The following is a 66,655-nucleotide window of genomic DNA, read 5'->3' as shown; positions in this document are numbered from 1 at the left end:
TGACAGACACAGACAACCATTCACACTCACATTCACACCTACGGTCAATTTAGAGTCACCAGTTAACCTAACCTGCATGTCTTTGGACTGTGGGGGAAACCAGAGCACCCGGAGGAAACCCACGCGGACACGGGGAGAACATGCAAACTCCGCACAGAAAGGCCCTCGCCGGCCACGGAGCTCAAACCCGGACCTTCTTGCTGTGAGGCGACAGCGCTAACCACTACACCACCGTGCCGCCCGCTACCAAAACCTGAGGCCACAATAACCAACCTACAAGACTGAATATGATAAATGATGGAAATAGTGGAAAAACTGGAAATAGTGAATGAAAATAAAAATTTACTGTTTTATTTATTGAGTCACCACACAGACTTACTCTCGTTGAATAAAGTGAGCTGAATGACCACCAAACTGAGTTCGGCCAGGTTCTAACGTCATACCAAAACAAAATACATCACTGATTCCTTCACATTCAGAAAGGTTAAAAACATTCATCATACGTTCAAAAACGTTCATCATAGTGTGGCACTGTATTATCTAATTCTCACTGCTTATAACTCTACACCTACCCGGTGGAGATGAGCTGGGAAACTGAAGACTGAAGGAACAGCTCCCTCTCTGATCCTGACTGTCTGACCTGTTCTGTCAAAATCCTCCGTTCTGAAGTGTTCACTGCAGAGCACGGATGACGGAGTAGCAGAAAAGCCTTCCCGTCGCACAGCTGTCTCCCACTGCTTTTTCATGTCTTTATTTTTGGGAAACCTACATAGTATGTGAAAAGTTAGCTAAGCAACTAAGAACAATCAGCGTAGTTACGAAGGAAATACTTCGTTGTTTGGAGACAGGTTTCACCGAGCGGCTATTATGCGCGAGACTTCATAGCCACAAAGTCAGAAAAATCTGTTCGTAAAATTACGTTATAATGACCAAATACAATGAAAAGTATTTTTCCAGTCTCACCTGTGAAAGGTAATCCCATGTGATCTCGTTTGGACGGTAAACCTGTTGGTACAGTTAAACGCAGCACATGAATGAGGCATCTTTATTCTCGGCTACTGTCTAGACGCTATACCAGAGACGGTTGAAGAATCTCCACTTTGCCACATCCAATATGGCGGCGAGGATGACGTATGATGCTATGCAGAATGTGACGTCTATGTTTATATGTCTATGGTTAGCATGGTCACCTCACAGCAAGAAGGTTATGAGTTCGAGTCCAGTGGCCGACAAGGGTCTTTCTGTGTGGAGTTTGCATGTTCTCCCCGTATTTGCTTGGGTTTGCTCTGGTTTCAATGTACTGTCATCTTTGCATTACTCTGCGCTTGTATCACTGATTATTTTCCTCAAACAGCGTGTCCTATTGTGTTTTAGTCTTTATAAATCTGACAAAGGCTTGGTCTTAAACGACATGGTTCCGGTTCTCCCCACAGTTCAAAGGCATGCGGTTAGGTTAACATGGAGTGGCCTTGGGCTGAAGTGCCCTTGAGCAAGGTACCTAACCCCGACAGTATCTGCTCCCCAGGTGCTGTAGTATGGCTGCCCACTGCTCTGGGTGTGTGCGTGTTCACTGCTTCAGATGGGTTAAATGCAGAGGATGAATTTCACTGTGCTTGAGTGTGCATGTGACAAAGTCGTCTTCTTCTAAAATGCTAGCATTCTGCTAGTGTATGTATTAGCATGGTTGCATTTTGATGTGAATTGCGCTTTCTGGGTATTTTACAATTTAAAAATGAAAAAATGTAGCTATGTCTATTGTATCTACCCCTTATATCGAAACCATGAAAATTGGCAGATTTGGTTGGTTGGTTTAAACTTCATGAACGCTACATTTTGGGGCTACAGCCCCATAGGCCACCATTCATTTTGGACAATCTCAAGAGTGCCCCCTACACAACCGGAAGTTCTAACAGTGGGAGTTCAATTCTCTGATGCTGTACTTTGGGGAACCCAGAAATAGGGCGAGCTTTTTTTCCTCATAGTTGCCATGGTGAATTGTAGTAATGGAGCTCCACTGATGAATTTAAAATCCCAGACACTAAAGGGATCTAAAAAGTCACCAAATCCATCAACAAAGTCTCAAAATTGCCTTGTGGTCATGATGAGTTGAACTGTCCAATCTATGGTTGTGTTTGTGGGAGGTGCCAGCCAATCAGCTATAATGTGGGGTGGGACTTGTCTTGAGTATGAAAGTCTTTAGTTTAGTTAGCTTATTTAGTCAGTTAAGATGAAAACAACCACAAAAAGAGCAACTGGTAACATTTTCATAAAAGGTGTGTGGTTTTAAACAATCAATCAAGTTAGTTAATTGGTAAGTCATACTACTGATGTGAAAAGCAGTATATTTTATTGCTGTATCTAGACTGTGTCACCTGAAAGAGCATGGCACAAATCTTACATCTAAACTTTGATGCTTTTCTTCAATTCTCTTTCTCAGTGTATCCCAGAGGGCCTTTCTGTGTGGAGTTTGCATGTTCTCTCCGTGTCCGTGTGGGTTTCCTCCGGGTGCTCCGGTTTCCCCCACAGTCCAAAGACATGCAGGTTAGGTTAACTGGTGACTCTAAATTAACTGTAGGTGTGAATGGTTGTTTGTCTCTGTGTGTCAGCCCTGCGATGACCTGGCGACTTGTCCAGGGTGTACCCTGCCTCTTGCCCATAGTCAGCTGGGATAGGCTCCAGTTTGTCTGCGACCCTGTAGAACAGGATAAGCGGCTACAGATAATGGATGGATGGATGGATGTGTATCCTGGAAACATTGTCCAACTCGTTCCTGCAGTTAGTGTGGTAAAGCGTGCCATCTAGTGACAACAATACCGCGAATTGTAAACTATGGCACGAATGATGAACGTAATGGCAAGCGAGTCTGTCAACTGACTTTGGAATATCACAAATATCTGGGGTGTGTTTTATACAACCGCGATTCCAAAAAAATTGGGACAAAGTACAAATTATAAATAAAAATGGAATGCAATAATTTACAAATCTCAAAACCTTCACAATAGAACATAGACAACATATCAAATGTCGAAAGTGAGACATTTTGAAATTTCATGCCAAAGATTGGCTCATTTGAAATTTCATGACAACAACACATCTCAAAAAAGTTGGGACAGGGGCAATAAGAGGCTGGAAAAGTTAAAGGTACAAAAAAGGAACAGCTGGAGGACCAAATTGCAACTTATTAGGTCAACTGGCAATAGGTCATTAACATGACTGGGTATAAAAAGAGCATCTTGGAGTGGCAGCGGCTCTCAGAAATAAAGATAGGAAGAGGATCACCAATCCCCCTAATTCTGCGCCCACAAATAGTGGAGCAATATCAGAAAGGAGTTCGACAGTGTAAAATTGCAAAGAGTTTGAACATATCATCATCTACAGTGCATAATATCATCAAAAGAGTCAGAGAATCTGGAAGAATCTCTGTGCGTAAGGGTCAAGGCCGGAAAACCATACTGGGTGCCCGTGATCTTCGGGCCCTTAGATGGCACTGCATCACATACAGGCATGCTTCTGTATTGGAAATCACAAAATGGGCTCAGGAATATTTCCAGAGAACATTATCTGTGAACACAATTCACCGTGCCATCCGCCGTTGCCAGCTAAAACTCTATAGTTCAAAGAAGAAGCCGTATCTAAACATGATCCAGAAGCGCAGACGTCTTCTCTGGGCCAAGGCTCATTTAAAATGGACTGTGGCAAAGTGGAAAACTGTTCTGTGGTCAGACGAATCAAAATTTGAAGTTCTTTATGGAAATCAGGGACGCCGTGTCATTCGGACTAAAAAGGAGAAGGATGACCCAAGACGTTATCAGCGCTCAGTTCAGAAGCCTGCATCTCTGATGGTATGGGGTTGCATTAGTGCGTGTGGCATGGGCATCTTACACATCTGGAAAGATACCATCAATGCTGAAAGGTATATCCAGGTTCTAGAACAACATATGCTCCCATCCAGAAGACGTCTCTTTCAGGGAAGACCTTGCATTTTCCAACATGACAATGCCAAACCACATACTGCATCAATTACAGCATCATGGCTGCGTAGAAGAAGGGTCCGGGTACTGAACTGGCCAGCCTGCAGTCCAGATCTTTCACCCATAGAAAATATTTGACGCATCATAAAATGGAAGATACGACAAAAAAAACCTAAGACAGTTGAGCAACTAGAATCCTACATTAGACAAGAATGGGTTAACATTCCTATCCCTAAACTTGAGCAACTTGTCTCCTCAGTCCCCAGACGTTTACAGACTGTTGTAAAGAGAAAAGGGGATGTCTCACAGTGGGAAACATGGCCTTGTCCCAACTTTTTTGAGATGTGTTGTTGTCATGAAATTTAAAATCACCTAATTTTTCTCTTTAAATGATACATTTTCTCAGTTTAAACATTTGATATGTCATCTATGTTCTATTCTGAATAAAATATGGAATTTTGAAACTTCCACATCATTGCATTCCGTTTTTATTTACAATTTGTACTTTGTCCCAACTTTTTTGGAATCGGCGTTGTAATTTACTCCACATATTTGTTTCCAAATAAAATGTGACCGATTTTCTGGCCTGATTAAACTGTGTGTCTGCCCATTGTTTAACTGGTGTATGGCTTCCTGTGGTGTATGGCTACCTTGCAATTATAGAAAATGTTGGGTACTGGTTTCTTGTCTTTGTTTTTGGTTTTTATTTTGAAGCTTTTTGTCTCATCTCATCTCATTATCTCTAGCCGCTTTATCCTGTTCTACAGGGTCACAGGCAAGCTGGAGCCTATCCCAGCTGACTACGGGCGAAAGGCGGGGTACACCCTGGACAAGTCGCCAGGTCATCACAGGGCTGACACATAGACACAGACAACCATTCACACTCACATTCACACCTACGGTCAATTTAGAGTCACCAGTTAACCTAACCTGCATGTCTTTGGACTGTGGGGGAAACCGGAGCACCCGGAGGAAACCCACGCGGACACGGGGAGAACATGCAAACTCCACACAGAAAGGCCCTCGCCGTCCCCGGGGCTCGAACCCAGGACCTTCTTGCTGTGAGGCGACAGCGCTAACCACTACACCACCGTGCCGCCCAAGCTTTTTGTTATTATTATTAATAATAATAAATTTTATTTGGAGCGCCTTTCAAGATACCCAAGGACACTTTACAAAGAGTGTAAAAAATGTAAGTAAAAGTCAAAGTAGAACTAGTTAAAAGGCACAGAAGCATGACACAGAATCAACAACAAAGAAAAAAAAACAGATGATGCAGCAATACATTTAAAAATAATAATAATAAAATAAAAATTATTAATAAAAATAATAACCTCAATCATTCAGCATTATGATGAGAAAGCAAGGGTAAAAAGAAAAGTTTTGAGCATGGTTTTAAAAGATGAAAGGGAGGTGCATTGACGCAATGAAAGTGGGAGGCTGTTCCAGAGTTTGGGGCCAGCCACACTAAAAGCCCTATCACCCATAGATCGAAGATTTGTGGAGGGGGTGGTGAGAAGGAGTGTTACAGAGGAGCATAAATTTCGGGTGGGTAAGTATGGAGTGAGAAGACTAGAGAGGTAGGTGGGTGCTAGGTTGTGCTGGGCCTTGTAAACAAGGAGGAGAATTTTGAAATGAATACGAAATTTAACAGGAAGCCAGTGTAGCTGATGGAGGATGGGTGTGATGTGATGCCAAGGTCTAGTATGGGTGAGGAGTCGAGCTGCAGAGTTTTGGATGTGTTGTAGTCTGTTTATTGATTTACTTGGAAGCCCAATGAGCAGGGCATTGCAGTAATCAAGTCTGGAGGTGATGAAGGCATGAATTAGGGTCTCTGCAGTGGGGAGGCTAACTGAGGGGCAGAGTTTGGAGATAGTTTTGAGATGAAAAAATGCTGTTTTAGTGATGTATTTTATGTGTGAATCAAAAGAGAGAGCTGAGTCAATGATGATGCCCAGGTTTTTCACTTCAGAGGAGATGGTGGTGAAGTAACCTGGGATGGAGAACTGCGCAAGATTTAACTTCTTCAGCAGTGTTGGAGTGACAATGACTATGGCTTCGGTCTTGTTATGATTGAGTTTGAGAAAATTGTGTGTCATCCAGTTACTAATATCAGACAGGCAGGTGGACAATTGTGAGAGGGGGAGTGGATGAGAGGGTTTAGTGTGAATGTAAATTTGTGTGTCATCAGCATAGCAGTGGAAATATAGGCCATGCTGACGGAGGATGTGACCCAGGGGAAGGATATAGATGATGAAAAGCAAGGGACCTAAGACAGAACCTTGTGGAACACCATGTGGGAGGTGTGCACTAGGGGAACGGAAATCACCAATGGAGACAAACTGTTCCCTTTCTGTGAGATATGACCTAAACCAGGAAAGTGCAGTGCCAGTGACGCCCAGGAGTGATTCCAGCCGTGTGAATAGAGTGCTGTGGCAGACAGTGTCAAATGCAGCTGTTAGATCCAGCAGTAGGAGGATGCTGAAGTGGCCTGAGTCAGCAGCAGTCAGCAGGTCATTTACAACCTTGACTAGGGCCGTTTCAGTGCTGTGCTTGGCCCTAAAGCCAGATTGAAGCTCCTCCCACAGCAGTGGCGGCTGGTAGTCTTTCAAACAGGGGAGGCTGGTCGGTTACGATATTTCCAGATTTTAAAAGAAAAAACACATCAATTTTGCCCATACTCTTGCCTCTGATCTGGCTGATTGTTGGCAGGGTCACAAACTGTGAAATAACAGGTTCTTTTGGCCCATTAGCCTACTGTCCAATATACATGATGGTGGTGTTGGGGGGGGGGTATATTTTCTCATCTCATTATCTCTAGCCACTTTATCCTTCTACAGGGTCGCAGGCAAGCTGGAGCCTATCCCAGCTGACTACGGGCGAAAGGCGGGGTACACCCTGGACAAGTCGCCAGGTCATCACAGGGCTGACACATAGACACAGACAACCATTCACACTCACATTCACACCTACGGTCAATTTAGAGTCACCAGTTAACCTAACCTGCATGTCTTTGGACTGTGGGGGAAACCGGAGCACCCGGAGGAAACCCACGCAGACACGGGGAGAACATGCAAACTCCACACAGAAAGGCCCTCGCTGGCCCCGGGGCTCGAACCCAGGACCTTCTTGCTGTGAGGCGACAGCGCTAACCACTACACCACCGTGCCGCCGGGGGTATATTTTAACATTTTATATTTTAAAATTGTGGCATGTTGTTTAAAAATTGATCATTATTGAAAGCAGCTCTTTGTCAGGAACCTCAGCAGTAACAGCAGAGTGTTCTGGAATAGCCACAAGCACTGACCTTGGGGAGCCAAACATAGAGCTGGGTGCCACACATTTCATTCAATGACACGTTCCCTATATTTTACTTATTTTGACTGAGAAATGTTTTATTGACAATTTTGATAACCCTTCACTTTTAATCCAGGTCTGTAGTGTGAAATGTTCTCGGCTGTGTTTTTGTTTAAAAATGTTTTCCAAATTGTAGCTGTGTTTAATTCATATCCAGAAAAATATATATTCCAATATAATATACTCAGCATAAACATTTTAAATAGATTCTATATTTTTGGTCCATCCATGACATATTACTAAAGTAGCCTATTTACTGTTGTTGATGTGGGTCACTTGCTGTTAGCCAATTCACTTTCTCGTACCAGGAGAGCTGAAAGGAACGAGTATTATTCTCTACCTTTTTCACTAAGTCAATTTGAGGCGTTGGTCTACCCTGCTCTTTAATTTTAATTTTTTCCTCGAAAGGAAGACTGGCAAATGGCTTTGCCAAAATTAAATCAGCAATGCTTGGCATCCGTGCGCAGCTTTCTTGCTAGCTGACTAGCCCCCTCAAGTTCAGTCACTCAAATAAACGAAATTTCTGGAACTAAGATAGCAAACTTGACAACACTATATTTACACTTTATTTACAATGAAAATATATACAAACTAAAAAAGCTGGTAGAAACCGTATGTAATGAATGAAATCAAAATGTAAGCTGATCTCTTACAATACACCACACCACTTGCGAATCCGCATGGGACTGAACTGAAATTCACCGCTGCCTGTCTATATTTGAAACGAGCTGTCAATCAAAGAAAATATCCGTCCGCTTTCACCAATCACCAGTCTCCTCACGGAAACTGCCATGTCCCTCCCACTGTGAGGCTCGGAGTCTGTAGGTGGGCATTTTCGCAGTATTTGTCCAATAATCATCTTGCATATTGAGATTGAAAAGCACATCGCTCCCAAATGCCATTGAAGTCCACTGAGGCTGGGAGTCCGTGAGACTCCGTGGGCGGGCGTTTTCACAGTATTTGTCCAATAATCGTCTTGCATTTTGATATTGAAAAGCGCATAGCTCCCAAATGCCATTGAAGTCCACTGAGGCTGGGCTGCATCACGCTGTCACGAGGGGGAAAAACTCACGCACACATTAAAGTTATAAGGGAATGATTTCGCACTGTAGTTGGGTTGAGCACATATATTTCTATGATTCTGGATCTGAAATAGCAATGTTATAAGGTCGGCTGTTGAGGTATTTCACCTGACGTCACAGGGTCATGTGACGCCCCGGTGTCCGCCATTTTGAACGTCAAGCTAGCTAATGTCAACAACAGTAGCTAGTATGTTACTGTAGCAATGTTTACGTTCAGTCATTTGGATGACTGTTAAAACCTTTCAGTATCAAGTTTTTCCTTTACTGGATTTACTAGTTTACTGAGCTAGCGCGCTCAGGCAAGCTGGGAGCTAGCGTGCGCCGGCCGCCGGCAGGCTAGCGCGCACTAGCTCCCAGCTTGCCCGAGCGCGCTAGCTCAGTAAACTAGTAAATCCAGTAAAGGAAAAACTTGAGACTGAAAGGTTTTAACAGTCATCCAAATGACTGAACGTAAACATTGCTACAGTAACATACTAGCTACTGTTGTTGACATTAGCTAGTGCTAACAGCTAGCTGCTAGTACACTGCTACAACACAGACACCGACCCTAATAATACAGTTCTTGGTCATTGCCTGGTAACAGCAAATTTATAACGGGCCATGTCTCAACAGACTAAGAAGTTATTTCAATGACATTTAATAACATTTTGTTTATCCTGAGGACCGAAAGTAAATGAAAATGTGAACAAACCTTAGCTGTAATAAGATGGCGACCACCGGCTCCAGGGACGACCCACTGATGTAGGCATGTTACCCAGCCTGACACAAAATATTTGTAGGTATCCAAACTCTTATAGGCTTTCAGATCAATACCTGTGTATGGCGATGGGTTTTTAACGACATAGGTATACAGATCATGTGGGCCGAAGTCAGGTAAAGACGAGGGCTTCGTGTACTTCCGTACGTCAGTGAACAATCCTGGTGGAAGCAGGTAAACGTCATTCTCTAAGCCTGCTAACCTCAATTTTTGCAAATACCTCTCCCTCTGCTCGCCCTGTAAATGCCCTACGTCGCTGGATAGTGAAGGTGTTTTCTGCATCTCGCTCCTTTTTCTTTTATGTTTTTCATTTGTCGCCTTCCTCGCATTCAAACTGATTCAAGCCGTGCCGTCCAAAATGGCAGCATCACATGACTTGGTCACGTGGGTGAAATACCTCAATAACATAAGCCTAGCACAATTCATCCTACACCAGTGGTCCCCAACCTTTTTTACGGCATGGACCGGTTTGATGTCAGACAATATTTTCACGGACCAGCCTTTAAGGTGTGGTGGATAAACTGTGGTATTTTCTAAATATAGTAATAAACGTGAATCCACTGTGTACTCGTATGCAACTTTATTAGCAGCATCCTCGTAACATCGCGTCAGCAACATAACATGAGTAATGTCCTCTCTCCAACATTCTTGGTCGCTGAGATAAGCGTCTTGACATGCGTCAAGAGCAGAGCATGTGAGCGGAGCGGACGAATTTTGAAAAGAGCGCGGAGCAGGATTTTTTTTTTTCAAGGATGGGAAGGATGGAGTGAGGCAATGGCCCGCTCCAGTTTCGCCCCGTTACCGCTCACATCACGAGTCTGAAGCATGCCCAACGTGGCTCAGAATGAACGACAGGTGTTTGTTTGCCACCTGCGCTCCGCCTGCTCATGATGCGTTTAGAGGCGGCTCAGAAAAACGCGTTTCCACGTGTTAAAAATTAATTAAGTGGTTGTAAGGGCTGTAAAAAGTGCGGGGGACAGAGGGCAGAGATACGGGAAGTGCTCCGCGTCCGCTACGCGCATGCGTGCACATATTTTTTGAGTGAGCATGGACTGGAGCGGGATGCAATCTTGGTGGAGCGCTGAGCGGTAGAGGGGCGAAGCGGCATGGTGTGACATTGAGCGGGGAGCGAGCGGAGCGACCACCTCCGTGAGCGAGGACCGAAATTCTCGCCGCTCCACTACGCTCACATGCTCTGGTCAAGCGTGAGTTATAGACGGATGTAACGGAGAGAATCCGGTCATTTTTCAAAATCAAACATCGTTCAGACTCAGATAATGAATGAAACGGAAATAGTGCAGGTTATTTATTCTTTCTGTGTGGCCCGGTACCAAATGACCCACGGACCGGTACCGGTCCGCGGCCCGGGGGTTGGGGGCCGCTGTCCTACACGATGTTCGTACTTTTTAGAGGAGGCTGAGCCTCCCTCGTTGTCTTAGAGCAATCACCCGTGCTGTATATGTGACAAATATTTCTGCAAATGCTGTCAATCAGAACCTTTCATCAGTAAAGTCCTGCATCTCCACAGATGGAGCTCAATCGGGTCTCTTCCAATATGGCGGACGCGTCGCCGCATAGTCTGCGCAAGCAACAGCTGCTGTTTGGAACACACCAGTAATGGTGGCCGGTTCCTGTTTGAACAAAAGTGCGCAGGTGGGACGAAACCCGTAGCTTTTTAACACACCACACAGCTGGTCTGACAATAACAGCGACGGAAAGCGCTCGATGCCTCCATCATCCGCGCCGGCAGGACGGACATCACGCTTTAACCGAGCCGCAGACCGGTAAGGTGACAGAGAAACATGTCGCTGAGGGTCCAGGGGGTCGTTAGGGGGTCATCATCATCATCATCATCACATCCTGGTGCTTGGGGAAGGATTGCTTTTATTTCTCAGTGCCTTATTTCTCTAAGCTGCGTAGTCAGGGCTCAGTGTATTCAATTAGATGCAATATTAAGCCACAAAATCACACACGTGACCTTTAGATGCTTTCATATCGGTTGTATAGGGGTTTATTAACAGTGTTATTAATGTGTTATTACATTATCAATGGTATAATAATATTCCTGATCATGAGGTGCTTTTCTTGTCCCTTTCCAGGATAATAATAATAATAATAATAATAATAATAATAATAATAACACAGAAGATAATAATAATAATAATTATTATTATTATTAGTAGTAGTAGTATTTCAATGTCACTGTTCTCAATACAATTAATGAGCGTATAGACCTGACTGTAAATGGTATAGCCCAGTTTAGGGGTGTTGGAAAGTTTCATTTACATGTTTCTTTCCTAAAACACGGGCTAGGAAACGTATTTTAGTGTTTACTAGTGATCAAATTTACCACGTGTCGTTTTATGAACCCAGAAACATTTATCTTTACTTTATTTAATATGTTTGAAGTCTTTCTTTTGTTGGTGACACCCACGCACACAGACAGTGCAGTGGTAGGTCCTGCGGTTCATCTGTAGGCGGTGTGAATGTTGTTGTCCTGATTGTCACTGCACTGATGCTCTAATGCGGACGTCTGTTATTTGTTTAGCAATATTGTGAGCTTTGTTAATAATAATAATAATAATAATAATAATAATAATAATAATGAGCAGAGGCTTCACAAACAACAGGACGTCCTACAAACCCCGCCCACCGCAATAAGTAGCGGATTTGCATAAAGTTCTTGGAAATAAAATTAAACCTTTCAAAATGGTGACGTTTCTAAAAATATATATCCTTGTCATAAATCATTCGCGGTGATTCAGTAATGTCACGTTTCCCTCACGTGTGTGTGTGTGTTTCCTATAGTTCATCCCAGTGATTATTCCTCTTGTTGGAAATTTACTTCCGGGTTTTAATTCATTTGAATATTTCTGACCGACCAATCGCAGACGAGATCGCTGGACACGTGGGAGAGCCTGCACGTGCTCTGTTTCCAAGGGCAAAACAAATGTCTGTTGCTAGCTGATTACGTCAGAAACAGAATCAGAAACAGAAACAGTTTTATTGCCAGGTATGTGGACACACACGAGGAATTTGACTCCGGTTCACTTAGCTCTCATAGTACAAAACAGATTAAAAAAAGCGTAGACACAAAATCAAACAAACAAGCAAACAACAACAACAAAAATAGGTGCATAGTGCAAACTAATCCAGGTAAGTCAAGTATGGAATAGTTAAATAAATATAAAGTATACAGTGTGCACAGAATGACGGTATAAGTGTGTTCAGATATTTTACAAGTGATATTACTGATATATGAATCTGGATTTTAGCTGTTCATCACAGAAAGGATTTCCCTTTTGGTGCAATATGGTGCATAGTGCAAAGATGAATAATAAATTTAAATAAGTATAAATATAAGTAACAGTGTGCACAGAATGACAGTATGAGTGTGCAGATATTTTGCAAGTGATATTACTGATATGTGAATCTGTATTTTAGCTGTTCATCACAGAGACAGCCTGAGGGAAGAAACTGTTCTTGTGTCTGGTTGTTTTTGCATACAGTGATCTATATCGCCTCCCTGAGGGGAGAAGTTTAAATAGATTGTGACCAGGGTGTGATGGATCCGCAGAGATGTTACCTGCCCGTTTCCTGACTCTGGACAGGTACAGGTCTTGGATGGAGGGCAGGTTGACACCAATAATTTTCTCTGCAGACCTTAATGTCCGTTGCAGTCTGTTCTTCTCCTGTTTGGTGACCGATCCAAACCAAACAGTGATGGAAGAGCAAAGAACAGACTGAATGATGGCAGAGTAGACTTGCGTCAGCAGCTCCTTCGGCAGGTTGAGCTTCCTGAGCTGGCGCTTATTTCTCTAAGCTGCGTAGTTAGGGCTCAGTGTATTTAATTAGATGTAATATTAAGCCACAAAATCACACACGCGACCTTTAGATGCTTTCATATCAGTTGTATAGGGGTTTATTAACAGTGTTATTAATGTGTTATTACATTATCAATGGTATAATAATATTCCTGATCATGAGGTGCTTTTCTTGTCCCTTTCCAGGATAATAATAATAATACAGAAAATAATAATAATAATAATAATAATAATAATAATTATTATTATTAGTAGTAGTAGTATTTCAGGGTGGCACGGTGGTGTAGTGGTTAGCACTGTCGCCTCACAGCAAGAAGGTCCGGGTTCGAGCCCCGTGGCCGGCGAGGGCCTTTCTGTGTGGAGTTTGCATGTTCTCCCCGTGTCCGCGTGGATTTCCTCCGGGTGCTCCGGTTTCCCCCACAGTCCAAAGACATGCAGGTTAGGTTAACTGGTGACTCTAAATTGACCGTAGGTGTGAATGTGAGTGTGAATGGTTGTCTGTGTCTATGTGTCAGCCCTGTGATGACCTGGTGACTTGTCCAGGGTGTACCCTGCCTTTCGCCCGTAGTCAGCTGGGATAGGCTCCAGCTTGCCTGCAACCCTGTAGAAGGATAAAGCGGCTAGAGATAATGAGATGAGATGAGATGAGTAGTATTTCAATGTCACTGTTCTCAATACAATTAATGAGCGTATGGACCTGACTGTAAATGGTATAGCCCAGTTTAGGGGTAATTTACATGTTTCTTTCCTAAAACACGGGCTAGGAAACGTATTTTAGTGTTTACTAGTGATCAAATTTACCACATGTCGTTTTATGAACCCAGAAACATTTATCTTTACTTTATTTAATATGTTTGAAGTCTTTCTTTGGTTGGTGACACCCACGCACACAGACAGTGCAGTGGTAGGTCCTGCGGTTCATCTGTAGGCGGTGTGAATGTTGTTGTCCTGATTGTCACTGCACTGATGCTCTAATGCGGACGTCTGTTATTTGTTTAGCAATATTGTGAGCTTTGTTAATAATAATAATAATAATAATAATGGGCAGAGGCTTCACAAACAACAGGACGTCCTACAAACCCCGCCCACTGCAATAAGTAGCGGATTTGCATAAAGTTCTTGGAAATAAAATTAAACCTTTCAAAATGGTGACGTTTCTAAAAATATATATCCTTGTCATAAATCATTCGCGGTGATTCAGTAATGTCACGTTTCCCTCACGTGTGTGTGTGTGTTTCCTATAGTTCATCCCAGTGATTATTCCTCTTGTTGGAAATTTACTTCCGGGTTTTAATTCATTTGAATATTTCTGACCGACCAATCGCAGACGAGGTCGCTGGACACGTGGGAGAGCCTGCACGTGCTCTGTTTCCAAGGGCAAAACAAATGTCTATTGCTAGCTGATTACGTCATTCCTGGAACCTGAAACCTGCTCCTTCCTCATGACTAAATACTATTAATAATAATAATAATAATAATAATAATAATAACGAAAACACATGTGAGGAAAGCTGCATGCAGTACTTCCAAAATGAAATCATGGCTGTTTCCATAACTGGACCAAACACCTTGCAATTCATGAAGGTGTACACCAAGGAATTGTTTGACTTGTTGACTTGTCTGTAACTCAGGTTCCCAACCCTGCTCCTGGAGAACCCTCTGTCCGACACATTTTAGTGTTGTCCCTGCGCTGACACACTTGATTCAAATAATCAGCTCATTAACATTCCTCACTGAGTTGAAGTGGGCATGTCAGAGCAGGCAAAACACTGAAATATACAAGACAAGGTGTACTCCAGGATCAGGGTGAGGAATCTGTGGTCTGAGGAATGAGCATGCTGTTATTTTCATCACAATTTCAAGATGTATTTGTGCCAACAGAGCCGAAGATGAAGCGAACATGATCAGTGCCGATGATGGCCCCTCTAAAAGCGAGGAGACCCGGGACGCCGGGCGGAAGAGGACATGTCCGCCTGAAACGCTGCACCTTCTGTTAGCCGTGGTGGTGTGGTTGGTCACAGGAACCACCATCTCCAGCCTGAACAAATGGATCTTTGCGGTGTACAACTTCAGATACCCGCTCCTACTGTCAGCTCTGCACATGCTCACGGCCATAGTTGTAGGAGTCATAAAGTACTGGTTTGTCCGAAACCAGGGCATGGCAGAGCAGGATCTGACATCCAGCGCCAAGTGCAAAGTGTTCCTGCTGAGTCTCACGTTCTGCGCCAGCATCGCCTTCGGAAATGTCGGGCTCAACTACGTGCAGCTGTCCTTCGCGCAGATGATCTACACTACCACGCCGATCTTCACCCTGGCAATCTCGTCTCTGGTGCTCGGCAAACAGCACCACGTCCTGAAATATACAGCCATGATGCCGATTTGCCTCGGGGCTTCGTTCAGCATCATGGGCGAGGTGCAGTTTGATCAGACGGGCTGTCTGTTCGTGCTCGCCGCCACCATGCTACGGGGAGTAAAGAGCATCCAGCAAAGTGAGTATGAAAACCCCCATCAGTCAGTGTGAGAGAATTTTATTGCATTTATAGCAACAAGACATTTAGGGTTTATTGGATTTAATGAATGTTCCTTCATTATTGACACTACAAGATATTCTCAGAAATTCACTGTCTCTGGGGTTGTACCATTAATTTGTATCTCCATCCATCCATCCATCCATCCATCCATCCATCCATCCATCCATCCATCCATCTTCAGTATCCACTCTATCCTAGTCAGGGTTATGATGGATCCAGAACATATCACAGGAAGGTGCCTGATTGGGACACCAGTTCAGGTTCACACTTGAGTGTTGCGAACTCTTCCACTGGTGTCCCATTAAGAGCGTAGTCTTACCTCAGTGTTCCCAGGACCATGACCAGGATAAAGTACGTATTGACGCTTTGCTACAAAAAGTTCAATAGTTTGTTATGTTGAAACCATTACTACACTTACTATGGGCTGTCAGTCAGTTGCCATGGCAACAGGAGGCACTCCATCCAGCTGTGGCTATTTTGAGAATTATTTTCACGGATGGAGCAAAAATATACAAAATACATATTTGTCCATATTGTGTCTGAAATGTCAGTTATTTGCAGGGCTTTGAACCAGAATTTTTTTCCTATTGGTTCGTTCCGAACAGAAACGGAATTTTAACGTTTCCGGTTTTGGGTTCCACCATTAAATAGACGTTCCCGAACCGGTTAGAACAAAAAAAAATTTCGTTCCCGGAATGGTTAATTACGTTCCCTGTCAGCTGTTTAACAAATGGCTATAAAATTATGTCTCTGTCTCATCCAGCTTAAGCCAAATGTAGGCTAATTCTATTACAACCTTCATTAAATAAGACAAGAAATAATTCAAAACAATTATTATTTCAAATGTTGGCGATTTGGATTCTCAGTATGTCTTTCCATCTACACAAACAGAAAAAGTGCCAAAAATGAAAGATAGTTCATTTAGTGTGTTACCAAAGGCTAGTCAGGCCCTATGCATTGATAGGCTAACAGAGGTTAACGTCATTTAGTGTTCGCGAGCCTCTCATTAACGTGGACAAATATATTGATATCGTGTTTGAAATTGACGTTTTTGAATAACGATAGACTGCAATATTTACCTCTTATTTAAGATGTGGAGACGTGATAGTAGTCCACCCTCCCGCTCTCTCCATTCAGTCAGCGAACGTCACACAGGAAGTGAACCCCAGCGGGTCATAGAAACTTGCGCAGGAGAAGAATGACTTTTTTATTTGTAGGCTACGGAAACTTTGAGGAACGAAATAAAAACCGGTATTAACCGGTTACCATTATTTTTAATAAGCGTTTCTGTTCCGGAACATAAAAAATAATAAAGTTTCTGGTTTCGTTTCTGTTCCATGTGAAATAGAAAAAGTTCCCGGTTTTCGTTTTCGTTCCTTGAACCGGTTCAAAGCCCTGGTTATTTGATATTCATTTCTCATTTCCCTGCGCAATTGACTTCGTTACTTTTAAAATTAACATCGACAAATACACACAGCGGAGCTACCTGGCAGTCTGCCGCTAATCCCTTGCAAAATCCTTTGCCCTGCTGCTTTTTTGGTGTGTCTGGCTAAGTTTTGGCTGAGCGCAAGTCCCAGCTCTAATAGTAACAGTTCGCCACTACTGTAGATCAAGATATTTATGATATTGTTGAAATGTCAAGTATCGTGATGTGATGTGATATTTTTCCAGAAATAGTCAAAACTAATTGAGTCTAAGGCCGAATCCCATTTCACCCCTTGGACCAACCCCTTGGCCCTTCCCCTCCATTTTGCGCGTTCACGTGAAGGGGTAGGGGTATCCCAATCCCAGTTAACGCGGAGGGGTAGGGGAAGGGGTAGGGCTTCTGTACCCCTTCAAACGGAGATTTTCCTGGAGCTGACTCCGAACGAAGGGGTTTGAGTGATTTCCCACAATGCCATGCGGATTTCAGCGAGATTTCATGCGGATTTCAGAAAGATGGCGGTTCCCGCGGCGAAAGATTGTCATAAATGTATTTTCTCCATTATTTATGTGTTTTAAGTTGTTATCCAGAGGAAACACGCCGCTTGATTCGCTTTCGAGCTGAGAATGAGCAGCGATTTCTGAAATCCAAGCTGCTGCTAAAAAGCTTTGGGAGTGAGTATTGTTTTCGGTTGCTTTACTGCGTACGTTTTGTTCTGTTATTCTCGCTTTTATTGTTTACATGAGTGTTCTGACACCTCATTCTGTCGGATGTGGTGCACGAAGTGCCAAAGATATCCCATTCAGTGGTGTTAGTTAACAAATCACACCCTGCCAGCAGAGATTTCTGCCTCTGGCTCTGACTGTAGCGGCTGGTCGCAGCCAATGACGCGTCGCGTTTTGCTAACGTAAACGCTGACGGAGGTACGCGATGACGTATGCGATTGTTGAACGGCTATCCCAATACGTAAGGGTTGAATTTCAAGCCCTATCCCTTGTAGCTCAGTTTCAAGGGGAAGGGCCAAGGGGAAGGCGGAGGGGAAGGGGTAGAAATTAGAATTGGGATTGGGCCTAATTGTGCTGTGATTTGAGATTACCCTTACTAGATATTTTCATCAAGAAAAAGAGGGTTAAGGAACAAGTAGATGGTCGTTTAGATGGTTTTATCAATGATCGATGATTGATTTAGAAGAACCTTAGCAAGCAACATTATGTCTTAAAGTGCCATTCCACCATTGGATGTATTTTTTTGGCATAAAATACAATATATTTTATGACAACATGACTAGACAGAGAAATCTTTTAGCTTCAAAATGATATATCAAACATAATTTTTTGACAACGACAAGTATATTAATTTTGCGACCAAAGTCACCTACCCTTTTAATTTCCGCGCGGTAGTGAAACGTGATGTCATCGGCAGGTTCCCCTTCTTGTGTACCACGTCACACGTGACGTGGCACAGATTATCAGCAATGGCGGATAGAACGCGATTTCCACTTGTCGATTGCTGTGCCGATATTCACCATCGACCGTCTCCTTTGGGCATCACTTGCTATTTTCCTTCGCTTCTTTTCCGAAGCTGACAATCGCGTTCTATCCGCCATTGCTGATAATCTGTGCCACGTCACACGTGACGTGGTACACAAGAAGGGGAACCTGCCGATGACATCACGTTTCACTACCGCGCGGAAATTAAAAGGGTAGGTGACTTTGGTCGCAAAATTAATATACTTGTCGTTGTCAAAAAATTATGTTTGATATATCATTTTGAAGCTAAAAGATTTCTCTGTCTAGTCGTGTTGTCATAAAATATATTGTATTTTATGCCAAAAAAATACATCCAATGATGGAATGGCACTTTAAGTGTTTTTATTTTTTTCGCAGACCGGTTTCCATCAAATCGTGCGTTCTAATTGGCTCATGAGCGGTCCGGAGTCCTACGATCCGGACCCCGGTTACGGACCTTTGGCGACTCGCTCATTCACAACAGCAACAAACATAGTAGCAATTTTTTGTCAACATTTATTTTTGCATTTTTCAGTATAATAGCATTAATTTTACAGCATGGATAGCGATAACGACAGTGTTCACAGTGAAAGCGAGTTTTACTACCCTGATGAAGACGAAATAAAAGAAAATATTTCAGGAGAAAGCCAAGTAGCAGGTTTGTTCTAAATATGGTTTCCCTTTCGGGGGCTCTCATTTTCTGTTAGAATTTGGTAAAGAAAAAAATAAATATATTATTTACCAGCTTAAAGGGCATATCCTGTACCAATTTAGTGTTTTTTTATATGAAAGTATGTCCCTTTACACACTCATCCAGAAGGGTAATTTTGCACAAGGCCATCTGTCTACAGCAGAAAAAAAATAAAATAACAAAATGCGTCTGGAAAAATCCCAAGGGAGTCTGGAGGAAGATTGATCCAGATTCGTGACGTCACGTGTGGATCCGCCAGCAGGCTGAGAGACAAACACAGGAACACCTAATTTAGAGCATAGTCTCTCTTATTTCTTACCCTGGCAACAGTCAACTTGTGAATTGCCGATTTTCTTGGTCTTTTTCTCGGCTCTGCTTGGTCCTCGGCTTCGAGGGCCTCGGTGGATGCGGCACTTCGCCTTCTGTCAGGGGAGACGAACACGGCTGGCTCCTTTGGTGACGCTGACACAGATGGAGACGGTGTTGCTTTGGGCATTCTGACAGATGGAACTGCGTCTTTTTTCAGATCAAGTTGCTTCTTGAAGCCCATTTCCCACTGCAAATAGTTCTCAAAGTTGTCGGGCTTTATGAAGTGAGCCCCGCATATGATGCTGTGGTCTGTTGCATGTTGGCAGTTTTTCTGGGTGCCTCGCACGAAGCGCTCACATTTCTCTCTCATTGTCCGGTCTTTTGGAAAACAATGAGTACTAATCCCATCACGATTGGTGTTGCTACACCCTCCTACGATACATCTGTTAGCCATTTTAATAATTACGCGATAATGTTGAAGAAATTTGCAGAAAACCACCAGGTCATTTTCTCATAAGCAAACCAGCGCTGCCGTAGGATTCAGAAGGAGGCGTCCCGCACGTGACGTCACGAAAATCAATGTTTGCCGGGAAATCCAAATGCCAAGTTTTTTCAGAGGCGGACCAATTTGCCTCAAATGGCTTGATTTCAACTGAATTTTTCTGGTATTGCGCAAGGTAAAAAAATTGCACAAAATGCAAAATGTGACTGATATTTGACCAAAGTTTAATATAAAATAAGAGAATTACACTGATCTTGCTCCTAAATATACCCAAGATGTGCCCTTTAAGATCGATCCATATCGTGAAATACTGTGACCTCGGCCTTGAAAATACTGACCACGGTCACAGTATTTCACAATACGGACCTCCCAGCTGGTAAATAATATATATTTATTTTTTTCGTGGTCCAGTTTCCATCAAATCCTGCGCTCTGATTGACTGGCGAGCGGGTCCGTATCCTACGATACGGACCCCAGTTACGGACCCCGGTTATGGACCTCTGGCGACTCGCTCGTTCACAACAACAACAAACATAGTATCATTTTTTGTCAACATTTATCTTTTTTTTATAAGATTTATTTATAAGATTATCAAAAATCTTATAAATTTTTGCCAGCATTTCTCAGGAGAATAGCATTAATTTTACAGCATGGATAGCGATAACGACAGTCTTCACAGCGAAAGCAAGTTTTACTACCCTGTGGAAGAAGAAATAAAAGAAAACATTTCTGGAGAAAGCTAAAAACCTCTAACTTGCTAACGCCGAGCAAAAACATGGCTGAATCCTGAATGACTCAATTTTGTATAAATGTATGGAATCAATTTTGTGCCAAAATGTTCATACAATACTTTTGAAATAGCAAACAAAAATGACAAATCAAAATACAAAAAAAGAGAAAAAAGTCAATTTTTTTAGACTGGCAAACAAATTATTCATGTAATTGTGCAAAATATCAGTCTATTACTCTTCAGAAACCTTTTATTTTTGTTCCGCGTCTTTCTCAGTTTTGCTTGCCGTAATTTATTTTGGTTGCGATTCCAGCTTTCTCGTTTGTGCTCCCTGACTTTTTGCTTGCAGTTTTGGCACAAACTTCACGTGTGGGTGGGCTGTCCAGGAATGCATTCCCATTGGCTAACTTGTGTTTGACTGACAGCTACGCTCAGCCATTCCCTACTCGGATTCTGGCGGACTGTTTGACGAGTGACCGATCCATTGACGGTAAACAAGGATGGAGTGGACTTCAGTGGCGACTATGATATTGAATTTACACTTTGTTGAATTAATTCAATATCATAGTCGCCACTGAAGTCCACTCCATCCTTGTTTACCGTCAATGGATCGGTCACTCGTCAAACAGTCCGCCAGAATCCGAGTAGGGAATGGCTGAGCGTAGCTGTCAGTCAAACACAAGTTAGCCAATGGGAATGCATTCCTGGACAGCCCACCCACACGTAAAGTTTGTGCCAAAACTGCAAGCAAAAAGTCAGGGAGCACAAACGAGAAAGCTGGAATCGCAACCAAAATAAATTACGGCAAGCAAAACTGAGAAAGACGCGGAACAAAAATAAAAGGTTTCTGAAGAGTAATAGACTGATATTTTGCACGGTTACACGAATAATTTGTTTGCCAGTCTAAAAAAAATTGACTTTTTTCTCTTTTTTTGTATTTTGATTTGTCGTTTTTGTTTGCTATTTCAAAAGTATTGTATGAACATTTTGGCACAAAATTGATTCCATATAAATAGGGGACTACATAGGTGGCAAAATGTAGTTTTTTTCCTGCCATGGAAATGCACTTGTATACCGAGGAGGAATCCATTTGCATTACAGCTGTGAATGAGGATTCAAAATGGCGGCTCGGCTCGGTTTTCCCTTTTGGGCGCTCTCGTTTGCTGTTAGAATTTGGTAAAGAAAAAATAAATATATTATTTACCAGCTTAAGGTCGGTCCGTATGGTGAAATACCGTGACCTTGGCCTTGAATACTGACCTTGGCCCAGAGGGCCTCGCTCAGTACTTTCAAGACCTCGGTCATGGTATTTCATGATACGGACCTCCCAGCTGGTAAATAGCATATATATATATATATATATATATATATATATATATATATATATATATATTTTAACTTTAAGAAGTCAGAAGTGATTAATTATTTAAGGTATGGCTATAGCCATGCTGTTTATATTCACTGTTATTATTATTATTATTATTATTATTATTATTATTTTAGTTCACAGTGTAAAGTTTCTAAATGAACGTTCTTTCCTGGGAGGCGCCGTGTCCAGGAATGGAAGCTGACTGACGTCAAATGCTACTTTTGGTCTTTCCCATGAAGCCACCTTTCCATCATCATTATGTCCCAGACAGCTGTTTGAGCTGCTGTTGAATCTTTCAGTCAGAGACACACCGATTTGTCCCGATGCCCGCTTTTTATACGTATTTTCTTTACGCATCTCACTTCATGATCCAATCGTAGCTTTATTGATGGAGGGATGTAGAGCCGAGTTCCATAACAGAAGTATTCAGATACATGAAGACTTGATGGTGTAATGGTCACATGAACATACGCTGAGTCATCCATCTGATGACTAAAACAGACCCAGTGTGAAAACACCCGAAGATAAATAACGTGTATCATTATGTTTCCAGAAATGGCGGAACAGCACAGTGTGAAAGAGCGCACTCCCAGGAAGTGTAATCTATTTTTATTCAGTGCTTACAAAAATAAACTGGTTTATAAGGCACACAGGAGAAAAAGACGACTGGTAAACAAGTATGAAAATCGTTCAATTCACGGCTTGTTGCTATAATTTTCTTGTGATGTTATAGCCACGCCCACATTTTAAACACATCATGTATAAAGTCTCGTTTATGGATCATGCAGTTCAGTCAGTACTCGAAAACTCGCATGTGATGGATCATGATAGTACAATAAATGTGTTTGTACCACAGTGCTTCTTTCTGATTGGATTCTTGTTTCTGATTGGTCAAAAGGTGTTTCTTTAATAACAGCAGGTCTGACAGTAGTGCTGGCTATAATTCAAACCACAGCTTTATATTAATACCTTACTGTATGGCAGACGCTCCACATAACCAGATTAAAAACCATTTTCAGTGGTAAAACTGTGACTTGACATTTTCTAGAACAAAGTGTTTCCCGATTTCTCAATAACCTGCATTGTCTTGTCTTTTTTTTCTTTACAAGAGAGAAGAAAGTGGTTGGTGATAAAACTAGTCTTTACAACTGTCGTAACGGAAGTGATAACAGAAACTAATATGCTTCATGGACATTTCACAACATTAAACATAACTGTAAATGGATAAAAAGCACAACTTGTCATTCTTTAATGAATACAAAGATGTAATAGTTGACAAATTTCTGTAGTATAAGAGGAATACAATGTTTTTTTCTTTACAGGAAACAGGAACATTACACCACCCGTCGTTGATTATTTTCCTCTAACAGCACACCCCTGAGCGTTTGAAACATTTAACAGTTATTCCACGAAATTGAGTCGTACATGAGCTGATAGCCAACGAGGCGCGTAGCACCGAGTCGGCTATAATCCATATACGACGAGATTGAGTGGAATAACTGTTTTATTCTATCCACATTCACTGGATTTTGAGAAACGGAGCGTTTTTATTTTTTGCAAATTTGATTAAAAAAGGTTATACAAAACGTCCAACAAAATCATTTCCGCTTAACAAACCGGCGAAATGATGGTAGCAATTTGTGAAAAATGCGATGATAATAAATCTTGAAAAATAAAAGATACGTTCTTACCATCAAATACTTTTATTCCATATTTTGTTGCGTTTTTAAAAAATTTGTGCAGTTTTGTTTTCAAGTAGAATTTTTATTTCGTCCTTGGTTGTTTCAGAAACACATGCCGCCATTTTGTTTTTCTCTACTCACGGTGTATGAGCTGATATCCTAGTAGTAGAGTAGCCAATCAGAGCACGCAATTGCTCATATCCAGTGAATGTGGATGAAATAACATCGAATACACATTACATGTTTTTAACATTGTCCAGGACACAGTTATGGAAAATAGACAAATTGGTTTCAGCTGGACTTCATGATGTTAAGTGGTGTCCACAGGAAAGTAATTAAACTGGTGTTTTTCACAGAGACATTGAAAATCACATGACTGAATCACATGATTCTCCTCTGAGAAATGCACGTCTGAACCACGTTTATCAACTCATTGCGTGTTACAGAACAAGACAAGCTCTAAAACATCGTGTTTAAAGTAAGGATTAAAGACACTTGGTCCTGGATTTCCGTCACACGGATCTAATTAACGCACAACTAAAAGCTTTCGAGTCGAGTTTTAGGTCACACGGTTATAAAAGGCCACAGGGTCTTATCTTCTGTCTTATCTGTTGGGTTTTTCTAAACTCTAAACCATTTTGATGATGATACTCGGCATGAATAAGTTACTTAAATTAGTTATTTTTTAAATTTACAGAGTGATATTTTAGTAAAACAAACCTTGCGGTTTTATGTAAATTGCATGATTTAAACTCGAGTGCAAGACTTAAACAAACTGTAGCTTATTAAAGGAGAACTGAAGTCATTTTTACAACCCCGATTCCAAAAAAGTTGGGACAAAGTACAAATTGTAAATAAAAACGGAATGCAATGATGTGGAAGTTTCAAAATTCCATATTTTATTCAGAATAGAACATAGATGACATATCAAATGTTTAAACTGAGAAAATGTATCATTTAAAGAGAAAAATTAGGTGATTTTAAATTATGACAACAACACATCTCAAAAAAGTTGGGACAAGGCCATGTTTACCACTGTGAGACATCCCCTTTTCTCTTTACAACAGTCTGTAAACGTCTGGGGACTGAGGAGACAAGTTGCTCAAGTTTAGGGATAGGAATGTTAACCCATTCTTGTCTAATGTAGGATTCTAGTTGCTCAACTGTCTTAGGTCTTTTTTGTCGTATCTTCCGTTTTATGATGCGCCAAATGTTTTCTGTGGGTGAAAGATCTGGACTGCAGGCTGGCCAGTTCAGTACCCGGACCCTTCTTCTACGCAGCCATGATGCTGTAATTGATGCAGTATGTAGTTTGGCATTGTCATGTTGGAAAATGCAAGGTCTTCCCTGAAAGAGACGTCGTCTGGATGGGAGCATATGTTGCTCTAGAACCTGGATATACCTTTCAGCATTGATGGTGTCTTTCCAGATGTGTAAGCTGCCCATGCCACACGCACTAATGCAACCCCATACCATCAGAGATGCAGGCTTCTGAACTGAGCGCTGATAACAACTTGGGTCGTCCTTCTCCTCTTTAGTCCGAATGACACGGTGTCCCTGATTTCCATAAAGAACTTCAAATTTTGATTCGTCTGACCACAGAACAGTTTTCCACTTTGCCACAGTCCATTTTAAATGAGCCTTGGCCCAGAAAAGACGTCTGCACTTCTGGATCATGTTTAGATACGGCTTCTTCTTTGAACTATAGAGTTTTAGCTGGCAACGCGGATGGCACGGTGAATTGTGTTCACAGATAATGTTCTCTGGAAATATTCCTGAGCCCATTTTGTGATTTCCAATACAGAAGCATGCCTGTATGTGATGCAGTGCCGTCTAAGGGCCCGAAGATCACGGGCACCCAGTATGGTTTTCCGGCCTTGACCCTTACGCGCAGAGATTCTTCCAGATTCTCTGAATCTTTTGATGATATTATGCACTGTAGATGATGATATGTTCAAACTCTTTGCAATTTTACACTGTCGAACTCCTTTCTGATATTGCTCCACCATTTGTTGGCGCAGAATTAGGGGGATTGGTGATCCTCTTCCCATCTTTACTTCTGAGAGCCGCTGCCACTCCAAGATGCTCTTTTTATACCCAGTCATGTTAATGACCTATTGCCAATTGACCTAATGAGTTGCAATTTGGTCCTCCAGCTGTTCCTTTTTTGTACCTTTAACTTTTCCAGCCTCTTATTGCCCCTGTCCCAACTTTTTTGAGATGTCTTGCTGTCATGAAATTTCAAATGAGCCAATATTTGGCATGAAATTTCAAAATGTCTCACTTTCGACATTTGATATGTTGTCTATGTTCTATTGTGAATATAATATCAGTTTTTGAGATTTGTAAATTATTGTATTCTGTTTTTATTTACAATTTGTACTTTGTCCCAACTTTTTTGGAATCAGGGTTGTAGATTGCTTTATTTCTTAATTAACGTGCTATTCAGTTACGTTTTCGGTTTTAGTAACCTTATATTGTGACTCGTATTGGCAACTAATTGCAATTAATTATTATACTTATCGGCCTGTTCGGTTTTTAGCCATGTTGAATTTAGTTCGTTTGGTCCACGGCAGGCGTCGCTTATCTGCGCGATCTTCACGAGACCTGCGAGAGACTTCGAAACGTGAAGAAGTGTCAGCCAGGTGTCAGTGCCGCCATTTTGAAAACTGTTTTCCAAATGAAATATTGCAGAAAAACGAGTTTAAATGACGATTACTGCCTACTTTATTCAAACTTTCCTGATTGCTATCAAAACAAACAAAACTTCCGGCTTGATTACATCAGCATTCGAAATTGCATCTTTTGACAACGTTGGCAGATGTTGGTCACTTTGATTTCCGCTGTACGTTTTACTTCTGTCCTACGATGTCTCGCACAGGTCTCAACGAATCTCGTTTATGGCCATTGCTTTGACATGTGGACTGATATATTGCATAGCATATTTCAAACACTCATAACTTGCTCTAGCAGTGACAAAGTAGCGATCAAAAATGCATTCCTATATTTAATAAAATGAGATAAATAGAATTTTGATAATAAAAAATTTGCCTTCAGTTCTCCTGTAAATACTTTGGAAGGAAGAAAGAAAGAACTGACAGAGCTGATAATATTTGATTCATACCACTTTTCCAAACTCGGTACATTTCCTCATCAGATGTAAAAATCTTTCCCTAGATTGAGTGAGGAAAAGGATTGTCTGCAAGCTGCAATTTGAGTTTTCCTCTTTCTGAAGCTTCTGTACAGCTGAGTAATCGGGCGCAGATACTCATGTGGGTCGACGTGTTAGTGTCACATTTCAGTGGGTTATTTTTGCAGGCTTGCTTACGGTATGACCGGGTCAGTACGTGTTCCAACAGACTTCAAATTCACCTGCTCTTATGAAGAGATCACTGTGGAGTTTCTGTCTTAATTCCTGCTTCTTCCATTATACCTGTGTGTGTAGATGTAGACACCTGACCATCACACCCATATGTGGTTCTTCTCCAAACTGTTGCCACAAAGTTGGAAGCACACAGTTGTCTAGAATGTCTTTGTATGCTGTAGGGTTACAATTTCCTTCACTGGAACTAAGAGGCACAAACCTGTTCCAGCATTACACGACAATGCCCCCATGCACAAAGCAAGCTCCATGAAGATATGGTCTGCCAAGATTGATGAAGTTAGAAGAACTCGAGTGTCCTGCACTGAGCCCTGACCTCAACCCCACTGAACACCTTTGGGATAAACAAATCCCCAGAAGCTTCCCAGAGTGGAGGTTATTATAACAGCAAATGGGGACTAAATCTGGAATGGGATGTTCAACAACAACATATGATTGTGACAAACAGGTGTGCACATACTGTTGGCCCGATATCATATCTGTGCCTTTGTTAATCTGCATGTCTTGTACCTTTTCAGGCATCCTGCTCCAGGAAGAGAAGATCAATTCTGTCTTCCTTCTCTACCTGATGGCAATCCCCAGTTTCTGCATCCTGGCTGTGGCAGCTCTGGTCCTGGAGAACTGGGCTGCTCTTCAGTCACCCCACCACTATGATGGCCATCTGTGGGGCTTCATCATGCTCAGCTGCCTGGGCTCTGTGCTCTATAACTTGGCGAGCTGCTGCGTGATCAGCCTCACATCCGCCGTCACGCTGCACATCCTGGGCAACCTGAGTGTGGTAGGAAACCTGCTGCTCTCCCAGCTCCTCTTTGGCAGCCAGCTTTCTGCGCTGAGTTGCGCTGGGGCCGCGCTCACACTCTCTGGCATGATCATCTACCAGAACTCAGAGTTCATCATTGCATACATTGATGCCCGCCGCGCAAAAGCCTCAAATGGCAAGATCTGCACTGATGAGACGGAACCTTATTCAGGATGCACTTATGAGACGTCTTCGTGTCTAGATCTGTCCCAGGAGCCATGTTTAGAACTTTCCTCAGAACCATCTCTAGAACTGTACGATGATTCTGAACCATGGGAAGAACTATACAATGATCTAGAACCACATCCAACACTTGATCATGATCTAGAGCCATCTCCAGAACTGTGCTATGACCTCCAAACATCTCCAAAACTGTGCCATGTCCAAGAACCATATACACTTGATCATGTCCTAGAACCATCTTCAGAACTGTGCCATTACCTAGAACCATACTCAGAACCACCTCCAGCACAAGACCATGACCTAGAACAATCCTCAGAATTAGTCCAAGATGTAGAACCATCTGCAGAACTAGATCGTGACTTAAACCCATCTTCAGAACTAGACCATGACCTAGAACCATCCTCAGAAATAGTCCAAGACCCAGAACTATCCTCAAAATTGGATCAAGTCCTAGAACCATCCTCAGAAATAGACCAAGACCCAGAACCATCCTCAGAATTAGACCAAGTCCTAGAATCATCTTCAGAACTAGGCAATAAGCTCAGACCATCCTCAGAGCTAATCCACAATGTAGAACCATCCCTAGAGCTAATGCATGACCTAGAACCATCCTCAGAACTAGTCCATGACCTAGAACCATCCTTTGAACTTGTCCGTGACCTAGAACCATCCTCAGAACTAGTCCACAATGTAGAACCATCCCTAGAGCTAGTGCATGACCTAGAACCATCCTCAGAACTAGTCCATGACCTAGAACCATCCTCAGAACTAGTCTGTGACCTCGAACCATCATCACCACTTGGCAATAACCTAGAACCATCTTCAACACCAGACCATGATTTAGAACCATCTCCAGCACTGGACCACGTCCATGGCCTTGTCCATGACCTAGAACCATCCTCAGAACTAGTCCATGACCTAGAACTGTCCTCAGAATTAGTCCATGACTTAGAACCAACCTCAGAACTTGTCCATGACCTAGAACCATCCTTAGAGCTAGTCTGTGACCTTGAACCATCCTCAGAACTAGTCCGTGACCTCGAACCATCATCACCGCGAGATAATAGCCTAGAACCATCCTCAGAACTAGTCCATGACCTTGAACCATCATCACAGCTAGACAATAACCTAGAACCATCTTCACCACCAGACCATGATCTAGGACCATCTCCAGCACTGGACCACGTCCATGGCCTTGTCCATGACCTAGAACCATCCTCAGAACTAGTCCGTGACCTTGAACCATCATCACCGCTAGACAATAACCTAGAACCATCTTCACCACCAGACCATGATCTAGAACCATCTCTAGCGCTGGATCACGTCCATGGCCTTGTCCATGACCTCGGACATTCGTTAGAACTGTATGATGACTCTGAGTCACTTCGAGAATTCTCTCTTGAAGGTTACAGTGACGTAGAACCATCAGCAGACCTAGAACTAGCTCTAAAATCTGACAAGAGGACAGAGACAAGGTTCCACGAGAAAATGGACTGAGGACAGAAAGACAAACTGGAAATCATAAACTATGGTCCTTCCTTACATGAAGCTCCAATGAATCTTATCTGGAGGTTTAACTGGTTTTTCTTGTGAGCTCCTGTGACACATAGTTACTTCTTTTCCATCAACATGGTGCAGATGATGGTTCTGGGAACCTCTTTTAGGGACCCATCCCAAGTTTTGGCTCCTTTTACCAATGCCTAGCATAGAAATAACCATTGTGGGTCATGAGTTGCTTTTGTTGTCATGGTCACTACATGACCTGCATATTCTTGCTAAATAATGCCACTGGTTCTCTTTGGCCAGCTAGGGACTCGGTGTAAAAAAGCACAGAACGGTTCCATCAGCACAAGTCCTATATTGGTGGAAAGGTGATAAATGTGGTCCGAGCCACAGTACCAGTACCTCCTCACTGTGCCAATATGTTTATCTCCAAGTTCACAAAACCCTGACACTGACTTTTTGAATCGTATCTATTATGGTTAAATACACACCGGTTGGCATAAACACTCCTGTGTGAGTGCAGAAGACTGATCTGATATTTATCTCCACTGTGAAGCCACAAACCAGGTGTCTGTTGGATTCTGGGTAACGCCGCCATTCTGCAGGTCGTCTTTGGATTGCTCAAGCACTTTTTTTTTTCGTAAAAAAAAAAACACAAAAAACCTCAGTGATTACAAATGAAGAAAAGCCCACATTGGTGGTTTGGAGGTACTCTTCTTCTTCATGCTCTGCTAGTCTGGAAGGAGCTTTTAAAGGCAGCTCTCATGTGTCAGGTGTTCATTATAATTTTTTTTCCTCAAGCTTACGTTTACATAAACTGCACACTAGTGAGATTGTCTCATTTTTTATTTTTGCTTAATTCAAAGTAAAGATGGACATTTAAGAAAACGGCTTGTTTGGTAGGTAGAAAAATAGACATGTCTACCTAGATAAAATAAACTGTAAAAAGTAAACAGCCATTAGCAAGTTTACACAGTGGCATGTGATTAACAAACAGTAACGAATATTTAAAAGCGTTCCACTTACTGCAAAGATATGAAGAATGCTTGTGAAGCTATGAGGCATTTGTCAGGAAGTCTGTTTCGCCCAAAATCTTTTGATCATAAAAACATCACCAAATTATCTTACGTTCACTTCAAGCTAGACGGCCTTTCGATTTCATAAAATCGGTGAAATTTAGTTCCGTCTGAAATGTGGTCATTGTGATTATATGTTTATTTCTGTAATATCTCACAAAATATCAGGCCGTTCTGTGGCTGGGAAGGTATTTAATTTGAGGGGATTAAAGCAAATAATGTGCATGAAATCGCTCGCTTTGCGCAATCAAGCAGACAGAGGAAGTCCGTGTGTGTGCGCATGCGCAGGTTTACCACCTTCTTCTTCTTTTGGGTTTTACGGCAGCTGGCATCCACAGCGTTGTATTACTGCCATCTACAGGTTTCCCTTTGAGCGTACACTGACAGTTCCATCATTCTGTCGCTAAACGAACAGCTGATCACACCGAGGTGCTCGCTGACCGCCGATATTTATTAGTTTGGTCCTGCGTTTCCTTTCCTTCGCAATATGTCTTTTCTTCTCGCTTTTCATTACTGTAGTCGGTCTTTCACGTTTCATTCACACACTCACGTCCTCCATTTTTCTCTCCTGTTTCAAATTTGTATCCCACAATACCTTGCGCGAACGGGGAAAGCCCACCACGTCATGCATGACGTAGTATCTTGAATTGGGTCATGGTGAAGCAGGAAAAAATAGTGGAGAATTTAGGGCCACGTGGCTTTAAAGTCATTAATTGTTCTATTTTTAAAAAAAAACCTAACAGACCCCTTCGCAGGTTTGTAAACAAACCGACCGTTGCCAAGATGCGCGCGCAGCCTGGACCCAGAAACAATGGCGCTGCCCATAGACCGGCATTATGAGCTGTCAGATTATGCCAAACAATTGTCGTTACAAGATCGAGAATGCTACATAAATAAGTTAACTCTAACAAGTGGACATCGCCTACCGGATCCGCATTTAATTAAAGAGTGGACGGACGATGTTAGTAAGTTCCCTGGTATACAATGGCCAGATATATGCTCGTACCTTATTGACAAGACTTCAGTGTACACCCACGAAAACCTTCGTGCCTACAAGTCTTTAGACGCATATGATTATGTTATGTGCGGGCATGTACAACTTGATTAACAATGGGACATTCATATTCATTTTGTTTTAATCAAATTATGCCAGTGATGTGATGGCAATGTGGCTTTAGCTACAACAGCAAATACCAACACTAAACAGCAATTTGCAGGAGGTAATGGCATGAAAGGAATGATAGTGTAAAGAGTGCAGCTAAGAGAAATCAGAGCTGCGTAAAAAGCGAGAGGCAGAGAGCAGAAATGAAACTGAACCGGGCGGGAGCTAGGTTAGAGCAGTCAACGTAAGTTGGCATTTAGAGTGAGGGCACACAATTTTACCTTTCCATCCTTGCTTTAAAATTGTGATTTTCGGCATACACAAATAATGACGGCACAAAATCTGGACTGCTTGAGTCAAGCGAGACCTCTCCTACAAACAAAATTGCATGCAAAGCTAAGTTAACATGCTAACAATATTCATTACATTGTGTAACTATGACCCAGCTAACCAGACAAACGTTACCAAAGTATTTTGCTACATCAATAAACGAAGACTAGAAAGAATAAAAAAGAAAGATTTAATAAATAGCCTGATCTTACCTGTGATGAAGTGGGCGCTGCAAACCCGCGCATTTTTGATAGTGCTTTCATCCCAGTCTACACGTTTGATGGCTTGTAGTCATAGACGTCGGCGATTTTTTTGGAATGGGTGAGATCCTGCTGGAATTCTGAACATTTTAACCCCATCACTGCTACGATTCTGACACCCGACAACACAACAACTAGGCATTTCTGAGTCTTTTTTGGGTCCAGGCTGCGCGCGCAATTTCCGCTTTTGTATGAATGACGTTTACTGCGAAGGGGTCTATAAAATTGGAAGTCTGTGATTCGAATTCAGTAGCTTTCGGTCGACTAAACAAAAATAATTGGGCGTCGGGGAAAATTCTTTTTATGACCTAAACTTGAAAAATCTGAAAGGCAGTCTAGCTTTCAAAAGATATTGTAAAGTAGGAAGTTGATAATTTTCATATCATACCATGTCCTGAAGTGTTTTGTTCTTTTTATACCACAGCACTTTGTCAACTATTACAATTATTAATTTATTAAAGAACAAGACAACTGTTTCTAGATACATTTCGTGTCATGGTAGTTCCTGTTAGCACTTGTATATAGCATTATACAGTACATAGTTATTAGTATATTATTATATTATAATAGGATAAAACAGTTGTTCCCTCGCTACTCTCTCCTTTTCTCTGTCTTGAAGTTAATATGGGTATTGAGGCACTCCTGATGAGCAAAATATTCGCAGGGGCACAAAATCAACCTGAATAGAATCATAATATTATAACGTCATGAATGAACCATCGAATTGTCTAGTGTCGGGTATTTCACGTCAATAAATCACTGCACTGTCTTGTGACAGTGAGGCCAATAATGAGATGCGCATCACAGTTACGAGACATATTTATTCCTTTCTTTGACACCGCATGCCATGTGCCAGAAACAACACCACGACATTTATTATGGTGTGACTCTGCTGGGTGCCTGGTGGACAGCAGTGAACCAGCGCTTTCACTTTACATCGGTACTCAGAGATGTCCACAAGCGCCAGCGACCGGCGTTTTTTTCCGCCTACACAGACGGTCTGCGCCGGCTACTCAATCCCAGGAAAAAACCCAACAACTTGCCTTTCAATGTTCAAGCGATTTATATAATCTCCGCTGCCCATAATTTCCTGCAAATCCAGTTATTCCACCATGAAATTGTCTTTGATTTGGGTCTAGAAGCGACGCCATATTTGTTGATCGATTCTCGTGCTCTGATTGGCTGAGCCGGACCACGTGGCCATGCCGTAGTGTATGTAGTTATGTTACAGAGCCAGGCAGCGTACTACTGAGAAAGCCAAGCACGTATACATCTGGAGGGAAATTACCTACATATTTTGCAAGTATTTTACAAGGAAATGATTCGTAATTTATTAGCTAAGAATGCACCAGAAGGCATGTAAATTTCAAAATTTTCTGGGGGGGGGCGCATGCCCCCAGACCCCTCTAGCATTAGCATGCCTTTGCATTAGCCGTAAATTCCAGAGCCGCTTACTACTTTTTTTTTAGCCGGCTGCTTAGGATTTTCTGGAGAACCTTGGTATTATATCATTACCATCGTATATTATCAGAAAAACAACTACTGGAAAGCATCCTCCTCGAACGAATGCAGCGTATGAGCTCCAAGGGTTCGAGCTGTAAGCTTGATATTTCAAACTTGATGTCAGACAGTTGCCTGGTTACCGCCGTCAATTGTACAACAAGCTAGTGGACTAATTAAACTGTTTTAAATAGTTTTATATGAAACTGTCATGAATATTTTCCATAAAATGTGTTGGTAAATAATCCCGTGTTATTTTTTAAAAAGCAAATTAAAAATACGCGCTGGATAAAACCCCATCTATCTTATGTAAATAAAGATACAAATTTCGTCGTTCGGTGGTCAAGCGTTTGAGATACATTGCCTTGTACTTACGATTGGGTTCCCTGTGGTGATATACATACGTCGATCGTACGTACGGACATGGTACGGTCGCAAAAGCCATCAAAAATCAGGTTGATGCATTACCGTATTCTCTTAAATATGGAGCTGTGCATGCAGGAAGCTTCATAAGAAAAGCATAACCTCCTCTGTCCTGAAGACTTTCCTGTGGCATAAAACTTACGGCCTGTTACAAAACTGACACTGGAGACTCCTTCCTTAAATGTTGATAGATAGATAGATAGATAGACAGACAGACAGACAGACTTTATTTCAACAGGTTGGCCCATTCAGCACAGCTGGTATCCATAGGGGCCCTGCAAAACTATAATTTACAAAAATACAATATGCAACTATACTAATTTACAATTTCAAGAATACGTTACAATAATCTTTAAGAATCTCATTGAATATAATTAATCTAAAAATTTTATTAAAACTACCATAATGGTCTTAAGAGGAAAAAAAAAGAAAGTAACAAAAATATAATAATTGTATAAATAAAACTATGAAAAATATGACCTAATGAGCCTTTTAAATTGATTTCAAGACGTAGCTGATTTAATATTTGCTGGCAGTGAATTAAAAAGTATAATTAAATATTTCCTTCCAAAAAAAGTCACTATATCTGCTACACAAGTCCCTGTGATTGAATGGTTACTATAGAAACGCTGATGTATTAGAAAAAGTGCATTAATAATAACCTGTTAACCTTGAAGCCAGAACTACTGTCAGAGCTGCTGTTCTAGAAAATTAATCAACACCTTCTGACCAATCAGATTGGAGAATTCAACTGCACTGTCGTATCGGTGGAATGAATATTTACAAATTCAAGTTTAAAATGTAACCATGTTATTACAGTACTTTATAAATTCTAGTTTTCATCTCCGGTTCTACTTGTAACTGTTTCTAAGGCGGGGCGTACGGGGCGTGTCCTCATCAGTGTGCTTTGGTTTCAATGTACACTACCGTTCAAAAGTTTGGGGTCACTTTGAAATGTCCTTATTTTTGAAAGAAAAGCACTGTTCTTTTCAATGAAGATCACTTTAAACTAATCAGAAATACACTCTATACATTGCTAATGTGGTAAATGACTATTCTAGCTGCAAATGTCTGGTTTTTGGTGCAATATCTCCATAGGTGTATAGAGGCCCATTTCCAGCAACTATCACTCCAGTGTTCTAATGGTACAATGTGTTTGCTCATTGCCTCAGAAGGCTAATGGATGATTAGAAAACCCTTGTACAATCATGTTAGCACAGCTGAAAACAGTTGAGCTCTTTAGAGAAGCTATAAAACTGACTTTCCTTTGAGCAGATTGAGTTTCTGGAGCATCACATTTGTGGGGTCGATTAAATGCTCAAAATGGCCAGAAAAACATGTCTTGACTATATTTTCTATTCATTTTACAACTTATGGTGGGAAATAAAAGTGTGACTTTTCATGGAAAACACAAAATTGTCTGGGTGACCCCAAACTTTTGAACGGTAGTGTACCTCTGAGAATTTCGTTTACAGGCAAGATGGCCGCTTCTATAACGTTCAAACGTTCTGTGATGCCGTGAAGCTTTGTTTGTGTTTATAGATGACAGGAGGTCCTACAGTCTCCTGAACCACATCTAAGTGCCAACTGGTTTGAGGCAGAACCTTTAAAAAAAAAAAAACGTATAGAAAAACATTGGGGTGACACAGACTTCCTTTATATCAGCCTCACAGCTTGAGAGCAAAACTATACGGACAAAGAGCAACGTCTTTACTCACGATTGGATATCTGGAGCATGTTATGTAAAACCTCATTATCAGGTTTTATTATTGGACCTATCCCGTGTCTCTAAGGATACTCGGATGTCTTGAGCACGGCCGGAACGAACACTGAAACGGGAATGTGTTCATCGCTTGTGCTTTTTGTCTAGCTCACATTTTCCTTGACGTTTTCTGCTCAGTATTATTCATGGTGTTGGGATTGTGCCTGCTGTATTTCTGACTCACACAGCAGCACCAGGAGAGGTTGTATTTGGAAGCAGCGTGTAGTGCTACGGTCGCTCACTCACTGCTGAGTGTACGTCACCATCTACTGGACAGAGAGTAGATTTTTTAAAATCATTTTTATTTATTTTTTTGTTGCATTTTATTGAATGTAAATTGCACTGGTTCCTTCTTGCAAGGACAGTTTTAGATTAAAGCAGATTTATAACCGCGTCCGAAGTCGTTCTCGGGACTCAGTACGTAGTAAACTGCTCAGTTTGGTTTCAGAGCTGATATCTATCCCGAGAGCGTAGTTAACCCGGAAAATTCGATTTTATTAGTTATTAATGATAATTAGTCATGTCCCAATCATTTGTTGTGTAAGGATACGTATACATTAACGCCAATATTACGGTATAAAAATGCGAACACAATTTTATAGCTCAGTAAAGGAATGCCGGCCAAACTGAAATACACTCACCGGCCACTTTATTAAGAACACCCCGACATCCACCTGCAGCTGTTTGATACAGTTCTCTAATCAGCCAATCCCTTGACAGCAGCACAATGCGTCAAATCATGCAGATACGCTTCAGTTAATCTGAACAATGTTCAAACATCAGAATGGGAAAAATTGTGATCTCAATTTTTGTGTGATTTTCTTTCACTGTGTCATGGGTGTTGGTTTGAGCCAGATGGACTGGTTTGAGTTTTTCAGAAACTGCTGATCTGATCTGATCTGATCTCCTGGGGTTTTCACACACAACAGTCTCTAGAGTTTACACAGAATGGTGCGAAAAACAAAAAACATTAAGTGAATGAGCGACAGTTCTGTGGGTGGAAACAAACGCCTTGTTGATACGAGAGGTCAGAGGAAAATGGACAGACTGAGCAGTTTGAGCTGCCGGGAAGGATATAGTAACTCATATAATCACTTTTTACAACCATGGTGAGCAGAAAAGCATCTCAGCATGCAACAGCAGAACGGAAGAACACATTGGGTTCCACTCCTGTGAAGAACAGGAATCTTAGAATCAAGAACAAGTTCCTATTAAAGTGGCCGGTGAGTGTATACTGTATCTAGCAAAATGAAATTTATATACAGAATAGTCAGCAGGATCAGTGCGGTTAATTAGGATAGCAGTACCTTTACATATAACAGTTATTCCATGAAATCGAGTCGTATATGATTTGATAGCTGACGACGCGCGTAGCACCGAGTCGGGTATAAGCCGTGTACGACGAGATTGAGTCGAATAACTGTTTTATTCTATTCACATTCACTGGATTTTGAAAAACAGAGCATTGTTATTTTTATTTTTTGCAAATTCGATAAATAAAAACTTTATACAAAACGTCCATCTAAGGCCAAATCCCATTTCACCCCTTGGACCAACCCCTTGGCCCTTCCCCTCCATTTTGCGCGTTCACGTGAAGGGGTAGGGTATCCCAATCCCAGTTAACGCAGAGGGGTAGGGGAAGGGGTAGGGCTTCTGTACCCCTCCAAACGGAGATTTTCCTGGAGCTGACTCCGAACGAAGGGGTTTGAGTGATTTCCCACAATGCCATGCGGATTTCAGCGAGATTTCATGCGGATTTCAGAAAGATGGCGGTTCCCGCGGCGAAAGATTGTCATAGATGTATTTTCTCCATTATTTATGTGTTTTAAGTTGTTATCCAGAGGAAACACGCCGCTTGATTCGCTTTCGAGCTGAGAATGAGCAGCGATTTCTGAAATCCAAGCTGCTGCTAAAAAGCTTTGGGAGTGAGTATTGTTTTCGGTTGCTTGACTGCGTACGTTTTGTTCTGTTATTCTCGCTTTTATTGTTTACATGAGTGTTCTGACACCTCATTCTGTCGGATGTGGTGCACGAAGCGCCAAAGATATCCCATTCAGTGGTGTTAGTTAACAAATCACACCCTGCCAGCAGAGATTTCTGGTTCTGCCTCTGGCTCTGACTGTAGTGGCTGGTCGCAGCCAATGACGCATTTGGTCGCGTTTTGCTAACGTAAACGCTGACGGAGGTACGCGATGACGTATGCGATCGTTGAAGGGCTATCCCAATACGTAAGGGTTGAATTTCAAGCCCTATCCCTTGTAGCTCAGTTTCAAGGGGAAGGGGGAGGGGAAGGGGGAGGGGTAGAAATTAGAATTGGGATTGGGCCAAAATCATTTCCACTTCGAATGTGAACAAACTGGTGAAATGACAGTCACAATTTGTGAAAAATGCAATAATAATAATTCTTGAAAAATAAAAAAGATACTTTTATTCCATATTTTGTTGCTTTTTAAAAATATTTTTTGGGGTTTTGTTTTTGAGTAGAGTTTTTATTTCGTCCTCGGTTGGTTCAGCAACACGTTCCGCCATTTTGTTTTTCTCTACTCACGGTATATGAGCCGATAGCCTAGTAGTAGAGTAGCCAATCAGAACGCGCGTCCAGTGAATGTGGAGAGAATAATAATTGATCGCTTCCTTCGTATGGTGCTTACATCAGGCTCACTTTCAAACAAAAAAATTGTCAATTATCTACTAATTAATGATCAATTATATCTTTATCTAGGTTAATTATGTACTATACGCTTCAGCCTGCTTTAATGCAGCTGTAAAAGATTTAAATCTGGGATATTTTTCATGCTGATAAAGCCGGGTGAAGCTCTCAGGAACAGATGTTTAATTCTGCTGGAGTATATCACACTTCGTTCAGACAGTCTTTGTGTACAGAGTGAGTGGCGGTGATATGGTTATAATATTATATCATATTATATGATTCTTTGACATTTTTATGATAAAAGGGTTAAACAAAAACAAACATAAAAACAAACAAACTGCTTCGATCAATGTTGTAGAAGTACTGATGAAACTCAGGCTACTGACAGAGAAGTGTTTTGTGTCGTCGTTTATCACAATAATGAGATATCATTATAGCACCCAGCCCTACAGCTTTAGAACGTTGGAGTTATGGCCAGAGATTTAAAGGCCAGAGATAAAGCCATTCATGGAATATGAAGTGGTTCGAGAAGATCCTTGGAAAATCAGAGCGTGGTGTCACATTTTATTAAAGAAAAGAGGAAAACGCAGCGGTGCCTGGTAACCATCGTGTCATGCCTCTGACTCAGTGTTTACGCCTCTTCAGCTGAACGTGAGTGTGTGGTGGATTTGCTGTGAGCGATCAGTTTGGAGTTAAATACCTCATGGTTGTCAGATCATGGCATCAGAACCACTAGTGTTCATGTGCAAACCACAGGATTTACAGATAAAGCAGTCGAGAAATCAAACGTCATTCTCAGTCTCACGGTTCTGAATAAAAAGCGTATCGATTAAAAAAGCAATAGAAAAAGCCGTCGACTTGGTTTTCACATCATGAGAATTTGGTTCAGTTTGATTTTTTTTTTTATTTGTCAGTGGATTATCATTTTCTCAACAGTTTGGTTTTTTTTGCTAAATACCGCACTGTTGATCCAAGTCTCTACTGCTTTATCTGTTTGTCCTCTGATTTACCCTTTTATACATTTATTCATTAACAGATTATGGATAGTCATTTTTTGTTTTATGAAGTTAACTAAATACTGAGTGACACAGACTCGTGTGTTCAGTGTTTAGAAGAAGAACACAGTGTGGAATTAGAGAAGGTCAGAGGTGGTGCTGGAAAATGTTCTTCAGTGACTTGGAGCAGAGTTTCTTAATCCAGCTACACACACACACACACACACACACACACACACTCTTTTCAGGAACTGAAGCGTTCCACAACTGTTTTTCAGGAACTGAAGAGTTCTGGAACATTTTCCAGGAAAAGGGAAGTGTTTCAGAACTAAATATTTCATGAGTATTTATTGAATATTCAGTAACTGAATAGCTCTAAAAAATTTCAAGAATGTTCTGCGGGGTTTTTTTTCTTTCCAGGAACTGAGAGATCCAGAACATTTGTCAGAAACCAGATATTTCTGGAAGTTTTTCAGAACCTGGGCAAATTCGGAATCTTTTTCAGAAACTGAAGAATTCCAGAAATTTTTTCAGTAGCTGCAGAGTTTTGGAAATGTTTTAAGAAATGAAGACTTCCAGAATTTATTTTTTTTAACCGAACTGAAGAATTCTGAAAACTATTTTGGGAACTGAAGTGATCTGGAACCTTTTTCAGAAACCGAAGAGTTCCAGAACCTTTTTCAGGAATGTAAGAGTTCTGTAATTGTTTTTCAGGAACTGAAGAGTTCTGGAGGGTTTTTTTTTTTTCAGGAAAAGGGAAGAGTTTGAGAACACTTTTCAGGAACTGAATAGTTCTGGAACTTTTTCAGGAATGTAGAAGTTTTGCCATTTTTTTTCCAGGAACCAAATAGTTTTGATTCCTGTGATATTTTCAGGACCTGAAGAGTTTCAGAATCTTTTTCAGTAATGTAAGAGTTCTGGAACCTTTTTCAGGAGCTGTCAGTTCTGGAACTTTTTTTTTTTTTTACTTTCTTGCCTCCGCACAGACACACACTGAGTGTGTGGTTATGTTGTTCTTTAGGGTTTTTTTTTTTTATTGTTATGTAAATATGATGTCAACACACTCCAACTCACTACAAATCACACTCCCATCTCACTGATAACATCCTGCATCTTGTGAATTTCTTGTTCGATCATTTTTAAACCTTTGTTCGTGAATCATTGTAGTATGGCAAGCTCCGCCTACATAGTTCCTGGTTTATTTAAAAAAAAAAATGAAGGTACCTGCTAACATCAGTCCTGTTTCTTGCTGTGGAAATGCACCTGAAGCTCATGAGCTCCTAACAAGCGTGCAGTCGTGGACATGAGGACTGGATTGAGAAACTCTTAGCACAATGTTGCACTGAGTGACTTTAGGACAAGCTGTCTTCTCTGTGAGTGTACTGCTGCTGTGGGTACATTTCTCTTGTCACTAAAATATCAGATGTAAATAATTTTTATTCTATTTATGTATTTTACAATCATGGAAAGGCCGACTGAATAAATATGCTTGTTTACGGATGTCGTGAGTCTCTTGTCATACTTTATTCATACAAGCTTTATTTTTATTTCAGTGAATAATGAGTGTCCATCAGCGTATATTTGAAAATGTGACTCCCGCTGAAGGGCGGGGGCTGGGGGAGGTGGGCCGCCACCCACCTCTGATTAGAAGGCGTTAACGTTCTTTTTTTTATCAAGAAAAAAAACCCATTATGATGTAGAGGAATACCAAACGGTCGACTCTACATCAACATTTACAAGGTTCAGTAAGTTTAACCAGTAGATAGCTCTTTGAGCCTTTTTCAACCCATAAAATGCAGATTTTCATCAAAATTATTTTAGAATTTTGTCAATATTGACACCAGCATTGATTGTACTGTGATAAAACAAACATATCATTTAGTTTTAGATCTAAAAAAAATCACATTTAAGTGTGCAGTACCTCTTTACATGCTTTTAAAATGCTTGTTATTTGTTGTAATGGCTACATTTAAAGACGGTGGCACTAAAGGAACCCTGATCCGTAACCGACACTTGTGCTTCAAACTGGGCATCAAATCTCATCTCATCTCCTCTAGCCGCTTTATCCTTCTACAGGGTCGCAGGCAAGGTGGAGCCTATCCCAGCTGACTATGGGCGAAAGGCGGGGTACACCCTGGACAAGTCGCCAGGTCATCACAGGGCTGACACATAGACACAGACAACCATTCACACTCACATTCACACCTACGGTCAATTTAGAGTCACCAGTTAACCTAACCTGCATGTCTTTGGACTGTGGGGGAAACCGGAGCACCCGGAGGAAACCCACGCGGACACGGGGAGAACATGCAAACTCCGCACAGAAAGGCCCTCGCCGGCCACGGGGCTCGAACCCAGGACCTTCTTGCTGTGAAGCGACAGCGCTAACCACTACACCACCGTGCTGCCCGGGGCATCAAATCAAACTAAAGTTATTTATTTGGCACTTTTTAAAACAACCTTATTTGACCCAGGTGGTGTACAGAAATAAAGTTGATGCTGGAGATCTCTGGACATACTTGACCATGACAGTGGATGTGTGTGTGTGTGTGTGTGTGTAAGACTTCTGTCTCCAGAACTGAAAAGGATGTAGTCTGTGTAAACAGCAGTGACTGAGTCAGGCAGTGTGTTTTCCTGTTGTGCCTTAATAAGGCAGTGTTTCACTCTCTGTAGTCACACAGCTTCCTTACATAATCATTTACATCTATTCATTTGGCAGACACTTTTATCCAAACTAACAACCAAGGGAGGCTGAATCTGATCTGGGCGAAAAGCCGAGACGTTGTGGATTGTGCTCAAGAGCCCAACAATTGCTTTCTGGGAGTCATGAGATGAGACTGAACTTGTAATTTACACAGAACTAACCACTGACACTAAACTATCAGATTAAGCTTCACCTTATGAACTTCTCATTCATCTCATTATCTCTAGCCGCTTTATCCTGTTCTACAGGGTCGCAGGCAAGCTGGAGCCTATCCCAGCTGACTACGGGCGAAAGGCGGGGTACACCCTGGACAAGTCGCCAGGTCATCACAGGGCTGACACAAAGACACAGACAACCATTCACACTCACATTCACACCTACGCTCAATTTAGAGTCACCAGTTAACCTAACCTGCATGTCTTTGGACTGTGGAGGAAACCGGAGCACCCGGAGGAAACCCACACGGACACGGGGAGAACATGCAAACTCCGCACAGAAAGGCCCTCGCCGGCTACGGGGCTCGAACCAGGACCTTCTTGCTGTGAGGCGACAGCGCTAACCACTACACCACCGTGCCTTTTGAACTTTATATAGTTAATAATATTAATTGTTTTAGTTTATTATGACTAAAGATGAGAATTGACGCTGGTTTGTCGTCTTGCATGGATGATTCAGATTAAACAGATTGGTGATCGGGGTCCAGTTTAAATCACTTTCTCAGTAAGTCGTTATAAAACAGATTCAGGAAATATTACAATGAATAATGTTATTAAATGAAATCAGGTTAGAGACTGAATGATGTGACCTGAAATACAGAAATGTTTAGCGGCAGAACCTCATTGCTAATCTACCTATCTAATTAGTTATACAGATGATTGTTATGAACTAAATTTCAGTTGTTAAGACATTTTAGTATAAATACGCAGGTGATAATAGAAAATCGCGCATGCCGATTGGTCGAGAAATTCTGACTATTTCTCGATAATCACCTCGAGCGACTTGGCAAAATGGCGGCCAATCGCTTTGTCACTGTAAGTGAGGAAGAATTAGAAATGATGAAAGAATATGCTGTTCCTAAAAGCACGAAAGATGCTACGAAGTTTGGTCTAAAACTATTCAAAAGTAAGGTGGAATTGTGATTTATTTTAGCGATTTCAAAACAAAGTATTTTATGTGACTCGGCGTAGAGAAGTGACACAAGCCTGCGCTACGCCGTTATTTCATTTGCATAATGCTTTTGAAGTTTGAAATAAATTGTTTTTTTAAATATGATTTTTAAAAAAAATAATCACCTGTGTATTTATACTAAAACAATTATCCACCTCAGGCTCAGTGAATAACGGTGACTAATAACCTCAACTTCATCTCGGTTAGTATTCACCAATATTCACTTCACTTTTGGCGAATAATTGTTAAATAATTGGCTGGGTTGCTGTAAATTATAATGTTGCAGAATGAGACTCCAATACTGCAATCCAAGTAATTTTACAAGCAGTTAGCAAGTGATATTAGATTGATTAGATTGTTTGTGATGGCAGGACAATGTGCGAATGTTTCCATATTGCATATTCATATACGTATATTTATAGATCCTGGCCTTTTATGCATATAATATAATTTAAAAAATAACATTTGCTACATTTTTTTGTTTGCAGGTCATTTTTAGTACTTTGTGGTTATTAAAACATATTAAACAATTCATTGTTCTACATAAATCATTTCTAAAAGCTTGAGGCGACGCATACAAGGCTATGCGAAGTAAAACATCCTCGTAATTTATATTAATATTAGTCACAAGAAACATTTCTTTTATTAAATCATTTTGCTGCTACTTGAAAATCTCTTTGGAAAGCAATCCGAGAAATCAAGAAATCCACATTTGATGAGTATGCAAATTAGAAATGTCCTGAATTTGCATAGTTACTTTATTGGCTCTTATATTTTATGACATCATAACTCTTTCTTGTCATCTGGCTCAGATTGTTCTTGGAAGATCAATCCAATTTTGAAAGACAAATCTGTGTACTTGGTAAAAAGTCCCTGAAAGTATTTTAAAAATAATAATAATAATAATAATAATAATAATAATAATAATAAAAATTGGTGTGATTTCAACATGTGGTTCAAAGGTCAAGGTTGGGTTTCAAAGAAGATTTTTAAAAGACTATTTTTGTGGTTTTGAGGGGAAAAAAGCCTCAAAACTCATAATTCATGGAGGACTGAAATACCTGACCTGAGGTAGAAGTAAATAATATGAGTATGACAGTATTGCATGATTTAGGTCATCTGAAATAGTTGTATTATCAATGCTATGCTTTACCAGTTTAAGCTCTGCTATAGACTGGCGACCTGCACAAGGGTGTACCACCGACTAGTGGCCTAGTGGTAGCGTGTCCGCCTCTCGATCGGGAGATCGTGAGTTCTATTCACAGTCGGGTCATACCAAAGACCATCATAAAAATGGTACCTACTATCATCTGGCAAGGCACGCTGCAATACAGATGTGCATGGGGAGTCAAACTCTCATGGTTACCAGAGGACTAGCCCCCCACTGTAACCCTAGCTATGTAATAGGCGAGAGGCCAAGGGCTATGGAAACGGAGATCGGCGCTGCCCGATGCGCCACCATACAGGTTGGGCCTGGTTAGTACTTGAGTGGGAGACTGCCTAGGAATACCAGGTACTGTAAGCGGCGTGGGAAGGACTTTGATTTTGATTTGACAAGGGTGTACCCCATCTCTTGCCTGAAGTTACCTGGGATTGGCTCCAGCTCACTTGTGAGCCACAATGGACAAGCAGTATAGACGGACGGATGGATGGATATACCAGCTTCTACCATAGCACTGTTGAATGATTAATTTTGACTGGCCAGAAGGTGCTTTTTCTATAACTGCAGCACTGGCAGTAGTGCCACCTAGAAACTGTTGTATTTAAAAAATGACACTGAGAAAATAGTTTTCCTACATTTGGATAAATTACTGAAGGCTTAAGAGTGATCTGCTTTAATCCTCTTAAAGTCTACTTTAAACTCTCTTCCAGCAGTTTCTCTAAACAAATCACTGCTGTGTTAAATCGATTAATAATGTCGTCCTCCTTGGAAATGTGGACCTGGAAGCTGTATTCAAAACCGTGATCCTGGATTGGACGATTCTCCCACTGTTCCAAACCAGCTTCCCTTTCCTCCTTCTTCTATCTTCTTCATCATCCTCATCCTTCTCATTGCTTCTCCTTGGCTGTTTCCTGGCTCTTGGCCCATGGCCTATGTTCAGCCTGGGAGGCGTCTCAGGAGAGCCCAGAACAACTCAAACAATCCAACTCTGTGAGTTCAGTTCGGCTGATCTGAAGTGGAGTGTGTACACAGTAGCTTCCACAGCTCAACTCTACAGACCTCTCCAACAACAGGCTTATCCTGCTTTCCTAAAGAAGCAAGAGAAATAGCGCCAGGTGAGTGGCATGGCCTGTCCTGTCTGTGAACTAAACTGATTTTATGATGCTATGGAGTATTCTGTAGTTATTACACTATAAAGGTTATCTGAGGTCAAAAGCTATAATTTGAACAGTTCTCTTTTTACGCCAACTCAAATGTAGTTGATCAGCCAAGACATGTTTGGTGCAACTGATAAGTAACTGGAGTCACTCTAATCCAAACGTTATCCAATAAAAATACACATCGAATCTTCATATACTTGCTTTAAATATTTCTTTACAGGTAAAAATTTAAAATGGAACTACTGTATATTATCATCTGCTCCAACCTAGCCTTCAAAATTTGACGGCCTACATTATTATGTTTTTTATACGGCTTTAGCTTTCTAAAGTGGTTTTACTTAATGCCTTTTACTGTAGGGTTTTACAAAGAACCGTTAAGGTTTCCCCAGCGAAACAAAATGAAAAAGAGTGTTCTAGATTAAACCTTCTTTTCTAACACTACAGTCTGAGTTGACCATGTGTCTATGTTGTGAAGTTAAACTCATATGGAATGATAATGGCACTAAGGAATGTGCCAATGAGCATATTTAGATGACAGTACTGTAGGTTCCATTGTGTCCTAAACCACATCAGCATGTCTGAATGACATCACTGAAGAACTGCATGCGGTTTGAGGCAGAAATGAGGTTTTGGGTGAGAGAGACTTCCATGACATGACAGCTGCATTTGTGAGAAAGAAGCAGATATCAGACACCTGTTTGACTAACTTTGGGGTAAGAGGGAAAAAAACAACATATTTTTCAATGCACTGTTCTTTTAAGCAAAGTCCGTCGTTCTCTCTGATGCAAGGGTGTGTGTAATGTGATCTCAATTATGCATAGTTTTGTATTACTTAGCTAATACACATCCTGTCTGTTTACACTATAAAGTGCTGGGACTCTCAGATCACCCACTCGTTCTCATGGTGACTCAGTGTGTGTGTGTGGAATATGGCCAGTCGCTTTTACACAACACGTGAGGTGCAGACTTGTATCCCTCAGCTGCTGTGTGTTTTATTTCAGCGCAGGCTAGCAGACTCAGTGTTTACGCTAAGATCAGCCTGCTGATAACAGATGGCTTCTTCCATTTAAGTCCAAATTCAATTCTACTTTCCTCTGAATGGGAAAATACAGAATGGCATATTTTCTCTCATCCTATAGCTTCTTATACTGGCCCCAGTGAGGGAGCTTTAGATGTGAACCATCTGCACTAGGGCTGCGTACCTAAACGTAACATCAGGTACAGGTACCGGTACAGAGGTTTAGTTACAGGTCTGGACCTGGACCTGGACCTGTACCTGAACAGTTTGACAAATTAACATGTGTTCTTCTGAACATAGGCGGTTTTAAACGGGGGCCAAAGGGGGCCAGTGCCCCTGTAAAATTGCTCCTGGCCCCTGTTGTGGCCCCTGTGCTGAACAGATTATCGATAATAAGATTTATTAATTTCGACGTGCGCTGGCTCGAAGATCGGAACTGACATGACGGAGTGTTCTACACGGACTCCTTAAAGCACTACACGCACACTGTTACCTGCAGCAGAAAGACCAGCAGCAGCGCGAATTGTAAACTTCGGACGTGAGAGATAACAGCTGTCACGTCCGAAGTTTTTTGATTGAAAAGCCATCAGATACAGTAGCGTTGACACGTTTCACTGAGCCATATAAAGAAGTATTTTTTGAGCTCTTTAGACTATGTAAAATAGCTGTGGCACTCCCAGTGAGCTCTGCCTCTTGTGAGCGGAGTTTCTCCACTTTGAAACTGGTGAAGACCTACGGTACCTCCGATCCACCATTAGTGAGGAGCGTCTAAGCAATCTTGGTGTGCTCAGCATTGAATCCAGAAGGTCCAAGGCTTTGAACCTTGATGCATTTGTAGACCGTTTCTCAAGGAGTCACAATCGCAGAATCTTGTTGTTGTAGTGTTTCAGCCTGCTGTGAATGCTATAGGGTGATTCTGAGACCACTGTATGTGAATTTATTTTTTCTTTCTATTTTTCCCCCCTGCTGTACATAAAGAGTGAGATGACAGTGTGATTTAGATAAAGATAGTGATTGTACATTCAAGTCTCATGCTGTGAAAAAGAAAATTTATTCATGCTGTGAATTTAAAAAGTGTCATTGGACAGATAAAAGGTTCATTGTATGCAAAAATAGAAATCTTATTTTACAAAAAAGAGAAACATGGTTTTAAGATTTATTGAGCACAATTTATTTTATGTTTAGGCTATTGAGACAGAATGTTTATCTCATTGTATTTATGCTCAATGTATTTTGTTTTGGTTTTAAATAAACTAAACTAAACATTTTGAACGCTTAAATATTGCCATGTTTTTTCCTTATATGTGCCCCCCTGAAAAAACACTGGCCCCACCTCGGCCCCCCTAGTAATTTTGGTCTAGAACCGCCACTGCTTCTGAACTTCTTCAATAATGACAGAAACATTAATAAACTGTTGACAACTTGTCAGTATCTTTATTCAAAGGAAACCGAACATAACTAGGTTTCCTACCTCACTTCTCAGTCACCCTCTCAGTCTCACACTTAGTTAACTTGGGACAAAAAGTCATAAGTTGTCTCACAGCGAGAAGTGACTACACTAGAGTGCTACAGAGTACAGACAACATATAGTTCAAACTTTCAAAGTACCTGAGAAGTTGTCTCACAACGAGAAGTGACTAGAGTACTACAGAGTAGTACAGACAACATATAGTTCAAACTTTCAAAGTACCTGAGAAACCAAATCAAATCAAATCAAATCAAGTTTATTTGTACAGCGCTTTTAACAATAAACATTGTCGCAAAGCAGCTTTACAGAATTTGAACGACTTAAAACATGAGCTAATTTTATCCCTAATCTATCCCCAATGAGCAAGCCTGTGGCGACGGTGGCAAGGAAAAACTCCCTCAGACGACATGAGGAAGAAACCTCGAGAGGAACCAGACTCAAAAGGGAACCCATCCTCATTTGGGCAACAACAGACAGCCTGACTATAATATTAACAGTTTTAACAGGTATAACCCTCAACTGTCCTCATGGGGCCGTCCTTCACAGGAGTGGGGCGATAAAACTCCGACCAGACACAGGGCACCAGGATGGATCAAGCAGGTCCGAGGGGCAGAAGAGGCCAGCATCTCAATCCCAGGATCAACATGTAACTCAGAGGGACAGATGGGGGGGGGGGAGAGAAAGAAAACACGTTGTTAGGTATGCCCTAAAAATGACAAGTATTAGATCTGTGTGGTAGGCTCGCAGAGCCCTGATTAATGATGGTGTTAAGTTAACAGTTAAACTAGATATTTTAAACAAAACTATGAGGCTTAATGCCTTATCTAAAGTTGTAAACAGAGTAGAAGGCCATATGCCTGTGACACAGTGACAGTTCGCGGCCTTTAACTTACGCGGCAAAATTACACAAAGCAACAAAGGCCGCCAATGCCAGCAAAGGAAAAATGGCTGACCTGCTTTTGAGTCTTTTTGACCAATCAGAACGCTGGATCAGCCAAGCTTTCGCAATGTCTCGTGATCTCAAATCAAAGATGGCTCTGATTTCAAGTTTCAGAGCGGCATTTTACGTCTTTTCCAGTGCTAAATTTTCGTCTTTGTGGTAGGATTTACGCATCTTCAGTCACAAAATAAGCATATACTTGGTGTAAATTTATATCGGTACAGTACCGGTACTTCATGATCCTGTATTTTGGACCTGTACCGAATCGATTTTCGCAGTACAGTATCGGTACACAGTACCGGTACACAGCCCTAATCTGCATCAAATGGTTTCCTATACTGGCATTAAAAAAAAATCCCAAAACTCTAAACGATCGTCATAAAAGTCAAAATGGCTGAGCTGAGCTTTTAGAAAAAAGATCTTTTTCTTTTCTGCTACCTCAAGTTCATGACCATTTTCACTGTTTCTGTGATGATTTCTCATAAAACAGTTCTCTTGTCATATTCATAACTGCAGAAGTAAAAATGTTGAGATACTAGAGGATACTGATATTTCTCAGTCGATATGGAACCCGTGTAAGTTGGATGAGCAGTCACTGCTAAGTGTAGTTACAGTAATTTTAGTCATATTGAGCGTTTTCTTAGTAATTTATCAACACATCTGAGGTAAATGTTGATATTCCTAACAATTTTGACTCATTTATACTGCCATTATGGCTTTACATTACCCGTATTAAAACTTCACAGCCAGTGCTAAGCGTAATTATAATGTAAATGTAGCTATACTCTTTTCTTTGTAATTTTATCAACAATTTTGAGGTAAATACTGCTATTCTTGACCAGTTTTCTCATTTACAGTCACCATACTTCTCTACATAGTCTGTATTAAAATTTAGCAGTCAGTGCTAATTGTAATCCCAGTGAAAAATGTTGATATTCCTGACCTTATCAGTACAAAAAACTTAATGCTATGTGTCAAACTCGCTAGTTAAACTGTTAGCCTCCTTAGTTATTTGTTGTAATGCAATGTTGCCATTTCTTTTCTGCTCTCTTTTGTTTATGTCTCTTAGTAAATTATCAACACATATTGGAGATAACTGTTGATATTCCTGACAATTTTGTCTCATTTGTATTGCCACAATGGCTTTATATTATGTGTATTAAAAATTAGCAGTTTAATTGTACAACCCCAATTCCAAAAAAGTTGGGACAAAGTACAAATTGTAAATAAAAACGGAATGCAATAATTTACAAATCTCAAAAACTGATATTGTATTCACAATAGAACATAGACAACATATCAAATGTCGAAAGTGAGACGTTTTGAAATTTCATGCCAAATATTGGCTCATTTGAAATTTCATGACAGCAACGCATCTCAAAAAAGTTGGGACAGGGGCAATAAGAGGCTGGAAAAGTTAAAGGTACAAAAAAGGAACAGCTGGAGGACCAAATTGCAACTCATTAGGTCAATTGGCAATAGGTCATTAACATGACTGGGTATAAAAAGAGCATCTTGGAGTGGCAGCGGCTCTCAGAAGTAAAAATGGGAAGAGGATCACCAATCCCCCTAATTCTGCACCGACAAATAGTGGAGCAATATCAGAAAGGAGTTCGACAGTGTAAAATTGCAAAGAGTTTGAACATATCATCATCTACAGTGCATAATATCATCAAAAGATTCAGAGAATCTGGAAGAATCTCTGTGCGTAAGGGTCAAGGCCGGAAAACCATACTGGGTGCCCGTGATCTTTGGGCCCTTAGACGGCACTGCATCACATACAGGCATGCTTCTGTATTGGAAATCACAAAATGGGCTCAGGAATATTTCCAGAGAACATTATCTGTGAACACAATTCACCGTGCCATCTGCCGTTGCCAGCTAAAACTCTATAGTTCAAAGAAGAAGCCGTATCTAAACATGATCCAGAAGCGCAGACGTCTTCTCTGGGCCAAGGCTCATTTAAAATGGACTGTGGCAAAGTGAAAAATTGTTCTGTGGTCAGACGAATCAAAATTTGAAGTTCTTTATGGAAATCAGGGACACCGTGTCATTCGGACTAAAGAGGAGAAGGACGACCCAAGTTGTTATCAGCGCTCGGTTCAGAAGCCTGCATCTCTGATGGTATGGGGTTGCATTAGTGCGTGTGGCATGGGCAGCTTACACATCTGGAAAGACACCATCAATGCTGAAAGGTATATCCAGGTTCTAGAGCAACATATGCTCCCATCCAGATGACGTCTCTTTCAGGGAAGACCTTGCATTTTCCAACATGACAATGCCAAACCACATACTGCATCAATTACAGCATCATGGCTGCGTAGAAGAAGGGTCCGGGTACTGAACTGGCCAGCCTGCAGTCCAGATCTTTCACCCATAGAAAACATTTGGCGCGTCATAAAACGGAAGATACGACAAAAAAGACCTAAGACAGTTGAGCAACTAGAATCCTACATTAGACAAGAATGGGTTAACATTCCTATCCCTAAACTTGAGCAACTTGTTTCCTCAGTCCCCAAACGTTTACAGACTGTTGTAAAGAGAAAAGGGGATGTCTCACAGTGGCAAACATGGCCTTGTCCCAACTTTTTTGAGATGTGTTGTTATGAAATTTAAAATCACCTCATTTTTCTCTTTAAATGATACATTTTCTCAGTTTAAACATTTGATGTCATCTATGTTCTATTCTGAATAAAATATGGAATTTTGAAACTTCCACATCATTGCATTCCGTTTTTATTTACGATTCATACTTTGTCCCAACTTTTTTGGAATCGGGGTTGTAAGGTAAATGTAGCTATACACGTTTCTTAATAATTTATCAACGTATCTGAGGTGAATGTTGATATTTCTGACCATTGTTTCTCATTTATACTTCCACTATGGCTTTACATTATGTGTTTTAAAATTTAGCAGTCAGTGCTAAGTGTAATTGTAATGTAATTGTATCTATACCCTTTTCTTAGTAATTTACCAACAAATCTGAGGTAAATGTTGATATTTTTAACAATTTTGTCTCATTTATACTGCCATTATGGCTTTACGTTACCCGTATTAAAACTTAGCAGCCAATGCTAACTCTAATTGCAATGTAAATGTAGCTATACTCTTTTCTGAGTAATTTTACCAACAATTGTGAAGTAAATGTTGATATTCCTGACCATCCCCCCCAATTTATATTGTCACTGTGGCTTTACGTTATCTGTATTAAAACTTAGCAGTTGATGCTAAATGTAATTATAGTGTAATTGAGACATTTTGGGTCTTTTCCTAGGAATTTATCAACACATCCAAGGAAAATGTTGATATTACAAAGAATTTGGTCTTTATTTCCACAGTCTTTGTGCCCATTTAAGTGATCAGTAAAAAAGACCCAATGCTATATGTTAGCTAGTAAACATGCTAGCCTCGATTATCAGTTGTGACGCAATGTTAGTGACCACTTCTTTTTTTGTTGTTGTTATGTTGTTTTCTTAGCAATGTATCAACACATCTGAGGTAAATGTTGCTATTCCTGACCATTATTTCTCATTTATACTGTAACTGCGGTTTTACGTTATGCAAATTAAAATTTAGCAGCCAATGCTAAGTGTAATTGTAACGTAATTGTACCTATACTCTTTTCTTAGTAATTTATCAACAAATCTGAGGTAAATGTTGATATCCCTGCCCATTTTTTCTCATTTATACTGTCACTGTGGCTTTACGTTATCTGTATTAAAACGTTTTGGGTCTTTTCCTCAGAATTTATCAACACATCTGAGGTAAATATTGCTATTCCTGACTGTTTTCTCGTTCACACTGCCGCAGTACCTCTCTACATTATACACTGATTACAGTTGATGCTAAGTCTAATTACAGTGTAGAATTTATTCCTACTGAGTCTTTTCTTGGTAATTTAACAACACATCTGAGGAAAATGACGAGATTTCTGACAGTTTAGTCTCATTTACACTGCCATTGTGCCCCTTTATATAGTCAGTATTAAGAAATTTGATTCCTTTGTCTTTTCTAAGTGGATTACCAACACATCTGAGGAAAATGTTGGTGTACCATTTTACATTATCCATGTTAAACATCTCATCTCATCTCATTATCTCTAGCCGCTTTATCCTGTTCTACAGGGTCGCAGGCAAGCTGGAGCCTATCCCAGCTGACTACGGGCAAAAGGCGGGGTACACCCTGGACAAGTCGCCAGGTCATCACAGGGCTGACACATAGACACAGACAACCATTCACACCTACGGTGAATTTAGAGCCACCAGTTAACCTAACCTGCATGTCTTTGGGGGAAACCGGAGCACCCGGAGGAAACCCACGCGGACACGGGGAGAACATGCAGACTCTGCACAGAAAGGCCCTCGTCGGCCACGGGGCTCGAACCCGGACCTTCTTGCTGTGAAGCGACAGCGCTAACCACTACACCACCGTGCCGCCCCTATGTTAAACATTAAAGTGTAATTTTAGTCCTATTGATTCTTTCAAAGTAATTTGCCAACGCACTTGAGGAAAAGGTTGATATTTTATATATGATATTGATGTATTATGGTTTTATCTGATTTCCACTGTGTTTTTGTCTCTACGTGGTTTGTATAAAATACTTCACCATTATGTGCAAGCTAATAAATAATTATCTTCAGTCATTAGCTAGTTAATGCTCAGGGTTTGTGTTTCCCAGTTTTCCATATTATCCCAGTCAGTAACCTAGACTGGTACGTCACACTTACCTGAGAACGTGTATTTTGTTGAATATAAGGTAAGATACTGATTCTTTGATTGCCTCATGTCAACGCCATGTCTCCTTGTCGTCATTTACCTTCTTTGTTCTCCTTCTTTCTCCCAAAAAGGAAGGAAATACAGAGAGTAAAGAAATGGCTGCGGTCAGTGCAGGTCCACTAACAGAGGAACAGCTTGCAGCCATCCAGGATGAGCAAGTGCTGAATGACATGGTGAGATAAGCAGCTAGCCTACACACTGCTTTGGATTCCAGTACCTTCTTTGGGCTGAAAATGTTTAGGAGCGTGTTTAATTACAGTGTGTGTACACTCACTGGCCACTTCATTAGGAACACCCATACCATACACCTGCTGTTTTATGCAGTTCTCTAATCAGCCGATCCCTTGACAGCTGCACAATGCATAAAATCATGCAGATACAAATCAAGAGCTTCAGTTAATGCTCAGTTCAAACATCAGAATGGGAAAAAAATTGTGATCTCAAAGTGTGACTTTCACTGGGTCATGGGTGTATTTCAGAAACTGCTGATCTCCTGGGGTTTTCACACACAACAGTCTCTAGAATTGACACAGAATGGTGCGAAAGACAAAAAACACTGAGTGAGAGACAGTTCTGTGGGTGGAAACAAACGCCTTGTTAATAAGAGAGGTCAGAGGAAAACGGCCAGATTGGTCTGAGCTGCCAGGAAGGATATAGTACCTCATATAATCACTCTTTACAACCATGGTGAGCAGAAAAGCATCTCAGCATGCAACAGCAGAAGACCACATTGGGTTCCACTCCTGTAGCTAAGAACAGGAATCTTAGAATCAAGAACAAGTTCCTATTAAAGTGGCCGGTGAGTGTATGTGTTCTGTAAAAAAGACGTAACTTTAAAATGCATGAAGTCAAATGAGCTCAGTGACTCAGATCCACCTGAAATAACTCCTATGTATATTGTTCAACTTATTTATTCTTTTCTGTGTGTGTGTGTGTTATTCCTTAGCTGGACAAGGCTACAGATTTAGAGGAAAGAAGAATGATCCGTGCTGCCATGAGAGAACTGCTGAAGAAAAAGCGGGGTGAGGTGCAGGTCACATCCCTGCAGTGCTATAAAAGCTGCCCAAATGTGGCTAAGTTCTCGAGCTGTGTTTTTATAGTGTCTCAACTTCTATTTGTAGGGTGAGAATCAGGGCTATTGGCACAATCACAGTCATTAAAGCAAAAGAAAAAAAAGCACGAATGTACACAACTGTACCTAGTTGATCAGCCAAGACATATTTGGTATCTAAGGTTTGCTTCTTTTAGTTTATGGAAAAGTTAAAGCTACCTTGTAGCTTTACAAAAAAAAAAACCCCACAAAATTCAAACATCAAACATGTCTTTGAGGATCAAGTATATATCAGGGAAAATTGTCCTTTTTCATTATTAATAGAGCTAAGCTTTGTGATCTGAGCAATGGGTTTGTTTATTGAGACCATTTACGAAATGGTGTGTTGTGACACACTGTTTATCTGTCTTGTTTATCTTTCTTGTTATAAATGTGACTGCATTCTCAGAGCAGAGGGACCGAGAGCGTGCAGCACGGCAGGAGAACCTGCGCCAGCAGGGTGTGGGTGTGGGACCGAAACCAGCCAACGGCCCTAGCAGTGTTCAGCAGCACACACACAGTGAGTTTCACGCATATTACACACGCATCGTACATCATGAGCATGGTGAAAGGGACGTGGCCTTTGTATCCATCACACTGTAAAAAATAGAATTACACTTTGTTCAAGTAATTCCATATTCACAATTGAATGGACAAGAAAATATGAATAATTATTAATGAACAGAAAAATCCACATCAAACTGATAGGGTGCACCTCAATGATGTGTAAATATACAATAGTGAATAATCTGAATTGAAAATACATAATTGCCACAGGTGTTTATTCAGCGCATGCTCTTAATGAGCAAGAGACGGGGTTTCCGCTCCCAAATGTAAGGGCTGGGCAATGTGGTTCTCTCTCCAGTCAAAGTTCAGGTTGTCATGGCTCAGGTGGATAAGGCGCCATACCATAAATCTGGGGACCCGGGTTTGATTCCGACCCGAGGTCATTTCCCGATTCCTCCCTGTCTCTCTCTCCTGCTCATTTCCTGTCTCTACACTGTCCTATCCAAATAAAGGTGAAAAAAGCCCCCCAAAAAATTGTGATAACCTCAGTTGCCTTTTTGTACTATTGTGAATGCCACTGTTCAGCAAAAAGAGAAATATATGTTGGCAGAATGAGGTATTGAAAATTGACTTAATTAAGAATTCTTAATAAAGATAACAGTGTTATCATAGTTTGGATTATCATGGGCACATCGTTGGCAAAACATAAAATTCTTAATGCAGACGGTTGCCTTGAAATTTCAAGTATTCTCAACTATTCTTTTTTTACAGTGCAGTTACAGTGAAGAGGGTGTGGCCTTTGTATCCATCAGTTACAGTGAAGAGGGTGTGGCCATCAGTTACAGTGAAATGGATGTGGCCTTTGTATCCGTCAGTTACAATGAAAAGGTTGTGGCCTTTGTGTCCATCAGTCACAGTGAAAAGGGTGTGGCCTCTGTATCCATCAGTTACAGCGAAAAGAGTGTGGCCTTTGTGTCCATCAGTTACAGCAGAAAGGGTGTGGCCTCTATATCCCTCAGTCACACTGCAAAGGGTGTGGCGTTTTTTTATCAATCAAGCCCAGTGAAGGGGGCGTGGCCTTCTTATCCATCAGTTCCAGTGAAGAGTGTGGCTTTTGTATCCATCAGTCACAATTAAGGGGGTGTGGCCTTTGTATCCATAAGTCATAGTGAAAAGGGCGTGACCTCTGTATCCTTCTGTGTACTGTCAGATACCAAACATGTTTTGGTTGTTGCACTTGAAATGCACTATAAGTAGTTTTACTGGCATATTTTTGATTTAGCTCCATATTTTGATTTAGCTACATAATCACTGTAGTTTTTTTAAGTGAAAAAGATCCTTGTACATGTTGCGTGCTTGTGCTTTATTTTGTAGAAACAACTCAAGTGAAGTCTGCAAGTGCAGCGCCTGCAGGCTTTCTCCCTAAAACATCAGGAAGGTGAGAATTTAATAGTAGAAAGTGAGTTTTATCAGGATTAATAAGAGTTTGCTCTGCTTTGTCATGCAAAATTGTATCACTAGCATTTGCTTGGTTTAGCTGAACTGTGCTTTAATTGCTGGGACACTAACGATGGTAATGTTTGACAGACAAGCTTGCTGGTTATTAAGCTTAAATTTAAGTAATAGTTGAGTAAACTTAAAAGAACCTGGATTGGGTTGAGGTATGAGGATACTGTGTTACAAAGATGAGTCACTGTAGACTATTCACTAGCTAGCTAATAGCCTTCTTGCTAGCCAGCTATGAGCTTGACATGGAAAATGAGGATGCTAAACACATAAAAGATAATGGAGCTCACGTGGCGCTCCATTTCATTACACAATCATTCCGACATGCCATTTCTCTGTGTTAAAATTGACAAGTGCTTGCAGGGCATTGTGGGTATTACCCATTGTCCCTCAGCCACTATGAATAACACTTTATGAACACCTGAAACTAAAGTACCCTATAAATAAGTCTTTTGAAATACTATTATATGATTTCGGCCATTTTCTTACTGTGGCTAACGTCCAACTGAGAACATAAATGAGACAGAACGTAAGTCTGTTCTTGTATTTTTCCTGGACACAGTGTGACTTGTCCTCCAGCTGCTGGAGTCAGAGTAACCCGAAGCTCGGCACTCGGCGGCCCAAACACAAAAGACGTGAAACAGATGCTGCTGGACTGGTGCAGAGCCAAGACCGAACCATACGAGGTGAGTGTGAGGGGAGCTGACTTTTACATCACCCTATAATCCTGTCACACAGCATGTAACATTTCAGCTTTTTGCTTAGTTTATTTTTATGTCTGCAATTTTCTTTTCTGTTATTGTTGCTTTCAATCTGTTACAATTATATTTAGCTGTATTCTAACCTAAAGCCAACATGGGTCAAGTTCAAGAAGAAACTAATCATGAAAATCAGTTTCCTACTGAATATACAGGAACCTCATTGTGTTTGTGTGTAGGGTGTGAATATCCAGAATTTCTCCTCCAGTTGGGCTGACGGTCTTGCATTCTGCGCGCTGGTGCACCGATTTTTCCCTGAAGGTTTCGAGTACTGCACTCTGGACCCGTACGATCGCAAAGCCAACTTTGAGAAAGCCTTCAGAACTGCAGAGTGAGAAGATCTAATCATGTGTCCGAAAACTTACCGAAAACCTTTTCTGCAATGTGATGGCCCATTCTGTAATTGCGGGCACATTTCAAGTGTTGACTCTATTAGTCATCGTCAACTCTGTTATCATTAAACTGGGCAGTCCATTAACAGAACTGATGGTAACAGAGTTGACATTTTCCACCATTTTGTGTCTTAGCTCCACATATACTAAGCTCAAACTAGCTACCACATGGCATGTATAAAAACAGAATTTTATGGATTTTAATCACATTATCGTTTTTTAAAAAATGAGTGAGAGATTCACTCCAATATCACAATAACAGATTTGACGAATAAATAATTTACTGTTGGTGTATCCTCAACAATTTGTTCAAATTAATGAGAGAAGAAACATAACATACCTCACTGCCTTTCTGAAGTTTCCCGCCAGAGGAAGTGACATCACTCGGTGCAGGTGTCATGCGTATTATTAAAAGTCTTTGTGGATTTTATGCGGTTTTATAACAGAGTTAACAGAGTTGACAAGAACATTGGGATGGATAAAAAATATATATATTTTTATTACTGAAATTCCACATCATACAGAAAATAGACTTTCTATGCAATTGGTTTTATAACAGTTAATAAAATAATCTGCAAAAAACAGATTGTTAGACTGAATCACTTCATGTTTATTCGAGTTGAATGGATGAATCAGGAGTCGAAGACAGCCACTAATGTGGGGGGAGGGGTGGGATTCTCATTTCATTATCATTATCTCTAGCCGCTTTATCCTGTTCTACAGGGTCGCAGGCAAGCTGGAGCCTATCCCAGCTGACTACGGGCGAAAGGCGGGGTACACCCTGGACAAGTCGCCAGGTCATCACAGGGCTGACACATGGACACAGACAACCATTCACACTCACATTCACACCTACGCTCAATTTAGAGTCACTAGTTAACCTAACCTGCATGTCTTTGGACTGTGGGGGAAACCGGAGCACCCGGAGGAAACCCACGCGGACAGGGGGAGAACATGCAAACTCCACACAGAAAGGCCCTCGCCGGCCACGGGGCTCGAACCCGGACCTTCTTGCTGTGAGGCGACAGCGCTAACCACTACACCACCGTGCTGGGAGTCATTTAGTTAATCTCATCTTATCTCATTATCTCTAGTCGCTTTATCCTGTTCTACAGGGTCGCAGGCAAGCTGGATCCTATCCCAGCTGACTACGGGCGAAAGGCGGGGTACACCCTGGACAAGTCGCCAGGTCATCACAGGGCTGACACATAGACACAGACAACCATTCACACTCACATTCACACCTACGCTCAATTTAGAGCCACCAGTTAACCTAACCTGCATGTCTTTGGACTGTGGGGGAAACCGGAGCACCCGGAGGAAACCCACGCGGACACGGGGAGAACATGCAAACTCCGCACAGAAAGGCCCTTGCCGGCCACGGGGCTCGAACCCGGACCTTCTTGCTGTGAGGCGACAGCGCTAACCACTACACCACCGTGCCGCCCCATTTAGTTAATGTTTTATGGATAAATTGAGTCTAAACTGGACATCAAGCATTGCTATTGGTGAAAGTTTGTCATAATTTGCATTATTCTTCAAAACTGATTCAATAAAGATTTCTTTTGTGGAAAATAACAAAAGGTTTATCTCAGCGGTGTGAAATGTACCCCGAATTCTAGAATGATCCATGTGTTTGGATGGGAATAATGGAAGCTCTTTGGTTTTGTGCACTGAAGTTTGACCAGCTTGTAAAAAACAAAACATGGATTCGTATCAAATCGTAGAGAACTGCTCTATGATCTGAAACATCACCGATACTCACATTGCGACGATCTTGCCAGGGTTGTTGTTTAAATTGATGCTAATGATGCTTCAGTATCACCACCGTTGGAGTGAAGATGACTCGGTGTTTTCTGCTTGTCTAAAGGAGGGGGAAGGAAAAAAAATACCATCCCATGATTGTTTTTTTAAAAACCTTTTAAACATGATGAGCTCATAATTTAGACGCTGTTTCAATAATATACCCAATTTTCAGTGAGCTACATTGTGTGTGTGTGTGCTTGTGTGTGTGTGTGTGTGTGTGTGTGTACACGCAGGACATTGGGTGGCTGTCCTCGTCTGCTAGACGTTGATGATTTGCTGCGGATGCGAGAGCCAGACTGGAAGTGTGTGTACACTTACATCCAGGAGTTTTATCGCTGTTTAGTGGAGAAAGGACTCGTCAAGACCAAAAAGAAGACCCCTTAATGACACAGATATACACACAGCACTAAAGGTGAGTCACACACAAAAAATGTAAACTGTCACACACTCTTGATTCCGTACAGTCCTAGTGCAGAAGTGTGACATATTCTCTGGACTATAGCATATACAATGGTGCTTAAAAGTTTGTGAACCCTTTAGAATTTTCTATATTTCTGCATAAATATGACCTAAAACATCATCAGATTTTCACACAAGTCCTAAAAGTAGATAAAGAGAACCCAGTTAAACAAATGAGACAAAAATATTACACTTGTTCATTTATTTATTGAGGAAAATGATTCAATATTACATATCTGTGAGTGGCAAAAGTATGTGAACCTCTAGGATTAGCAGTTCATCTGAAGGTGAAATTAGAGTCAGGTGTTTTCAATTAATGGGATGACAATCAGGTGTGAGTGGGCACCCTGTTTTATTTAAAGAACAGGGATCTATCAAAGTCTGATCTTCACAACACGTTTGTGGAAGTGTATCATGGCACGAACAAAGGAGATTTCTGAGGACCTCAGAAAAAGCGTTGTTGATGCTCATCAGGCTGGAAAAGGTTACAAAACCATCTCTAAAGAGTTTGGACTCCACCAATCCACAGTCAGACAGATTGTGTACAAATGGAGGAAATTCAAGACCATTATTACCCTCTCCAGGAGTGGTCGACCAACAAAAATCACTCCAAGAGCAAGGCGCGTAATAGTCGGCGAGGTCTTAAAGGACCTCAGGGTAACTTCTAAGCAACTGAAGGCCTCTCTCACATTGGCTAATGTTAATGTTCATGAGTCCAACATCAGGAGAACACTGAACAACAATGGTGTGCATGGCAGGGTTGCAAGGAGAAAGCCACTGCTCTCCAAAAAGAACATTGCTGCTCGTCTGCAGTTTGCTGAAGATCACGTGGACAAGCCAGAAGGCTATTGGAAAAATGTTTTGTGGATGGATGAGACCAAAATAGAACTTTTTGGTTTAAATGAGAAGCGTTATGTTTGGAGAAAGGAAAACACTGCATTCCAGCATAAGAACCTTATCCCATCTTTGAAACACAGTGGTGGTAGTATCATGGTTTGGGCCTGTTTTGCTGCATCTGGGCCAGGACGGCTTGCCATCATTGATGGAACAATGAATTCTGAATTATACCAGCGAATTCTAAAGGAAAATATCAGGACATCTGTCCATGAACTGAATCTCAAGAGAAGGTGGGTCATGCAGCAAGACAACGACCCTAAGCACACAAGTCGTTCTACCAAAGAATGGTTAAAGATGAATAAAGTTAATGTTTTGGAATGGCCAAGTCAAAGTCCTGACCTTAATCCAATCGAAATGTTGTGGAAGGACCTGAAGCGAGCAGTTCATGTGAGGAAACCCACCAACATCCCAGAGTTGAAGCTGTTCTGTATGGAGGAATGGGCTAAAATTCCTCCAAGCCAGTGTGCAGGACTGATCAACAGTTACCGGAAACATTTAGTTCCAGTTATTGCTGCACAAGGGGGTCACACCAGATACCGAAAGCAAAGGTTCACATACTTTTGCCACTCACAGATATGTAATATTGGATCATTTTCCTCAATAAATAAATGACCAAGTATAATATTTTTGTCTCATTTGTTTAACTGGGTTCTCTTTATCTACTTTTAGGACTTGTGTGAAAATCTGATGATGTTTTAGGTCATATTTATGCAGAAATATAGAACATTCTAAAGGGTTCACAAACTTTCAAGCACCACTGTATCTTTAATTCATTTCACTAATTCGCTTATCTTCAGTAACTGCATAAAGGTTCTGACTGCAAAGTTGAATTCTGGCCAAAATGTTCTATTTCTATTGCTGTTGGAGTTTTGAGATGTTTCGCTGCTGCCCACACTGTGTATCCTATGTGTCAATGTTTTGCTGAGATAAAAAGCGTCCTGCATTTTATGATTCCGGAGATTGCCGAAGCAAGTGAGCAACAATATCACGTAACCACCGTGGGGCGTGTTTGACCTACTTTTAACCAAAACAAGTCGGCATGGGAAAACATGGTGGACTCTGCTATCCCGGAAAAGGAAAGCCTGCCTAGTGAGTGTAACTGTACGCTAGAACAAGGTTAGATGATATGTAATTTTCTGGACAGATAACTAAATCATTCTAGCTAGCGCTTAGCTATCTTAGTCTTAGAATGCATGCGCTCGACTCCGTGGTAGCAAATATGGAATTATACACCTAATGTTTTGACCTTAGAGAGAAAGAAACAATAACACAAAAGCAGTAACAGAGAAAAGATATTTTTGTTTCATGGACTTATTCGTGAATGCCAACCACAAATTACATCCTGCGACTCAAAACTCTCCGAGGTCGATGCAGAGTCACCGTGTTTTCTGCGCGTCGCCATCTTGGTGTGACACAATTCCATAGTTACGCTAATTAGTTAAAGCTCCTTGCATTTGCCTGTTTCCGTCCGGCCGTAATGTTTACCTCAAGAGGGAGGAGAACGGTCCCAAAATGGAGAAAAGCGACCCTCAGGGCATCAAAATGATCACATCTAGTCTGCATGATATTGTTCTTGCGAGACATAGGAAAATGCCATGCACAATAATTTTTTTTTTTTAATTTCAGATGACTTTGCAGTCAGCACATTTAAATACTTCCATCGAAATCTCTTTTCACCTGAATAGTGAGATGTGTGTTGCCAGGTGAGAGTGTTATAATCGAGAAGACATTTTATTACAGTACCAAAGTAACACTGCATTTCAAGTGTTTTAAGAATAATTTTAAAAAAATAATTCAATGGACTACACTCTGTGAGTGAGTGCCTACGGTGCACATGAAGCAAAGATGTTCCGCACTTTTACAGTCGAACTCCTGTATATTTAAGAGTCTCATGCCTGATGAAGTGTAAAATACGACGTGCACTTGTGTGTGAGAGAGAGAGGAAGAGAATTTTGCTTCACAATCTGTACATTCCACAGAGGTTACATATCTCTATTAATCGTATTCGGGGCAGGCACCATTATAGTGTGTGTGTGTGTGTGTGTGTGTGTGTGTACGTGCGTGCGTGCTTGCTTGCTTGCTTGGATGACTTTTTATGGTGCTGTTGCTCTGTTATGGAGGCAAACAGTCACTCTACTTATTCAGGACATTGGAGCAGAACCCAGAATTATATTTATATGAAGTATTAAAATACCTCCAGCACACATCAACTTTATAAGAGCTAAAGAAATACATCATCTCAAGTGTCCTCTTATCCTCCTGGAGAGGGAGAATATTTTACAGAACTCTTTTTCCATGAATGCCGATGTACTGATGCAGGTCCAGGGATGTATCTGTCTATCTGTGCACATCCTCATGTGATTAATGATCTAAAAAAAAAAAACCCTCAAAAACCTAGGATTAGCTTTGAGGGGTTGGAAGCCACACCTCCTTCACTGGGACTGACAGACACATAGGCCATGCCTCTTTCACCTGGACTGACAGACACATAGGCCACACCTAGTTCACTGGAACGAACAGACACATAGGCCACACCTCCTTCATTGAGACTGATAGATACAGAGGCCACACTTCCTGCACTGGAACTGACAGACATATAGACCACGCCTCTTTCACCTGGGCTGACAGATACATAGGCTACACCTCCTTTACAGGGATTAACAAATACAGAGGCCACACCTCCTTCACTGGGACTGATAGACACATAGGCCATACCTCCATCACTGTGACTGACAAACACAGGCTATGCCTTTTTTACTGGAACTGACACATTGGCCACTCCTCCTTTACTGGGACAGACAGACACATAGGCCACGTGTCCTTCACTAGGACCAACAGATATATAAGCCATGCTTCCTTCACTAGGACCGACAGATACAGAGACCACACCTCCTTCAATGTGACTGACAGACAGACAGGCCACGCCCCCTTTACTAGGCCTAGTAGGATCAGTCTTCACACTCTTCTTTCTTTTTTCTATGTTCTATCCAGGTCAGAGTTTTTATTGAAGGGATGTGGCCGAGATCCAGACCAGAGGAAAGACCAGCACACACACACACACACACACACACACACACACACACACACACACACACACACACACACATGCTTACTCAGGAACAGAGACACGCCTCATTCAGCAACAGAATGCCAGCACCAAGTAAATCAGTCACCATCCTGCAGATGCTGTAAAAACTGCAAAACTGCATATGACCACTAGGTGGCAAAGTTTAACCTTTGACTTTTTGCACCACGTTGAAGTGAGAAATGCACTGTCACAGGTTCCCATCTCTGGTCATGCAGAACCCATGGAGATCCCTGCTCTAATACACCCACTTCAGCTCACGAAGGGCTGTTAATCAGCTGATTAGTTGGATCAGGTGAGTTGGGAGCAGGAAAACACTAAAATGTGCAGGACAGGTGCTTCTCCAGGACCAGGGTTGAGAACCTGTGCACTATGTTGTAACTTCTGCTGCCTTCAAATCCTCCTGTGAAGTTTGTGTGTACAAGTGGGGAAGTCGTGATTACCATGTCGTGTGTGTTCAGATGGTTGTGGTGGGGAAAGAAATGGAGAGTGTGTGAAAAAGTCTTTTGTTTTTATTTCTTTTTCTGTCATCAAGGACAAAATGTTTATTTTACCTTCGGCAGCTGGGCCATAGAAGGTTCACGCTGCACGCTACACGCGTGTAAAGAAAAGTGGACAAACGTAGCATGACTTGCTCTGGGCCATAGAACGGCGTTCACGTTGCACGCTGCACGCTGCACACTTCATGCGTGAAGCGAGAAATGAACATGCACACTTTTTTCTAGGCGTGAAGATGGAAATTCCAGTCAATGCATGCGGTCACCGCCGCGCCAGCCAATCAGAACGGGTCTAGGGAGATAACTCTATGCTTTCAGGGGAAAACTTCAGAAAAAATATAATTGAATGGTATAATTGAAAAATAGTTCTTCATCGGGATTGTCAAGCAGATTATAGAATGTTCGGTGAAATTCACCACGGGTTTCTCTCAGAAGGAAGTGTTCTCGGCTCCAAATTCTGTTCCTTTTTCTCTTCCTCTGTCTCAGTAAAAGCAGAATGAGGCAATCGTCGTCATCCGAAGAGTCCATATTGTTGGTTACTCGATCAAAGTAGAACAGACGCAACACGTGAACATCCAAGCATGAAGTTTAATGGCCCAGGGTCCGGTTCTTCACGTGAACGTGTAGCGTGTAGCATGCAGCATGCAGCGTGAACCTTCTATGGCCCAGCTGCCTTCCTGAACGAAAATGAAGAGCTGAACAGTTAACACACAAAATTAGCGCTTAAATCGGACTGTGCGCTGTAAGCTCGGAGAAATGCAAATTCCCACATTGTAATTTCAGCATTGTCGTGGCGTTCAAGTCTGCTCACCTTGTACCATATTTCTGACAGGACTTGAAGGCAGTATACAGTATATTGCTCTTTTGATTTTTTTAAATAAAGTATTGCTGTTTGTCACAATGTGGTTGTCAGCGGTGCTCTGATACATAAACAACTTCATATTCAAGGAAGAATTAACCCGAACATGAAATGTCCATGACTTTCCCCTTCCTTCAAATAGTCTCGATGCCATATATGACATGTTTTGTTGTGTGCCTGTTTAGTTTTTCCATGGACCTACAAACAAGTGTAGCTAATAGCTAATGGAATCTTATAGCTACCAGTTTAGCATTGTGCAAATTACATAGCTATCATTTCCCCAAAGATTATTTTTGGCTCAGTAATACACTATATGGACACAAACAGATTCATACAATACTCAAATATACAAATCACAACGGAACTAGTCCTATATTCACCTCGCCTGGGACGGAGTCCACCAGGGACGAGGTATTGTTTTCAGTCGGGTTTCTTTGTTTTTTTTGTTAACGATATTACGGGAAAACGGCTGGACCAATCTTCATGAAACTTTCAGGATAAATGGGTCTCAAATAAAACCTCCAACATTTTGAGGGTCATCCGGTCAAGGTCACCAAAAAGGTCGAAATCATTTTTGTTGTGTCTACTGCCTCATATAGAGACGCTAGCCACTACGTCATCCTGCTGTAAGAATGTAAGTGTAACGATCGCGCACTGCACGTGCACATACACGTGTTCCGATTAAAATGGCTGGTGAGTGTAT

General features: G+C 41.3%; 2 protein-coding genes across 5 annotated transcripts; both read left to right on the top strand.

The window, feature by feature from the left end:
• The first annotated feature begins 10,886 nt into the window (after positions 1-10,886).
• On the top strand, positions 10,887-34,665 carry slc35e4 (solute carrier family 35 member E4). Of its 2 annotated transcripts, none has more exons than XM_060908279.1 (3): positions 10,887-10,951; positions 14,873-15,480; positions 27,637-34,665. In XM_060908279.1, the coding sequence occupies exons 1-3, from the start codon at positions 10,893-10,895 to the stop codon at positions 29,595-29,597; spliced, it is 2,628 nt and encodes an 875-aa protein (XP_060764262.1). In that variant the 5' UTR covers positions 10,887-10,892; the 3' UTR covers positions 29,598-34,665. The 2 variants fall into 2 exon arrangements, with proteins under 2 accessions (XP_060764262.1, XP_060764263.1); XM_060908280.1 differs by lacking the exon at positions 10,887-10,951 and adding an exon at positions 12,198-12,323.
• An 11,109-nt stretch (positions 34,666-45,774) lies between these two features.
• On the top strand, positions 45,775-65,921 carry smtna (smoothelin a). Of its 3 annotated transcripts, XM_060908123.1 has the most exons (12): positions 52,285-52,307; positions 52,798-52,818; positions 52,950-52,970; positions 53,065-53,084; positions 54,168-54,269; positions 55,043-55,118; positions 55,596-55,706; positions 57,068-57,131; positions 57,762-57,885; positions 58,137-58,288; positions 60,389-60,567; positions 64,503-65,921. In XM_060908123.1, exons 5-11 carry the CDS (start codon positions 54,192-54,194, stop codon positions 60,537-60,539), a joined length of 756 nt encoding a protein of 251 aa, XP_060764106.1. In that variant the 5' UTR covers positions 52,285-52,307; positions 52,798-52,818; positions 52,950-52,970; positions 53,065-53,084; positions 54,168-54,191; the 3' UTR covers positions 60,540-60,567; positions 64,503-65,921. The 3 variants fall into 3 exon arrangements, with proteins under 3 accessions (XP_060764105.1, XP_060764106.1, XP_060764107.1); XM_060908122.1 differs by lacking the exons at positions 52,285-52,307; positions 52,798-52,818; positions 52,950-52,970; positions 53,065-53,084 and adding an exon at positions 45,775-45,849; XM_060908124.1 differs by lacking the exons at positions 52,285-52,307; positions 52,798-52,818; positions 52,950-52,970; positions 53,065-53,084 and adding an exon at positions 54,004-54,076.
• The last annotated feature ends 734 nt before the right edge of the window (positions 65,922-66,655 follow it).

This window comes from Neoarius graeffei, chromosome 25 (assembly GCF_027579695.1).
Source record: "Neoarius graeffei isolate fNeoGra1 chromosome 25, fNeoGra1.pri, whole genome shotgun sequence".
Classification (NCBI taxonomy): Eukaryota; Metazoa; Chordata; class Actinopteri; order Siluriformes; family Ariidae; genus Neoarius; species Neoarius graeffei.
The sequence above is the reverse complement of the archived record's forward strand: the minus strand, read 5'-3'. Positions and strand labels throughout refer to the sequence as shown.

What these genes read in the sequence shown, in the direction of transcription:
- slc35e4 (XM_060908279.1), top strand. Translation starts at nt 10,893, where the DNA reads ATGCCTCCATCATCCGCGCCGGCAGGACGGACATCACGCTTTAACCGA. An exon ending in TTTAACCGAGCCGCAGACCG is followed by an intron (nt 10,952 to 14,872) that starts GTAAGGTGACAG and finishes TTGTGCCAACAG; the next exon opens with AGCCGAAGATGAAGCGAACA. An exon ending in AGTAAAGAGCATCCAGCAAA is followed by an intron (nt 15,481 to 27,636) that starts GTGAGTATGAAA and finishes GTACCTTTTCAG; the next exon opens with GCATCCTGCTCCAGGAAGAG.
- smtna (XM_060908122.1), top strand. Translation starts at nt 54,192, where the DNA reads ATGGCTGCGGTCAGTGCAGGTCCACTAACAGAGGAACAGCTTGCAGCC. An exon ending in AGCAAGTGCTGAATGACATG is followed by an intron (nt 54,270 to 55,042) that starts GTGAGATAAGCA and finishes GTTATTCCTTAG; the next exon opens with CTGGACAAGGCTACAGATTT. An exon ending in ACTGCTGAAGAAAAAGCGGG is followed by an intron (nt 55,119 to 55,595) that starts GTGAGGTGCAGG and finishes CTGCATTCTCAG; the next exon opens with AGCAGAGGGACCGAGAGCGT.